This window comes from Monodon monoceros, unplaced genomic scaffold, assembly GCF_005190385.1.
Source record: "Monodon monoceros isolate NGI ecotype Baffin Bay Population unplaced genomic scaffold, NGI_Narwhal_1 Super_Scaffold_21, whole genome shotgun sequence".
Taxonomy (NCBI): domain Eukaryota; kingdom Metazoa; phylum Chordata; class Mammalia; order Artiodactyla; family Monodontidae; genus Monodon; species Monodon monoceros.
Window position 1 is genome coordinate 46,057,273 of NW_021703778.1, and position 72,089 is coordinate 46,129,361.

The window sequence follows — 72,089 nt, forward strand, 5'->3', positions numbered from 1 at the left end:
TTAGAAGGAGTAAGAATGAAGAATGAAGTAGTTAAAGAATGACTGACCCTCTACCTCTAGTTTCCACTTAGTAAATTTGCAGGTGGACCTCGCAGGCACAGGCAGACCACACAGGCAAAAGAACATACAATTGCAGATGGACCACGCAAGCAAGACAGCATCCCAAGGAAGATGGGGAGAAGTCAGCAGATCTGCACACAATGGAAAGATGACAAAGACTGCAACCTCCTGCCTTAATGATTAACTGAGATTGTTTCTCCTTTTTTCTGTTAAAAATTGTCATCGCTGAGCAGAATCTTTGGATTTGGTTTCTATACATAAATCTACCATCTCCTCAGATTGCCGGTTTTCCTAAATAAAGTACTTTCTTTTCTACTGAAGCTTACCCCTCTATTTATTGGCTGTTGAGTGGTGAGAGGCTGAACCTGTGTTCAGTTACAGCTCACTGTTCTCAGAGATTCTGCAAGCCAAGTTCTAATATCAGCCTGAGGCATTACTTCTAACTCAAGGTAGTTGTGCATCTTATATCACATGAGCTGTTTAGCTTAGCGGTCCACCCAAGAGGCATCTCCATAGAGTACTGTGATGAAAGCTGCTAATTGCCATCCAGTCACTCTTCTGCCCTTCTCTTTTCAGTAATATAATCCACGCTCTATCCTGAGTTTTAGGTAGCAAGAGGCCACACATGTAAAAGATACATCTCTCAGATTTACTTGAAACTTCTGTAGCCACGTGCACGTTCTTACCAATGGAACGTAAGCAAACTATCATGTGGACAATTCCTTCTTTCCTTCCTTGCTCTCTACTACTTGACTTTTCTCCTTCCTGTGGGTTGTAACAAGGTCATGGAACTTGTTAGCCAGGTTTGACCACATAGTTAAGGGCTTTGTAGTAAGGAACTGCTGAGCAGCAGAATTTATTGCCCTAGAGGAGGCTGGGATTCTTCAACCTCATGTAGCAGAATCACCCAGCACCCACCCAGGCTTCCTGCTTGCCTCTGCACTACACTATGAAAGATACTAATTTTTATCTTTGAGTCATTGTATTTTTGCTTCTATTTATTACCAAAGTTTAGTCTCTGCACCAACTAATGCAGATAAGTATATGTAGTTATAACAAAGAGAAACTTGACCAATCAATAGAAATTTGATGGAACTTCTGTAGAGTTTATAGAGCATCTGTGACATGTGTTATGACCCATGGCTGTAGGCACAATACTCTATGTTACCTAAAGCAACTGGATACATTGACATCATCAGCTGTCCCCTAAAACAGTAACTCTCAGGTGACATGCCAACGGCTGTCCCCTACCTTCCTTGGTAGCTAGAATGGATGAGGAAGCAGCACATTTGAGCAAAGAAAGAGAAGAGGCACTCCACCTGGTATCAGGATGCTCAAATGACAGTGAGGATGGATAGATTTGACTGTCAGTTCTTCACTGATGCTCATATTATCTTCTGCCCTGTCTTTCTAACAGATTCTGCCAAGTTCTGGGGCAAATTGGCAGCATCAACTGAAAAAAATAGTCAAATAAAACTGTCGTAAAGAAACTGAGAGATGAAGTCCCTAGTTTTTCTGCTTAATAGTAATGGCTAAATTTTGGTTAGCATTCTTCCCTGCTACAACAGTGTGGCAACATGGGTGACCAGGTACATGAAAATAACCCTGATGAAGAGAATGATACTATGAAACTATAACAAAACTTAGATTCAACCATGTCTTCAGGAGAAACCAGCAACCAATGGGACAGAAAGTGGGAGAGTAAAAATGGAGACTGTTGAGGACAAAGTAGCCACTGGAAATGACAGAAGAAAGAGCTGAACTAACTTGTAATAGAAAAATAACTTAAATCACCATGGTTAAGGATGTTGACTTTGGCTGGGGCTCTGCCAGAATCAGGGAAGCTCTTAAATTAGGGATGAGAAATCCAGCCATTTTGCTTGTGGGAGGTTTTCATGGCTGTTTTTATTGTTATCCTCACCCATTTGGTTATATCCCCTCCAGGATGGTGTGAGCTGGGAAACCTGGACTACATTTATAAAATATAAATATCTACATGTAAAGCAAATCTTCATTATTTATCATAGAGGTCTGCCTGGGAATCATAATAAACAATTAGATAGTGAGCAGGGGGGCAGGCATAAGAGTGGACCAAGCATGTCCTCCTCCAGCAAGGAAGGAAAATATTCTGGGGTCAGGCCAGACTCCTCTGGGGATCTTTTTTCACAATAACAAACTAGACAGACATACTTTCGTCTCAAAGTGCCTTTCAGAATTCTATGATGGTCCAAGTCAATTTTTAGAGATCTTAAGTTGATATAAACATACTGATATTTATGTTCTCAACCTAGCATATGCAGAACATCAAGAATTGGACGTTCACCAAATAATTCAGATTTATGGACAAAAAAATCAGGAAATCATTTCCAGAATATGCAGAGCTATTAACAAAATCTAAATGTGAGGGAAATAAAAATCAGTTAGGCTAAAGAACTTGGGGAAATAGGAACTGCCAATCAAAATGTCCATACAAGAGGCAAATTGAATAAAGAATGTACATAAATGACTAATTCTTTTAAAATACAGAAAACAATGTTGTAGCCATTTATTTTGCTTGTTTACTTATGGTTTTACGTATATGTTTTTTCCACGTAACTATCTCATAAGCTCTTTGGAGATTTAAGCTCTATTTACAATTCATGGTTGCCAGTGAGTGAAGCAACATTTCAGAAGTGAGGTGGACATGACTTAGAAGATTGTGTGTGGCAGAAAAGGTTTGTCATTTCAGAACTCTAAATATATTGTTATTTGTGCTCACTATTTCTTAAATAGCCACCAACTGAGGTCTTGTTTGATAATTAGGTGGGAAGATTTTCCATAAAAATATGAAACACATAGTCATGAAGATTAGAGTAAGTGTATGTATAGATGTTACATATTAGGGACTCAATAAATAGTAATAAAGACAACTTACAGCCTTGGAATGTACTGAGTCTGTCACCTGACACAGAACATTTTATACCTTTTTCACAAGTTATCTCATTTAGTCCTCACAATTATGTTAGGAGATAAAAGATATATTATCCCCCTACTGTAAGTAAGGGAAATTCCATACAGCACTGCCTCCATGGATGGTTTACCATTCTCTTGAAACTTTAGCAATCTTCAAACACAAGTGATAAGTAAATAATATAAATGTGTGAAAAGGCCAACATTCAAGTAACACTCAATAGCGTTATAAATAATATCTATTTATTTAGAATTTTTTTCTATTTTCACATCTGAAAATAGAGACTTGTACCATCTTTTTCAATTTATCATGAAATAACAATACATTTGGGTTTCATGTAATATAAAACATTGAATTTCTGAAAGAAATCCTGAGGCTTGGACTAACTTCCATGGTTTGTAACTGTTCCAGGAAGGTTGAACTGGGCTTTAGACTTCCAGTTGATCTTAACTACTTGAAGGTGTAAAGAAAACACATCATTCAAACCCACAGGGCATGAATTAATGGCTTTCTGTCACCAACCTCTTTTTTCCCTACTCAATGGGTCAAGGGCCCCATGGCCTCCTCTTTCCTCTCTGGGGAACTTTGGGAAATACTTTTTTGAAAACATAGCTCCTGAGCTGCTAGCACCTGTATTTTGTCTCAATCAAGACGGGTCTGCTTGTTCAGAAAATATTTCTTTAAGAAGTTGAGAATGATTTTGGGGCTCATCAGTTGAGAATATAAACTGGCCCACTTTAATCTTGGTCATGGGAAAAGTGACCATATAATTTATTGTCCAAACTTAGATACCTTTGAGATTGAAAGGAGGTGCTAATAAGAATTACTCTGGGATAACAAGCATACACTTGTCACAGGCAAAGGGAGCTATGAGTCTTGTGGGTCAAGTTAGGGATTATTTTCCTTATCCTCAGAGCAATGGGAAGACCCTGGAATTTTCAAATAAAGTAGAATAATCAAATGTATGTTTTGAAAGACAAGATCTCACAGATCAGTACACTGTGGAGGAGCCAAAAGTGACTGTAGGTAAAAAAGTAGTCCAAGACATACTATAGTAGCAAATATTAGAGTGAGGCAATAGAAATAGATGGAAGCATTCAGATTTAAGAGGTCTATTGAGGTTATCAAACAACTGAACATGCAGATGGTTTAGATGAGGTTAGCAGAGGAATTAGAGGGAAGAGACAAGGATGACTCCTTTATTGTTTATCTAACCAGATCGATGGTGAAGCCACTTGTTGGGGGAAGTGGCAGAGTTCTGAGATGGTGGATGGGGTAGTGAGGAGTGGAGATCATGAGTTTAATATTAGAGCTTTTATGTTAAAATAAGCTTTTATGTTAAATAAGCTTTTATGTTAAAAGCTTAGAGATACTCAAGATGAAATTTGTATTATACATGGTTCTCCAGAGAAACAGAATATATATATAAAATTTATTATAAGGAGCTGATCATGCAATTATGAAGGCTGATGAGCTCAAAGATCTGCAGGATGAGTTGACAAACTGGAGACCCAGGGGAACCAATGGTATAGTTTTAGTCCCAAGGCCTGTAGCCTTGAGAATCAAGAAGACCTAATGTTTCAGTTTAAGTCTAAAGGAAGGAAAAAAATAAACCAAACCCTGATATGTCAGTTCAAATGCAGAAAGTCAGGAGGAGTTCCCTCTTACTTGAAGGAGGGTCAGCCTCTTTGTTCTACTCAGTTCTTCAACTGATTAAGTGAGGTCCACCCACATTAGGGAGGGCAATCTGCTTTATTCAGTATACAAATACATTTTTAAATGTTAATCTTATCCAAAAACACCCTCACAGGAATATCTAGAATAACGTTTGACCAAATATGTGGGCACCCACAGCCCAGTCAAGTTGACACATAAACTATTCACCACAACATCTCAATAGAACATACAGATCTGAACTCAGAGAAAAGACACAGCCTGTAGATTTAATTGAAGAATTATCCATGCAAAGATGATAACTAAAGTATTGGACCTTGACAAAATTGCCCATAGAAGAGAGTTTAGTGTTCCTATTCCTGGATCTTCTTCTGATTCCCTGAACTCTATAATCATCCTCCTCCTCCCTTATGAAGATATAAAGCATATTTCTTCCCAAATTATAAATGTTTGTTTGGATTAGTGCAAGAGTCCACTCACTGGTCTGCCTGCTTTCACTCTGGCCCACCTTCAGTCTCTTCACAAGACAGCAACACAGTGCCCTTTGAAATAAAAAGTTTCATTGTGAAGGTCTTCTGTTAAGAATACTTCAGTGGTTTCTCACCTCACACCCAGTGAGACCCATAGTCCTTCCAATGACTCACAAAGCTTTAATCCCTTTGGCCTCATCTTTCTTTCCTTTCCTACTTGCTAATTCATGTTCTGGCATATTGGCCTACTTTTTTTCCTCCAAGATGTCAGTGATAACTCCTGTCTTCATTCCCTCTACTTGACAGGCACTTCTCCCAGGAATCTGCAGGCTTTGCTCCCTCATCTTCTCTAGGTCTTTATGCAAAGGTCACCTTTATAGGGCATCTTCCCCTGACACTATTTGAAAATATTTCTACCTCCCCCAGCCTCTCCCACCCTCACTCTCCCACATTATTTTTTCCTTCAATACTTTTACCATCTAGCACATTTTACACAACACATGCTTTACATACTCACACACTCTTGTATGTACATATACATACATAGATATTAACTGGTTTTATTTATTTATCTTGCTTATTCTCCATATTCCCCACTGGAATATCACTTCCACAAGAAAGGCTTTAGTCATTCCCCATGTCTGTATCCGGGCGCTTAGAAATGTGCCTCTGCATATAGTAGGAGCCAAATAAATATTTATCAAATAAAAAAAGCGGAGTGAGTCAATAATCAACTAAAACAGACCCTGTGTTACCATGTCAGATATTCCAGGTAATTGTGTAACATGGCTTTATGTTAAAAATGATCCTGTTATTATTTCCAGATTGAAGGTCAGACTGGAGAAGTTGCTATAAATCAAACTTTCAGGTCAACCATGCAGTGTGGCTAAGAACAGATGCTAGATTTTCTAAGACAGTCCTTTTGCCTTTGCTGTGGGTCCCCAAATACTTTAGGGGGGTCCTTGGCCACTTGGTTAAAGAGGGGAACCTCGATCTATCCACCTTGCCAACCCTGCCTGTGTCTGGACATTTAGTCAGTTCAAACTGCTGTAACAAAAATACTGTAGTCAGGGTGGCTTAAACAACAAGCATTAATTTCTCACAGTTTTGGAGGTTGAGAAGTTTGGGATCAAGGGGCCAGCAGATTTGGTGTCTGGTAAGGACCTGCTTCCTGGTTCAGTGATGGTTATATTGTCATTGCATCTTCACATGGCAAAAGTAGTAAGGAAGCTCAATGAGATCTCTTTTATAAAGGCACTAATCTTATTCATGAGGGCTCCACCCTCGACCTAATCACCTCCCAGAGATCCCACATCCATATGCCATTATATTGGGGATTAGGGTTCAACATATGAATTTGGGTGGCACCTTCCATCTCCATCCCTCTCCTGAGCTCAGTCCCTCTACTGACCACCATGCACAAATGTAATCTGGACACGTAGCATGTAGTAGACATCCTTTAAAAACACCTTAACCCAACAAAAACAGAATTAGAGAAAAAAGAGAGAAGACACAGGAACCATGGCTACTGAGTGTTCAAGACTGAAAGGGAGAAGAAGGAGAATGAAATCCAGAGGGCTGAAAGCAGCCTCTGTCTGTCTCCCGGTTTTTCCTCCAGAGTGTCATATATTCCTGTCATCTCCATGAGTCTCCATGAGACCTAATATGGTAGTGTTCCCCCACATATTTCTCTCCTGAGGCATTTTCAGCTACTCTACTTCTATGACAGAGATATTTAAGAAACTGGGGCACAGGGGTCCAATCCATTCATTCATTCACTTATAAAATAAATAGTATTTATATTCAAAAATATTTATGAAGCCCATACTATGTGCTGTTGTATGCCAGGTTATGGGGAGTTCAGCAGAAAAAAACAAAAAATGAAACAAAACAAACAAACAGAAAAAAACTGGACATAATGCTGCTCCCTTAAAATTCATGGAAGTTTACACATGACCACTGAGAAAGATGTCATCCTTTTTGACAAGACCAAAATGCTCCTTACCTGATAGTCCCTAAACAGCCCAGTCTCTTCAGTTGAAATCAAGGAAGAAAGTTTCCCCCGATCCTTATTGCTTTTTCCTGGGTACCGTTTCCTCTGTGTCTAGACAAAGCATCTGCCCGTTAAGAACACCAATCTTGCAAACCATCCTTTACCCTTTCCCCGCCCCACAAATTACTCAAGATAGCAGCAAAGCCAGAACACCATTTTGAACCTGCTTGAAAGGGCACAGACCCCTTTAGGCTGCTTAGGATATTATCTTTTTCCCTTAAGTGGTAACCAGGTGGCCTGAAAAGGCTCACTGAGCTTCCAAAAGGTGCTTCACCAAAAATGAAGGAGGTATTTGGGCCCTAAGAAACTCTGGATCATTAAATAATATTTGCCTTAAATGCAACCATAGAACATTGCACATTAAGGTTTGGCAATCAGAAGGCTGAGCCCAAAGATGGCTTCTTCAATTCCTTTTAGAGGAATTGGAATGGAGATTTTACTTTGCTCCTCTTCCTATCACAGAGGGTGATCTCCCTGAAGACTTTATTGGCAGCCTCATCCTGCCAAAAGCATCCACTGTCCACAGGGCTCTTGCCTCTCCTCCCAGAGAACCACAGTCCCGTGAGAAAGCACGTTCACAGTGCTGCTCTGTGGGAAACACCAGGAGGAGGACTCTTCCCAAATCTGTGCGAACTGAGTAACTGGAAGCAACACTCACCAGTTTCCTTGTTTATGTTATTCTCTGTAAAAATACTGGAAACCCAAAACAAGTCAGAAGCGTGTTGGCACTGAATTATGTCAGGACAAACATTCCATTCAAAAGAATTGCTGGATTTATTTTAATAGCTGAGAAACCTGGAGACATGTGCAGTCTATTCTTGCTGTCAATTTATGATCTTTAAAAACATTTTTTAAATTGACTGGTCTTTAAATACATCCCACCTCATCTTGTTTCAGCCAAGTTTTACAGATGCCATTTTAAAAATCAATTCAAAGAGCAGCCATAAACTCGAAAGCTTCCTCCTTGAGGTGTAGATGGCAGAATGTAATTTTGTTTAATTTTAATTGACAGAGATGTCAGCCTAAGAGACTATTTTAGAATATTAGTAGGAACAGTAAACTTGTGCCTTGACATTTTTTATAGTTATAATGGTATAATTCCCTGGAAAAAAATCTCCACTGTCAGGATTTACACTAAAGCCACACATGTGTAACTATTTTTTTTTTCCACTCGGTAAAGGAGTGACAAATGTATTACTAATTACACAATTGCTTTATTATGTGGAGCTGTAACTAAAATCTTTTCTGGATTTTCCAGCAAAATTGAGCTTCTTTCAAAACGATTAATTCTAGTAAATGGACTTGGGTAGAAAAAATTGATTCCAGCTGAAGGAAAACTAGCTCCCTGCCCTCTTCAATTGGAGATCCTGAAGTGGGTAACACAGAAACTACTTAAGAAAAACTTCCAGGACTAGGATTATATTATTGAGTTTTACCAGTGTAGGAGTTTTCCAACAAGAGATGTGAGAAGCCAAAAACTTAATTCTCCTAATTTTAGGTATAAACATAGACAAAACTTAGAAGTCCAAGGGTGGTAGAAATTGGGATTACTTTGGGTTTTTAAACCTTCATGTTTGGGCAAATACCTCTTTTTGAACTTAGGTAGCACCCGGTATGTACTTCAGCCTTAGAATTTATTACATTTTGTCAAAATAATGTCTTTATTGGTCTTCACCATTAGACTCCACTGACATGTCTCAATTAACTTTGTACCCATGATGCTTCACATAAGCCTTGTCACATTATAGGTGCTCAACAAAAGTGAGCTGAAGAGGAGTGGTAATTTTTACTCAGTTCAAAGAAACCAAGGGATGGCATCTCTACACCTTTGGGATCACACAGAGAATGCTGCTTTTCCAAAAATGGTTCCTGCAACCCTAGGAATAAACCTTTGGTCCTCAAAAGGAATGTGTCATGCTGGAGAGGAATATCCTTCATCAACTTCTCAAGGGTTCTCAGAGCTAAAAGGGTGTCCAGAGCAACAGCAGCAAAACAGGCAAACAAACAAACAAAAAAAAAATCAATGAGCATAGCAAGGGGTTTATGCAGGACATCTTCAGGACATTAACCAAGGCAAAAGAAACTTGGAAAGATAGCAGATTTTCAACTCAGATATTTCGTCCCAAAATTTGAAATCAATTTTAGTACAGCCCACTGATGTCAAAAAACTTCACTAAATCCCCTTCTTTATTAAAGAGTGATTACAGGGGGGTGAGGGTAGCATGATGCAAGGGAGACAGATAGGTATTCACCATTGCATAGATTACACATTAATGAGAACCTGTATGCAAATTTAGCATTGTGACAAGCTCAGAAAAATGCTTAAGAAATGGAAATTAAAATAATACTAAGAGCTAAGTATAAGAAGAGGAAATGTGTGTCCAATACCAGTAGCAGTACAAACTGCTAAGAACCAGGGAAAAGATTAGTTATCAGAAGATAAAAGGAACCATCCTAGCATTTGGTGTGGTTCTTGGAAGAAGAAGAGGATTTGAAAAAGTAGCCATAAGGGTGAAGAAATTTTTAGAAGAAAGCTTGTAGTGAGCCAAGGCAGGACAACAGGGAAGCACATAGTGGGTTTGGAGAATGGAGGAGAGTTTGACGTTACTAAAATTTCGATTGATCTATGTGTAATGGGTGATCTGGTTGAAATAATATATTAGGGTTTCCTCATGGCAGACTGTAATACTGTAATAACTCATAAGAAGTTATGCCAAAAAGTTAATGCATGCACCATCTTTATTTACCTCTTAAAACCGCCCATCACAAAGCCATTATCTATAGTCTTTCCTTACCAAGAGAGACAGTGGTATCAATATAAAACAGTAACTAAGAGTCTGCCTACAAAGCATTGTCCAACAAATATGAATTTCACATATTTAAAGCAAAGTCTAGGAGTCCCCTTGGATCTGTATTTCCATTTAATTCCAACAGATTGAGTTTATATTGGTGTTTAATAAATGGTGTTCTGAGGTGCATAGTAAGGTATTAACTGGTGTTTCTTCACAAAGACTTAATGGTCATATGCATTGTAAAGATGCTGTGAGGGCCATCTTTCTTGAGGAGATTCACGATGCACATCTGTAGATAAAAAGCTCTGAATGTACTGCAATCAAAAAACCAGCTTAAGTATATTTCATCTCCACTCTCACAGACTTTTTTCACCATGAAAATTTACTCTGTGTGTGTGTGTGTGTGTGTGCGTGCGCGTGCGTGAGCGCACATGTGTGTCTAGAATAACCATTAACATCTCACTGACTTAGTATTTTAGGGAACATATTTTGGGAAATTTCCAGAGCTATTACTGAGCTGTTGCAGTTGTAACTTTGGATGGAACCAGTCGCTTTGAACTCCCCACAAAGCCTTCTGGGACAACAGATACTTCTGGGTCTTTGTTAATCATTTTATCCTTGAAGTGTACAGAAACAGATTCCTCTCACCCAAATTATACTTAAAATAATTTTAGAATGTTGCTACTGAATCCATCCAACTTTATCATTTAAAACATTTTAATGTGCTATATACTTTCCCTGCCGAAGTATTTCCACATACTAAATGGAAGGAAAAAGCCTTTCCACGTCCTGTTTTCAGAAATTGACAGATAAATTGAGTAAATCTTCCAGCCTCTACCTAATGCCTTCAGCTCAGTAAAACCTGGCCTGCATGCAATGTTGATATTGTGATGCAAATAAATTATTATATGGGAGTTTAACTTTTATAACCAAACTCCTCAAAGGTAAGAGTGGTGAAGGTGAAGGCAGCCTTAATCACTCCAAAGAGAAAGTTATATAGGAAGGAAGTGAGGTACTAGCAAAGATCAGTGTCTTGCCTGAGTCCCGTAGCTAATTTGTGACAAGACACTACAGTGGAACCAGATGGTCTGTTTCCTCTCACTACTCTTTCCCCACCACAGAAGATCTCACACTCCCAGCAAGAGGAAATTTCCATTGACTTAGGGATGAAGGCTTGAGAAAAAAAAACAAAAACACATAGAGGCTTCCAATAAAAATTATTTGTAGGAGGGATGAAACAGTTATTGCCAAGTCAACAAGTGATAGAGGAAACTTTGGAGACAGAGTAAGAAATTCTATCTTCCCTCCACATGTGTGTTAGAGAACATGTTTGCAGGTATGCTCTTCAGGGAAATGAGCCAAAAGGCCAGGTAGAGATGAAATGTACACCAAGTAACCCAGTCAAGGTAAACAATTCAATGCATTTTAATATTGGTGTCTGACTGCAGAAGACACGGGTGATCTTTGTCTCTGCATTCATTCTCTGGCCTCCCTGTTCACTAGCAACCCACCTCTAATTTTTTTTTTTTTTTTTTTTTTAATCCAGCAGGAGAAATACAGTGGTGAGGGGTGGAGCTGAGGGCCAAGAAGGGGAAACCAAGGGCAGTGCAGCCGATGCTCTGTGATCTGGGAGCGTGTGAATTTTAGGTCAGCTAAATCAGGACACAAAGCTCCAGCTGCTAAACCACAAAGCCCCACATATAGTTTCCCTGGCTCAATTGCTTCCCAGCCTCAAATCTGCGGAAGAGAGAGCCTTCCATGGGGGGAACCTTCTTCTTCCCCAATTAGTGCCTTTTCACAGCGGCAGGATGGAAAAGGTTTTACTCGGCAACATTACTGAGTATCAGTAATATGCAAAAGATCTGTGAAATCAATTCCCATTATTTCAAAGGACGCTGCATAGTAAAAATAATGCATAGTAAAAACACTGTAATGAAACTACTGCTTAATCTGCCGTGATTATCTAAGACGAACCAGCAACTGTTTCATCCTTATTTTGCAGCATCTGCTCAGTGGTACATAAACTGCGTGTGCCATAGTAAGACTTCATGTTTGGGAGGTTGAAACTGAATTTGGGGGTGTCTTTGGGATAGAAGCCCTAGGGGACTGAATATTGGGCTGAAGATTATTAAAATGTTTCCATTCTCACCTCTCCTATTTCATTTGTTTAATGCATTGTTCTCTGAATTATCCTTTCTTTTTTTTTAATGGAAAAATTTTAAAAGCTCAAAGAATGAATGGTAGCACAGCATGTTCTTTTTAAAGAAAAAAAAAAGCTAGGTTGATCATTATGCAAATGGCACACTGCCCACATTCCCCCTCCCCCATTTGCCCCTCTGCCCCTTGCTAATAACAGTCAGCCTTGTTTGGCTGCAGCTTGGCAAAACTCTCAAACATTTTTGCCGCTCTATATTTCAGCCATGACTTTTGTCATATTTTGAAGAGAAACTTGCACCTGGCCAACTAACTTGCATGCCAAGATCCACCCCATTGAGATTTAAAATGGATTTGAATCGATTGGCCTATGAAATTTCAAATGGATAAAAAAAGGAAGCAGTAAAAAGTCACAGTAGAGTTTTCTTACAGAGGTGAAAATAAAATAAAGGATATCCTGAGAGGTAGCATTTACTTCTCAGTATCTTTAAAAACACAGGCAGTATTTTTTTGCCCTATGCAAAGGTGAGGAAAGAGAAAGCAGTTAATAAAAGGTGTCATGAGAATAAAATGCATTTTTCTTTGGGCATCACTGATGCAAAGAAGGAGTTTATGTTTTTTTATTGTTATTACAACTTACAATTAACCTGATGCACAGGTATTTGCTGTTTGACAATGTGTTATTTGTTACCTTTTGGGTAAACACTTTAGTGAGAAATGGAGCCCTCCTTTTCTCTAGGGATTTGTGATTCCACAAGAAGTCTCCCCAGCATCTTCTCAACGCTGATGCTTTTTGCTTGGCCAGGAGGAAGACAAGCAGAGAAAGTTAATATGTTTGTCAATTTTGGTCCCTAGTGAGAACTGTACCACAGAGGCAGCAGGCATCTGAAACTGCCAGGTCATCAAAGGCAGACTGGCTCTCGACTCAGCCAAATGAAGCCCCCAAGTGCCAAACAGCGCCTACTTCAGTCAAACTGAAATGTGCTTATGAATCACTTCAGATCTTGTTAAAAATGCCTGTCTTGAGTGAGTGGATCTGAGGTTCTGCATTTCTAACAAGCTTGGGAGCCGATCGATGGTCAACCAAAGGACGGATGCTGCTCTTCCATGGACCATACCCTGAGTACCACCGTTTGATAGATCGGGCCCCTTCCTTTCACTCAAGAGTCACCCACTCTAAAACAAACTTCTAAATGTCATAGAAAACTGGGCCCAATCCTAGAAAAATGGAAAGTCATGGCCCCCGAACCACAGACACAATCTTATCAAAAGCATTTCTTGAGGTCAGACAACATACTCCAAACACGAGGCAGTGAAAGCAAGAAAGTAAAGAGCTGAGACTCATAAAGATAATCAATGTCTGGGAAGAGGAGATCCAGAGGCACTTCTTCCATGCTCAAAGTTATCAGCTGGTAAGGGCATCACTTTCCATGTCTTCAGTTTTATTTGTCGATGCTTTGATCTAATTCCGTTTAATGTGTATATATATATTTTTTTATTGCAAGCAGGCTCAAATCCACTTGTTACAGAAGAAATCCATAGATTCAAAAACAATTAAAAACCACGCACACAAAATAAAATTTCATTCTCCCTCATTGTGTAACAAAAGGGTAGTTATTATTTGTGACATTCTGTGTAGTCAAGTGGTGGCTTGGTGGTTGATCATTGACAAAGGTATTGGAGAATTCACCCTAAGTCCTAAAGACATCTTGGCTCATTATATGGATGCATTCTGACAAATGGAGCTCATGGCAAGCTGAACTGTGACTTTTTAAAGATTTGATTGAACTGGAAACAAGTAATGTTAATATTTTCTGATTGATATTATAGAAAATTCTTTCCAGATGACACACTTACTTTAGCCTACAAAAGGACAAAAAGGATTAGTTTGTATTTAAAACTACTGCACAAGGACTATTCCCGTGGGTTCATCTCTCAACACCTGTTCCACTCTGCAGGTAAACTCATGCCTTGGTGTAACCGGATGTGGCAGCCACATTAGCAATAATGGGCTCACTCTTTCTGTTATCTTGGCTTCTGAGTCAATGTTGCCTAAATGAGAGAATCTCATCAGTTATAAAACTTTTTTTTTCTGGCCAAAAAAAAAAAAGGATGGAAAAGAGAAGAAAAATTGTTTGAGCGTAATATTGCTGCTGAATATTCCTATTTCCCTTTATGTTGCAATGTTATTTTTATAGTGGGAATCCAATTTTTAAACAAACTTTCCAGATATGGACACTTATAGGAAGGTAGTGATTTCACCTCAGCCACGTGGGAGGTACCAGTGAGGAAAAAGCACAGATGTGGTCTTCAAATGTAAGGGTATGAGTGATGGCTAGGTCAAGTTACATATACATCTTGTATTTTTATTCCTACATAGAACTGAGAAACTAAAATGTATTTTTTCCTAGTTTATCTATGGCTTATCTATTGGGATAATGTTTCTGTACATATGAGTTGGCAGAAGGGATGACAAGTAGCTTATTGAAATAACTTAAGGAACCTGACCAAAATATTTTTTAAATGTCCTAGTAAATAAAATAATGTAAATCAAAATTGAATATCATCCACTCAAGTCACAATCTACTTATTTTGTCAATGAACTATCTCAGAGTACCTTGTTGAAATTCAGGCTTTACCCCTTAGAGAGATATAAGCAAAAAATATACACGAGCAGTAGATAAAATGTTCCTTCCTTCCACATTTTAGAGAATTCTTTTCCAGGAAGGTTAAAGTCCTTAACTGACTTTCAGAGTGATTCACTTTTTATTCCACAGGTAATCTGTTTCTGTCCTTGTTTTACCAAATGTTCCCCTTTCTGTACAATTTCAAACATATCTCCATTTTAGAAGTAAATGATTTTGTAAATGCCGTGTTTTACACACAACTGCCAAAGACTCTAAATCTGAAGAATTCTCCTTTTACAGACAGGGATAAACAACTCCATTTGGAAGTGTCAATAGAAGCCTGCATTGTAGGTTGTGAATTGTTCCAGTGTTATTTTTACAAGTGATATGTTTATTTTTGTGATCAGTGAGAGGTTTGGTCTATGAGTCCCAGCTGAGAATCCCAAGCACTTCCTCAGTTCCCAAGAAATGGAGAACACCTGGGAGAGGACTCACTCAATGAAAACTACAAACTCTCACCCCAAACACATGCAGACAAGATGCATTAGAGCTGCTGCTCTGTTGTCCATTCGGAAACAAACAAAAATACAAATCAAATCGAATATTTCTGTCTTATCGTCTTTCACCTCCCGTCTTTAATTTAAAACAAGCAGATAAAGAAATAAACATTCACCCAAAGCATCCCCCCCCCCCCCCCCCCCGCCCAGGCCATTAGGATCTCCAAAGTAAATAAAAAGTGGTACTGCCAAGAGTGAATTGCTGCTTCAATTCCAGGGAGAATCCTGATTTTAGCACCACTGTACCAAATTTGTCATTTAGGGAAGCTCTTGTTCCCTTTATTGAGTTCCACTGTAGCGAACAATTTCTGCCTGCATCCCTCGTGTGTCCTTTTGGTTTATTATCTTTCACTGTGAATTGAGCCTCTACCATCAGTTTCACGGGAAGCCTAATTTCGTTCACTGCTTATACATATGAGGAGACACCCCTCCCGGCCTCCCTCTCTCCCAATGTTCTTATCAAATGAAGAATTGTGGATAAGGGTTAGGTGCAGATAAACATGAGTGTAGCACTTCCAGAAAGGTCGTGACCCCCCCATAAGGTGCTTCTTGTTATGCCTGACCTTCAGATTTTCATCATCAGCCCGCCTGACAACTTAATAATGCAGAGGAGCAGAATTCATTTCGCCCCTCTGAGAGAGCCAGCACGGGACGCCCTTTTCCCTGATTATTTCTCTGCACTCCCGGCTGCCCTTTATAAGCCAACCAGAACTCCATCAATCATGCTCCTCTCTTCCCTCGCCTCCTCGGCCCCCAGTTCTGAGGCCTCTAAAACCTGCCCCGTTCCTTTTGTCTGGGGCTGCCATGGGTATACAGCGATCCCCAAAAGGGGGGTGATGGGAAAATAAAACATCTTTAGCAAATCATTGCTCCAGTTCCCATGTCTGTGCATTTGTGTCAGAACACAGTGAATTTCTTTTTCTTTCTTTTTTTTTTTTTTGGAAGAAATCCTTGAAAAAGTTCTTATTCTCATTTGTGTGTATGACTGTCACGCACTGTCTCTCTTAATGAGCTCTGATCAGTGCTGGGGTTTAAAATACCCCTCTAATGTAAGTTAGAGTTTTCCTGGCCTGGTTTCTTCATTATTGTGGGTACTGTTGTTATGAGAGTTTTTATTGTTCTGGAAGTAGTAAAAGGAGATGAAACCTGTTTCCCACCTTCCTTCCTGACCCTCTTTTCTCCTGGCTGCAGCAGAGAGAAAGAGGGAGACAGGAGAGAGAAAAACAGAGCCGGGGATGAAAACATACAGACGGTGGGAAGAGAGAGCAGACCGGTTTGTGGGAGGAGTGGGGCATTTGGTTCACCTTGGTCAAAGTGAAAACGGCATGCAGAAGTTTGCAGGGAAGAAGAGTGTAAGTGCTTTGGGAAGGTGATGATATAGACTGGAATTGGATTCTAATAGCTGTAATAAACCTGTTCTATAAAATATGCATGGACTTCACCCTTCACCCTGCAAGCATTTTCCAGCCAGTAAAGAAGAGGTTTTAGAGGACAGTATAGTGCGGGTCTCACTAACAGGGCACAGAGTGCCCCTGGCCAGCACTGGGACCATGGCCTATGACAGCTGCCTTTTCTTTCTTGAAAATGGACAGCATCTCCCCTCAGTCAGCATCTCAGATGGATGAGGGGCTGTCAGCCTATCCAGCTAGACCACTTGCATCCCCAGCTGCTAGGGAGCAGGATGGAAATCTGTGCTCAATTGGATTGGGGTGTCAGTGTCAGCCCAGCTCACATTAGGCTGCTGCACTGAATTAGATTTTTTTTTAAGAAAGGGAAAAGAAAAGAATATACAATGGAAAATACAATACATTCACTTCATGGCCAAATATCCATTAAAGGAAAAATCAAAGAAACAAACGACAACCAAAAAAAAGAGATCTTAAATAATCTTTGACAATAACAAAGCCAAGAGGTAAGTGCAGACAATATATCACATAATGTTTAATCAAAGACATACATCCATCCTCTACTTCCCAGTAAAAATATGCAAAACCCTATGCTGAAACAGAAAGCAAGTTACCAGTTTTTCTTTTCTTTTCTTTCTTGAGTGAGTGACCAGCAGCCTCATAACAATGGGTCTCTCAGGAAACACAAGAATTAATCTACATACCTTTAATTGAGTGTCTACTGTGTACCTGGTCCTGAGCGAGATGCCATGGTGCTCAGAACCTGATATTACCTGGAAACTTGAATTATAGATGGAGTGGGGGCATCTAAAATCAAGATTTCTGATGTTAGCATCTTATTTTGAACACCTATGTCCCCAAATGAAAAGAATTAGATTGGAACAGGTGACTTTGACCTGACCTCCAAGAATTTAGTGTGCATTTGTATAGTTCATGTTGCATGTATTCATATATATTTTTAGAATAAAGAAGTCACTGTTCTTATGCTATGGACTATTCTACCCAGGGACCTTTAATTTGGTAGCCTGGGAGACTGGAGACACTAGGAATGATCATCACTGCCTCCTCCATGTTTATCCTGTAGTCCTTAGGCTAGAGCAGACTGTTTAGCAGTGGAGATACCCGTGAAGAGGCAGGTTTAAAGTGGAAGATGATGAATTTATCTTGACATTTCTTGATTTTGATGCATGCCAGACATGCAGGTGGAGCTATCTGTGGATGGACAGTTGTATACATGAACACTGGGGTGAGATCAAGACTAAACAGATAGTAGAAACCATGAGAAGAGATAGAAAAGTGTGAGGAATGAGAAGAGACGTAAAGAGAGAAAGCTGGAAAACACCAAGTGTAAACGAGAAAACTATGTATGCAGCACAAGAAAGGTTCAGAAGTATAGAATTAAATTGCTTTGTTTTTATGTTTATTTATTTCTTTAACATTCCTCTCCATTTCCCCCATCATGTAAGTTCTGTTAGGGCAAGGACTTGCTCACAGATATATCTGGAATATAATAGAATCCCAAATAAATATGTGTTTACAAATAAAAATTAATGGATGGGTAAAAGGAAGACCTGGAGAATGTGGTATCACAGGAGCACAGAAGTAGAGCTTATGTCTTATATCCTTAGAAGGATGTGAAAAATGGAACACTGAGAGAATGTGCAGTTGACGAACTAGGAAAAAAGACATTGGATTTGCCAATTGGTAATTGGTTGAGGGCTCTTTCAACAGAGCAGTGAGAGGAGAAACTGGATTGTTGAATGCTGAAAAATGAAAGAAGGCAGCAACATATAGGCTGCTGAATTTCTTTTCAAGAAATGTCTGGATAAAAAAGTCTTGGCAGGGCTTCCCTGGTGGCGCAGTGGTTAAGAGTCCACCTGCCGATGCAGGGGACACAGGTTCGTGCCCCGGTCTGGGAAGATCCCACATGCTGCGGAGCAGCTAGGCCCGTGAGCCATGGCCGCTGAGCCTGTGCGTCCGGAGCCTGTGCTCTGCAACGGGAGAGGCCACAACAGTGAGAGGCCCACGTACTGCAAAAAAAAAAAGAAGTCTTGGCAGCCAGGCATGTGGGTAGATTTGCAACAGATGCTTTTCTCCCTTTTCAAGTATTTATTGGCTATGGTCAGAGCTGAGCATCTTAGGCAGACTTGCTTTGCTTTGCCCAGGAAAATGTAATAACTTATTTATACCTATAGTTAAGCACACAAGGAACTAGGATTTTAATAGGTACTTTTTTTTATAAAGTGATGTATATTAATTACATAAAATACAAAAAAATGAAAGAAAATAAAAACTTTGCCTTTTTATCCATGTTTAATATTTTGTTATGTTTTATAATATTTTTACCTATGTACATTTAAAAAAGGAACCATTCTGTATTTGTAGTTTTATATCTATATGTTGTCATATTTTTTTCATGCATCATGCTATTAAATGTTTTTAAAATAGGATTTTTTAGTTGACCCCATAAAATGGAAATACATCTATATCAATCCATCTCTCTCTCATATATATATAATTCATTATATATATATATAATTCATGTAATATCTGTATATATAATTTATACTTATAACCTGTACATAATTTATTTGTACATATGCCATATATGTAAATATATTATATATAATATACATATATATAACTTATCTAACTATTTTTCTATTTGGGGATATTTAGGTTCATGGAGGATATTTGTTATTCTTTGACTGCCCAGTAGCTTTTGAACCTCCTTCCTATGTATGAGGAATTTTTCTGGCATATGTCCTGTCTCTGCACCATAAGAAACCTAAATTCATCCTCCTAGCCTCCCTTGCAAAGTAAATGGAGGCATGAGACCCATGCTCTACCAATCAGATACACACATATGACCCTTCACTTAGGAAGAAAACAATAAGAAAATGGGCAGATCTATATATGTTGACAACAGTGATGCTGGTATCTGACTTTAGGGAGTAATAATGTCTCAGGTTCTGGCAAGTACAACTGAGCCTCTGGTGTGAGCTGTGTGTTCTATGACAAACAATGGCATTTTGGGGGTCTTCACTGGAGTGACCACCTACTGTGACCATATAGTCCTTAAGTCAGACTTCAGCACTCCCCAGAATTCTGTGTGCTTCTTGTAATGAATTCCTTTCTGTTTAAACCAGTCAAGGTGGGTTCTGTTTTTGTTTCTTTGATCTAAGAACCCTAAAGATCCAAAGTTGTCTTTCATGTTTGGCTGGGATGAATATCTTCATGTGCCAGTATTCTACCAATTCTCTGATTCTTTCATTTTTCAAATTCCTTGAAGAATTTCTGAGTCAACTGATGTGAACATTTTTAAGGTTTTTGATAGACCTTATTAAATTCTTGAAAGACTCTACCAACTTAGTCCTCAGAGTGGTGATATGTGGAGAGTCACCTTAATGAGGGCTCCCTAATATTGAATATTAGCTCTAAAAAGTTTTTAATTAAATGGGCAAAAATAGCCCTTCATTGAAGTTTAATTTGTGTTATTTTTATTACTGAATAGAATAATTTCCTGTGTTTATCTGCTTTATTTTTCTTTTATAATTTTAATCTACATCTTAATTTTAATCTTCTATCAGATGATTTACTCATTTTTCCTTTATAAGAAAAATGGGTAAGAACATATATGCAAAACTCACAGAAAAGGTCACCCATAAGGAGGAGGGTGTCACTGAATGTTGGAAGGTCATCCATTAGGGCTTGGAAATAATTTTATTGCCTTAATTTAATCATATCACTAAAGCTGTCAGTTTTCATATCCCTTCATTGAATTCCCTTCCAGGGACATTTTCCAAAAACACCATTTTATCATGCTCTGGACTTTCTTAAAAATCTTCAGTCTTTCCCAAAATACATACATATAAAGAAGCCTCCTAAAGCCTAAGCCTAGGATAAAAAATCCTGCCACAATGACTCCAATCCATCTTCTCAACCTTCCATCCCAACCCAGCCCTGCCCTCAGCAGCATTACTCAACTACATGTTGAACCATATGAAATTGCTGATAGTTGACCACTTTTTTTGTTTAAATTAATTTATTTATTTTTGGCTGTGTTGGGTCTTCATTTCTGTGCGAGGGCTTTCTCTAGTTGCGGCGAGTGGGGGCCACTCTTCATCACGGTGCACGGGCCTCTCCCGTTGCAGAGCACAGGCTCCAGACACGCAGGATCAGTAGTTGTGGCTCACGGGCCCAGTTGCTCCGCGGCATGTGGGATCTTCCCAGACCAGGGCTCGAACCCGTGTCCCCTGCATTGGCAGGCAGATTCTCAACCACTGCACCACCAGGGAAGCCCTGACCACTTTTGATCTATGAAAGTTGGTCATTTCATTTGGTTCAATTTAGATATCTAACGAAAATACATTCATCCTTTCACAATGCTAGTTTCCAACCCAGTCTCACCATCTGAAATGCTGTCTTCGATTCCTATCCATTGAGACAACTTCAGGACTCAGCTATATTCTCATTCTCATAAGGAAACTGCTCATCTGTGCTCCCCTTACTCCTTTATTCACAAATCACCACTTTAGCATTGGATATTAACTGTTTTGTGACACCACTGCCTTAATGAATATTATGGTTTGTGAACCCCTATAAACAAACACTTTACTTTGTAATTACCTACATTTATGAAAGACCACCACTGCTTACACTCCCCTCTCTCAGCCCCTCACTGGAGTTCCCATCATTGTTGCCAGATGAGCAATGCCCACCTTCCAATGATGTACTCCTGCAAGACATGGGCTTGATGAAATGTCTTCTGGTGAAGGTCCTGAAGCTGACATCTCTCTGGGTCTTTCTTGCAGACCAATTTATACGAAGGAAAGAACTCAGGGCTGCATTGGGACAGGTACTGAGTATGATGTTCCCCCAAGAACTCTCAAAGGTGAGTGGAGTCAAGAAAAGAAGGAAAAATGTTTGTGGAGCCGAGGACTGAAAACTAGTGAGGCTAACATTTCACCAAATCAACGGACTTGGGTGAGGTCACAAGTGAAGGAAAAGAGACAGAAAAAGTAGCTAGGGAGGGCTGTAAACCACAGGAATAATGCACATGAGACAGGGTGGCTCAGAACACGAGGAACTCTGAACACTAGGCATCATGTATGATGCTGCTTTTGTGCAGAGTCCGGCGTGGGCTTTCAGGTCTGTGGTGGGGAGAGCAGTCTCTAAGGGTGCCAGATGGACTAAGTATGCTGAGGGATGATGAAAGAAGTAAAAAGATAACAAAAACAACAACAGCAAAAAGGAACTTCATACCTTAATGAAAACTGTGAATTTAGAAACACAGGAGTAAAACCAACAATGTAAAGTAAAATTTCTCAAAGGAGTACAAGAGCCCATTTCTAGTAAAAGTTAATCTAGTAGTGACACTTTTATTCCCCTTTCAAAATATTATTCTACGTAACCCATTTCTTAAATGTACTTAGAAATTCCATTATCTACAGAATCATTAGATTAACAAGCATCTATTTGAAACAATTAAAGAGCGTGAGTGTGGTACTACTGACTGTCATACTTGATGGTTTAAGCAAGTGCTGTTCCTCTAACGTGTACATGATTTTGCAAGTGCTGTTCCTCTAACGTGTACATGATTTTGCAAGTGCTGTTCCTCTAACGTGTACATGATTTTAAGTCCTCGAAGGCAGCGGTCCCCAACTATTTTTGGCACCAGGGACCAGTTTCATGGAAGACAGTTTTTCCACAGACCAGGGGGAGGGATGGTTTTGGGATGATTTAAGTACATTACATTTATTGTAAACTTTATTTCTATTATTATTAGATTGTAATATATAATGAAATAATTATACAACTCACCATAACACAACATCAATGGGAACCCTGAGCTTGTTTTCCTGCAACTAGATGGTCCCATCTGAGGATGATGGGAGACAGTGACCCTTGAAGTGTGTTGCTTATGTCCAGTCTACTCCATAAGATGCAGCTTAATTGTCATTTGCCACTCACTGATAGGGTTTTGATATGAGTTTGCAAGCAATTGATTTATTATGGTCTCTGTGCAGTCAAACTTCTCTGCTAATGATAATCTGTATTTGCAGCCGCTCCCCAGTGCTAACATCACTGCCTCAGCTCCACCTCAGATCATCAGGCATTAGATTCTCATAAGGAGTGCGCAACCTAGATCCCTCACGTGTGCAGTTCATGGGAGGGTTCATGCTCCTATGAGAATCTAATTCCACCACTGATCTGACAGGAGATGGAGCTCAGGTAGTAATGCGAGTGATGGGGAGTGGCTGTAAATACAGATGAAGCTTCGCTTGCTTGCTCACCCACCACTCACCTCCTGCTGTGCAGCCCGTGTCTTAACAGGTCACAGATTGGTACCAGTCCGTGGCCTGGGAGTTGGGGACACCTTCTCTAAGGTAATCTGTGTTTTGTTGGGGAAATAGATAGAAGGAAATACCTGCACTAGTTTGAGAAAGAGGGGAAATCACAATCATGTTTTGAACTTCATGAGAACATGAAGTTTCATATTCTTTCACCAAAAAGAACTGAATTGCATCTGGAGCAGGGGGAGGAATTAAAAAATATTTTGAGAGCTTCCCTGGTGGCACAGTGGTTGAGAGTCCGCCTGCTGATGCAGGGGACACGGGTTCGTGCCCCTGTCCAGGAAGATCCCACATTCCGCGGAGCGGCTGGGCCCGTGAGCCATGGCCGCTGAGCCTGCACGTCCGGAGCCTGTGCTCTGCAATGGGAAAGGCCACAACAGTGAGAGGCCCGTGCACCACAAAAAAAAATATATATATATATATATTTTTTTTTGAGAGTGAAATAGTATTCTTTGGCTTATCCAGGCAACCTAACCAACTCATTAGCAGAGAATCTCAGTCAAGAAACTGAGACCTCCATGAATCCTTGGAAGGTGATCTCCAATCTGGCCATTACTATTGTTCCTTCTCACATTTTGACTTACTTACAAGCCTCCTGCTCCCACCCCATCTTTCTCTCATCCTACAGCCCTCATTCTATCTGACCAGTATTTGTCAGAACTCCCGGTACAAACATCCACAAAAACATGTCTGCCTGACATTATAGAACTTTAATTGCATCACCTTCCTTACCTGATGGCTGTATTTCAAGGGCAAAGTCATAGCTCCAACAAAGCTTATGAACTCTTGATACCTACTGTTGTCTCCTTGAGAAAACACATTCTCAAGGCGAAATTAAGTCTGAACTGCTGGGTACAAATGCCTTCTTAATTTGGATACCACCTTCCTGTCTTGTATCTATGAAAGAATGTCTCTCATCTCAGATAATCTAACTAGATTATAAACCATTCCCTTATTCCTTTGTGTATGGGCTGTGCCTTGCACATCTTTCAGAGACACAAATGCCAGTTTGTGTAGATTAAATGACTAGGTTAGACCTCAAATCATGTGCAAACTGTACCTTAGCCTTTTGAACAATATTGTGAACATTGCTTCTTTGGAGGAGTTTGCCTTGGTTAGTTGGGGTAGGAATTTTTTTTAAAAGCCCTGTGTGAGGTTAAAAATCATAATCACGATTATAAAAATGTATTAGAATAACTTAAAACTACTTCTTCCTGTCATCCTCCATGCTTTGAATTTCAAATTGAAAATAACAAGTTTCAGAGAATCCACTCTGCTTTGTGAAAACTGAAATTGGAAACTAGAGAATTTCTCCTCTGTGAACAAAAGGAAAACAAAGTCTCTAGTCCCTCATTTTGAAATAGAGGACTCTTTTAGTGTGAATGTACTCTGCCAAAAGTGAAATGGTGTTGGGGGTATGTTCCCTTCCAGTCTTACCAGCTCCTGGCTGGAGGGAGGTTTACAGAAAAGGAGGAGGTTGATCTCTTCCTGCATCCCTGCAGAGTGGGTTCCAAGTGCTCTCTTGGGTGTGCAGTGGAGCCCTGACCTCGATATCTCCCTTCTCTGGCTTGGCAGGAGCTCTTCTTGGCAGAGACTCAATCAGTAAGCCTGACTAGATTAGGATGTAAAATATTTAACTTGAATCTATTACTGAGAAGAGTTCTCTCCTATTGTGAAATATAGAGATGAGTCATTGATATTCATTTCTAAATAAATCCCATTCTCATTATTGGGGAGAGCAGGTTATTTTGGTAACTCAAGTGAGATGACCTAATTAAAACTTGATATAAAAATTCAGCATGCCATACAGTACTTTACCTGTGCAAAGTAAACACAGACAAGCACAATTTATTTTACTGGAGTATCTCTCATGCAAAATTACTAGTGAGTATATCACAACCAATTACAGGCCACTGTATATGCAAATTATTACTCTTTCAATTATTTATAGGGAGCTATGAGTGTACACAGTTCTTTATAGAGCATTAAACACAGAAGACAAGGTCTCTGGATGAGGAAATCTGAACAGCTGGGGGACTTCTCATGGAATGACATGGCTGGGTGGCAGAAAAACCAAATGAAACTTGTTTGCAGAAAATTAAAGAAGACAAAGGGGGAAAGTATGGCTTATGCTCTTCAAAAAAGCAAGAGAAAACTCGTCACCAGAACAAGGATGGGCTCCATGTCAAACTAGGACCATAGCATCTGTTTTTATTTTCCTGGCTTCCATCCCCCACTCCCAACTACTACGCCATTTTACTATGTTAGGTTCTAGACTTCCTTTTCATCTTTATTTTTTTCACTCAAACTTATGTACAATAAAAGACATCGTAAGTGAAGTTAAGAAGCAAGCAGCAAACTGAAATGCAGTATTTCAACCTACCTAGCAGTCAAGGATAAATATCCAGAGTATATAAAAACCCAAAAGATTAATAAGAAAATGAAAAAATAACCACCCCCAATTCATGGACAAATTACATGAAAATAAACATAAGTAGTCAATTACACATATGAAAAGATGCTCAGTATTACCAGTAACTGGGGGAAATGCCGATTGGAAAAAGATAGTCCTCTGGCAAAAATTTTAAAATTTGGTAATATGTTGGAAACAGCAAAATGAAATAGAAACTCTCAAACAGCTGGTTGGAGTGTTCAGGTGTCTATTTTTCAGAAAACTTTCAGTCTTTATTAACATTGTTTCTTAAAGTGCATATCCAGTGCCCTAGCCATTCCACATCTTGTTGACCACCTATCATAAGAAATACACATATATACTGCACACAAGAGCTATGTGTAACAATGCTTTTAAAGAGCTATTTAAGGCTTTAAGGCTGTGAAACTGCCCTGCATAAAATTGTAATCGTAGGTACATGATATGACTCATTTGTTAAAGCCCACAGAACTTGCAAAACAAAGACTGAGCCTTAATGTAAACTGTGGATTTTACTTGGTAACAATATATCAATATTGGTTCATCAACTGTAATAAATGTACCACACTAATTCAAGATGGTAGTAATAAGGGACTCCTGGGGGTTGGGAGATAATATATGGGAACTCTCTGTCCTTCTTGCCCCATTTTTCTGTAAACCTAAAATATTGTTCTTAAAAATTGTTTATTAATTGAAACAAAAAGAAGAAAGTGGGAGCTTTTAATGGTTTTGGAGATAGGGTGGTGTTAACGATGACAATGCTGACAATAAAGATGAAAGGAGGGTGTGTGGGGGGGTGCACATGAGTGTGTTGAACCTATAAACAGTGGTGGTAGTGAGTATGTCTCGTTTGTATCTTTCTCGTCTTTTATTTTAAAATGTAGAAGTGCCTTTTCTCCCATTAGAGAGTAAGTTGTTTGAGAGGTGAAAGGTTTTTCTTACATCTTACTCCTTTTCAGTCACCCTAAGCAGAGAAATATTGATGTTAAGTTATTATCTAAATGAATATTACAACTCTGATCAATCAATTTAATTTTTACATAGATAGAATAAACGAAAAGTGGGCCAGATAATAGCAGTAGATAATATTAACACTAAGACATGTTTACCCTAAAGAGAATTTAAATGTTAAAAAATACAAACATGTGTCTTTTATAATTCATGAATTTGTATAATGAATTTCTATTTTCTTTGTTTCTAGAAACACTTGGTTATCATGGTCTCCCTATTTTGCTTCCCACCACCCACATTTGTAGCACACTCTTCCACATTCACTTCACATTTGAGATTCTCTACCTACAAGTAAAGTGCCATATTATTGTTTTGTCCAGTTTGTTTGTTGGTTTTCATTCTTGGCTTTGCACCTCTCTTGTGTTCACCTTTTTCCTGCCTCCTCACTTATAAATCTTAATTGGATGCAGTAGCACTGCCAGCTTTCATCTGCCTCTCATCTTCCAAGTCTTTGTGTTTATCCTTCTGCGGGGCTATAAGCCAAAGCTTCCAGACAAATTGGATCGCATATTAGCAAGTTACCAAGTAATCCCTCTGTGGATTCAAAGGACAGTATGTAGAGTCCAAAGATTAAAGTTCAAAAACTGAAAAACCTTCTTGGATTTTAGGTTAGGTTTCTCAGATACTGAAGTTTACATGAAGAGGTCACTATCATCTGATATTTGAGAAGGACTCTGGAGTCAGACCAGAGGACTGTTGAAAGATCCAAGCCATTGCAAATTGACTTGGCATGGGAAGATCCTCCTGAGGAGTAAAGAAAACCAGTGCAGTGTCACTTACAACAGCAAACCATATGCTTGACTCAGCATCTATTACTGGGGAGGTGAAAGAGCCAGAGAAACGTACAGATCTGACAAGGAGGGCAATGCTTTGCCAATTGGAGCACAATACTTTCTCTTGCTCAAACACGTTTATGAAGATACATTCCTTGCCATGAAGTTCCACTGAAACCTGGAAACCTATGCCTTTAATATGATGGGTTTTTATTTCAATTTTGAAATTCGGGGACAACTGCTTTAAAAAGAAAAGGAAAGATGTGATGGAAGTAATTGCACATTCGGCCGAAACAGGTTTCTTGTCAAGAGCTTAAGCATGTCAAGATAAACTTCTGTCTCTTTTAAAGATGAAAAGTAATTGGGACAGAAGAGGATGTACAGAGTTCTTGAATGAAGTTTACTGTTTCAGGCTGCCCAGAATTTAGAGAAATGGAAAAGAAACTTATTAACTATTGACTAAAATGTTTGTGGAAAAGCACATTGTATTTCAAAGAATTTCAAAGACATAACAAATAAATAAGGTTAATTTTATCACCAAAGCAATAATTTTGGAGGATATTTTAAATATTAAAGCCATGAGTAAAAAGAAAATAGATGTATGACAATTTTATGTAAACAATACAATTTTTTAAGTGAGAGCAGTAATATGGTAATGCTTAAAATGCCTGGGAAAACTTTTTTTCCCATTTTAACACACCCTGAATCAAAGAGTGAAAGGGTAAATTGAAGTACATAGAAATAAAATTTATAGTAACTGAGGGTGATTGTGTAGATAAAGGGATCTAGAGAAATGGGAAGACTCAAACTTATTCAGAAACATAACATTGTATTTGAGACTTTTTATTGATAAGATTTGTGAAATTATAAAATGATATCTTCTCATTGAGATAAAAGTTGTATATAGGAGAAAAATAATGTTATACCTTTCCCCACCTCTAAGCCTATCCCTTTGGAATCAGTGCTGCCCTGTGGATTGTGTCCTTCCACATCTTATCATGATAAAGACTAAAAGTATTTTAAATATTCTTAGACCAAACTTGGAATTTCTTGCTAATATAGATCATGTATTATTCAAACATATATCCTCAGTAAATAAATAATGATTGAATAAATAGAGGAACGAATGAATGTTTACCAATGTTTGATGGTAAAATTCCTGAGGCAAGATATTATGTCTTATTAATCTTTGCATTCTTATCAACTAGAACCTTGGCATATTATAGTGTACAGGTAATTCATTTTACTTGATTTGTTGAATAAATGAAGGAAAGAAGGATGAATTTCAATCTTAAATTGGTTCATTATAGAGGAAAGTGAGGGAGAAAATATACAATAAAATAAATAAATATAAGGAAAAGAGATGAAGAAAATGTGAGAGAATTAATAAAAAATAAGAAGATGAAGAAGGAGGGAGAGAGGAGCAGATGAGGACAGGGGTAAAAGAGACCTGAAGAGAAAGCCCCATAGTTAGAGAATACACGTGGTAGCAGAAAATTTAAAAGAGAACCCCCAAGCAGAGTGCATTCCCTAAATCTCAGTGATCTACTTGCCAAGATCCACATTTAACTCCTTTTCTTTCCTTTGCCTCTACATCTAACCAATCACTAAGAACCTCTCTGACATTTGGCCAATTCTTTACTTTCTTACAAGACTTTTATCCCATCTTCCTGCCTAACCATAATCCACCATGTACATGGCTATGGAATTAATTCTCACTAAAATATGATTTAAGACATAACATTGCCTATAAAAACAAATTTGACTACTCTATCATGCTTAATAAGCCAAATTTTGTAGCCTCAAATTCAAGATGCTCTATAAGCTTTTATAAGATATCTTCTGAGTCTTTTTACTTGTTCAGCCAAGATAACTAATTTATCATTCATCTAACATAGTGTACCTTTTCCCACTTCCACTAAACCCAGAATGTTTTTGCTCCAAACTACTCTATGCAATATTATCCATTATTCAACTATAAGTGTATCACTAATATATGCAGCTATATGTGAGTGCTTCCTTTGAACGCCAAGAATATTAATAGTATAATTTCTAGAATTTAATGTAAATATGGATTAATTCTCTTAAAACTTCATGATAAAATAATTCATTCATGATAAAATCATGAATGTATGGTTGATCTATTTATTCCTTCAAAAATTAAATCAAGCATCTACACTGTGCCAAGAAATTATGATAAGCAAGAAAATAAACATAGCTTCTACCTTGATGGACCTTAAAGTTTAGTGGAAAAGACAAATAATTACAATAATATATTATGATTATTACAATAGGTGAAAAATAGATGCTTTAAAATATACACCAACACATGTCAAAATGTGAATAACATAAAACTAAAACAAACCCACAAAAACCTATTACAATATCTTTGGAAGAATTTCTATTGGCTATAAAATCAATTGAATTGCAATGGGAAAAATAGCAAGTGACTGTTTCATGATTTGTCTCATGATCATGATCCTAAAATCAGTCAAAGCCTTTTTTTCTGATGCCATACCATCTACTTCCCATCTCAGAAACCCAGTTTTTGTTCCATGAAGAACGCTGAGTAACTATCCCTTTTCTGTACAAATGATACTTTTTGAGGCTACTAGAGTATGTTTCCTCATCTGTCTTTCTGCATTTCTTTCAGAGAATTCCAAATAAACAGCAGAAAAGGAAACAGGATTGCTGATGAAATATTAGATCATTGGAATTAAAGCCCTCATGGCTCATGTCACTCCTTGCAAAACACCGTAAGTTTGACTCAGTATCCTGTACCAAGGAGGTAAAAGAGCCAGAAAATATCCTGTCCCCTGCTATCTTCCATTCAGTACTTATACCATCCATAATTCCTTTTACAAACACCGTGTTTATTGTAAAATTGTCAATCTTGTTAGCCTTTCTGGTGAATGTGTACTATTCATTTCATTATAATTTTAATTGACATTTTTTCAGATTACTAACGATAAGCAGAAATTTTTATATGATTATAAGATATTTCAGTAGCTTCTTCTTTAATGTGCCTGTTTGAGTTCTCTGTATTTCCTATTGTTTGGCTTTTTAAGATTAATTTGTAGTAGTTCTCAATATATGTCAAATAAGATTCTTTTGTTAGTTATGTGTACTTTAAACAGCTTTGTCCTTTCTGCACCTTTGTTTTTCACTCTCAATGTTTTAGTTTTTTAAAGAACATAAACACAATTAAGCTAATGTATTAAGTTTTCTTTATCAATTTTTAATTTGGGGTTAAGGTTTTTTGTCTTCTGTTTAAGAATCCTTTTCTATTACTCCTATATTCCTATATTATCTTTTTAAAGTTTTATTGTTTAATCTTTCACATTAAGGTCTACAGTTCACAAGGAGGGTGAAAATCAATGTGCCAAGTACATAAGAAAAATAAGAAAAACACAAAAAATGAACCCAAAGAAAGTAGGCAATAATAAATTAATAATATAGAAAGTTGCCGTACAATAGAGAAGACCAACAAAGCCAAAAAATAATTCTTGGAAAAGACAATAAAAATAGAGAAGACAAAAATTACAAATATTAAGAATAAAAAAATAAGAACATCATTATATATCCTGAGACTTTAAAATGATTATAGAATGATATTATAAATATGTTTCTGTTAATAAATTTTAACTGACACAAGATGAAATAGACAGTGAGCATAGTCCTTTAACTACTGGGGAATTTGAACATGCAATTGAAAATATTGCCCAGACTTATGCCTTATTGAAATACCCCCAGAACCTAAAGTAGACCTTCAATTATTCTAAATGCCCAATAAATATTTTATAAATGACTAACTGACTTTTTAGGACAATCTCAGAGATGGTTACTGGGAATGGAAATAATGTTTCTAAAGGGAAATATGACAATAAATTTTTAAAAAACTGAAAAACATTTACTTTAAAAGATAATTCCTTTTAAAGGCATTTACCCAAAAGAGGTAGCCAGAGATGTGCAAAATAATTGTCCTTTTTCAAAAATAATATTTTAAATGTAAGCAAATTCAAGGTCTAACAACAAGGCATGGATTAAATCATTAACATGTATATAGATATGGGATAAATGCACTAATTATTCTGTAGGTAAAAATATTCATCATATAGAATGTATTGACATTAGAAAACACAAAATATTGTTGAATGAACAAAATATTTACAAAAGAGCAAGTACAATATGCTCTCAACCTTGCACTTTTACCTAGAAATAGAATGCCTATATTTATAGGTAAAATATATGGCAGCACACACTGTATGTTATCCTTACAAAATGTCTACCCTTTTAGCCTGCCCAAAGTGATAGTATTCAATCAATACATGTTTTTCAGAGCACAATAGCACTGAATAGTTTTCTTCTCCCATTTTCTACAGAAGTTAGAGATTTTAAAATGAGTTTGGTGCACTTTTCAAGATTAGGAGGTGAGGAGTACAAATATTCACCTAATTTCCATCCCTTTGAACCTTATCTGCCCCACATTCTGGATTGTTACAAGGCCAAAGCAGGTACTGAGTAATGAAAAGCTATAAAGCAAAAGCAAGGAAAAGGAGGCTATTTCCTAATCTGAGCCAGAGCATATCCAGGGTGAGACACTGAGGATGAGACTGAATCAGTACAATATTGCTTAGAATAGTCTTAAATCGGAGCCAGTTACTGTACTCCAACTATGCACCTCTCCTCCACAGGTAATTTGTGCTTTAAATATATCAATTAATCCAGACCCTGGAAAGGGACATATATCATTTGTTTAGATTTGCTCTCACACCTCATTACAGCTATTATCACTACATCAAAGAAGTAGGTACTGTATATGAGGGATAATTAAAGGTTTTAAATTCAGTGATGCTCAGCAAGAATGAGAGATTGCTATGAAATAGATGGTAGTGAAAAAAATTGAGTTAGAAAAACTAAAAAAAAAAAAAAGTCTAATGATGTATACAGATTGTATTGATATTGGGGGCCCTAAATCTTGAGAGACACAAAGGATAAAAGATTAAAGGGTTGGAAAACACTTCTATAATGACGCTTAAATTTTAGTCTAAATGCCTGTTTATTTATCTGTCTTTTCAATAGTCTATGATCTCTTGAATGCATTATCTATGTCATCTTCATCTTTATAGCTCCCCACTGAGCAAAATGTCTGGCACAAAGGAAAAAATGTAGTAAACATAAGTTGAGAACACACAGTTATGAATAAGAACTAAAGAAAGATAAAGAAGTAAAAACACGTCATTCGGAAGAAGTGAAACAATTGAGTTATATTTTATGCATATACTAGAGACTTGAAACTTTCCAGGCTTAAAAGTCTAAGCCCATGAGTAGGCATGGCATTCTCACTTCTGGGAGAAAATGAATTTAACAGCATTGCTCATTCATGTTTTAATCAGTTGTCATTGAGATGTATAAGAAGAAGCAATTTTTCATCATTGAAAATGAGTAAGAATTCTTATTTCTGCTGCAAGAGCAATAGATTAATTTTATTGAAAAAAAATCAACAATTAGGTTACTAGTCAATACTCTCCAGTTTTTAAGATCACCAAAGTAGATTCAAATTTTTTTGTGCATGCTGTGAAGTCCTGTGTGAATACAAAAATAAATACATGAGATAGGCTATTAAATTCATTCCCATTTTAAACCCTAATATTCTACAATTAGAGCATAAATTCCTCATTTTGAAAACAGTTGTATAATATATGATACATAATAGAAAACTAACAATTACAGAAGGATATAGACCAGAGATTCCAGATTAAAGTTTAATATTTATTTGGGGCCATATCTGCTTACCTAAAGTACATATTTAAGGACACCATTCTTCTAATTTTGGGTATTACAAGCAAAGAGTATTTTGGTGGAGAATATATTCTCCAAAAATTAATCATATGTACCCATAAGCTCATTAATATTTCTTATATATCTATTATTTAGGAATAACATTAACTTTTGTTGAACTTTTAAAAAATAGCTTTCAATCTCAACATATATTTTTATATAAGTAATTCAGTAGCTGTTATATTCTTTTTAATTTCTTCATTTAACATATTGGCCTTTCTCTGTGCTGAACTTTGCCCTAAAAATTTTGGAGATACAAAAATTAATGACCATACCATATCTGGCATTAAGTAATGACATTTTATCCTTCTAAGTACAATTGGGAGAATATTATATAACTTCAGCATTATTCTGACCCTAGGACTTCAGAGAGCCATTGCCATTTGGTGAGAAACAGCAGGCAGGTTGCATCCAATTTGCCATTCCTGATATATGATATCAAATAACTCAGTCTAGATGAAGATAGTTCATAATCTATGGATGTTTATGTATATTAAGGCAGAATTTTGATAAGTGAAGTGTGTGCTATATTAGTTCAAAGGAGGGAGAGATCACAGTAGGTGGGAACAGGAACAGAGGTGAATTCTGGGAACTTCCATTGGGTCTTGAAATATGACTTAAAATTTAAAGGGAGAGAATGGGGACTTCGCTGGTGGTGCAGTTGTTAAGAATCCGCCTGCCAATGCAGGGGACATGGGTTTGAGCTCTGGTCCAGTAAGATCCCACATGCCGCGGAGCAACTAAGCCTGTGCACCACAGCTGCTGAGCCTGCACTCTAGTGTCTGCATGCCACAACTACTGAAGCCTGCACACCTAGAGCCCATGCTCCACAAGAGAAGTTACTGCAATGAGAAGCCTGTGCACCACAATGAAGGGTAGCCCCTGCTCACTGCAACTAGAGAAAGCCGGCATGCATCAACGAAGACCCAACACAGCCAAAAATAAATAAATTAAAAAATAAATAAATAAAGGGAGAGAATGTTCTAAAAGCGCAAAAATGTAAGTAGAGGATGAATGTGCTCTGCCTTTATCACAATGCAAAGCAGTATTTTTTTTTAAATGTGTGCTAATGTAATTTTTTAAATCCCAGTGGACACCCAATTCTAGCTTATTTTACTGTGACTATTAAATCCACCTTCCCCACCCATGCCTTCAATGAATTTTAAACTTAAGACATGTTCCTCTTCAGCTTGTGCCTTTCCAGCTAGAATTTAAATTTTCCAGTCTATCACCTCTTATCCCCTTGAGCATTTTATTTGTCATTCTCTGTACAAGTCACAAACACATGGATACTTTCTGGAAGAGTAAAGACTGTTGTGGTGACAATAACTTCTCATGTGCAGACTTGCATGAGTATATGAAGAAATGTAAAAATCATTGTCCCAGGAAATCATTTGGACAGGTTATTCTTTGACTTTGCCTTTCACTCATCATCCGTCATGAATTTCTTCTTCTATTCAACAAAAATTTATTGGGTGCAACCACCCACAAGATTTTGTCCCAAGCATTGTGGTTAAAAGGGTAATAAGATTAATAATAAATGACCCTTGCCCTCAAAGACCAAATGTCTAATGAAGACAACAGATACATTAAAAGATAAGTTTTTAAAATAGTAAAGTTCAATGATAGATATGTTCACAGAATGTCTTGAGAGAAGTATAGGAAATTATCTATAACCCAGCTTGGAGAATGGATAGATCAAGGAAGACTTCAGTGAAGTGATGTTAGCCAGGCAAACAGACGGCCTTCTGATTTACCCTCCTAACAAAGATGGGAATACAACACTTATCTCACTGGACATTGGCTTATACCATATGCCCTCACTGTGATTCTTACTACAGCACACAGCTGACTAAGCTTTGACTTCTAATAAACAACCTACTCGTATTTTAACACCACCATACACCAAGTTTATAGTTTAGTGTTTCTGACACAGCATGGAGAGTATTACAATGACCTAGGCTCTGATCGTTCAGCTGATACTGGAGGAACCACTGCCCAGGGCTGAGAAAAGAGAGTGATTTATCCTAGATTAGTGCTTCTCCAAGTGTTGTCTCTGGGTTTGCAACATTGTCAGTACCTAAGAAATTGTTAGAAATGCAAATTATCAAGCCCACCTCAGACCTACAGACTCAGAAATTCTGGGAGTGGGCCCAAGAATCTGTGCTTTACCAAGTACCCCAGGTATATTGGGTACACTTAAAGTTTGAGAACAATTTCCCTAGATAGGACCCAGATCACACCATATCAGTGAGCTTGGTTTCCCAAAAGTGATCTGGAGTATTCTTACCAGAAAGAGAGGAATAGAAAATGGCCAGTCAAGAAGATATGTCAAAAATACCTAGGATTAAAAAAAAAACAGAAACCTAAGATTACCAAAAGTAAGGTGTAATACCTAGACTGGTACTCTTTTGTAACCAAGCTCAGAAGTCAGCAGTTCAGTTTTATTCATGAATACAATATTTGGGAAAAAATAAGATGGTAATAGTATATATAAACTTTATTCTATACTTTAATCACTTTAATTAGTGAAATTGTTAAGGAAAATTTAAAGTAAATCTTTTAAAAATCATATAGCCCTCCTTTTAAATCAAAGACTCCAATTCAGATCTTTCTACAATATGCCACTTGTACTGTACATTAGAATTTCTCTATGCCAGATAAATATGAAAATCTATATTTTTCCATTATATCATTTTAATATTCATTTTTAATGACATAATATAAAAATTCCACTTTACTAAGAACATCCATAGCATAAATACCCTATAATAAGACATTTTAATTTCAGTAACAAAAAAATTGTGCTCTTGTATCACTATAGCATGATGGATAAGAGCATCCAAATTAGGTTTTTAGCACAACCTTTGGACTACATTAGCAGAAATAAATATTAACATAAGAAATATATGATGGAGAATCTTTAGTACTATATGAAACATTAAGTCAAAATGGTATATTGGTCTTTAAGCCACCTAAAATAAATGTATTAAGAAATTCTATATATTTCTCTAGATAAAATTCTCACTATTTCATACATATTTTAGACAGTCTAAGTAGGAAGAACTTACTAAACATTAAGGCAAATCCTGATAGGTTGTGTAAGAAATTCATGGGTATGCCTAGACAAAATTCCATGATTAGAGAATATATTCCTATAAGTGGCTTTGTAGTAAACTATTTTTTAAGATAGGTAAATAAGATTCCTCTTGTATTTTGATTTCCTAATGAAAAGAGAGTAAATATTCATATAAATTACTCTAATCACTTCATGCTCACTTCGATGAAATAGCTGATTCATAGGAAACCTAAAACCCTGAGGAAAAAACTTATCAATATGTATAGAGGAACCATGAAAAGGGACTCATGTTATCTGAAGAACATGGGGGAGATACTCCGTCCTTTTTTTTTTTTTAATTGATTTTTTTTTCCCCCATGAACAGCAGTGCAGAGGCTAAAATTCTGAGAGAAACACTGGTTTCCTAGCCAGAAAACTGAGAAAAGGGGACTCTTGAAGCTAGAGAGTGTTGGGAAAATACTAAGAATGAGAGAAGAAATACTCTAATTATGTGTATGAACTGGCAGGAGTCCCCCTTCTCCCTCCAAGTTGTATATGCACAGAACACATCCAAGAAGCATAGCAAACATTGTAAGAGCTGAACTATGATGCAAAGTACTGATCAAGTCCTACTTGAATCTTTGGTGGTACATCCAAAGGGACAGACACAAACAGCATAGCAAAGCCCTCCAAAACTATATGAATATTGGAACAACTGCCCACAGAAGGTGAAACAGAATTTGTGATCTGAAGCTGACTGGGTTGACTGACTGCTATAAAAATATTCAAAATTCTCCAGAGGATTTTAATGAGTCCAAAAGCCTCACAACATAATATTCAGAATTCCCAGGAGGCAATCAAAGTTCTTCAGCATACAAAGGACCAGGAAAATTTGAACAATCCTTCAAAGAAAAGATAATCAACTGATGCCAGTCTCTGAATGACACAGATGTTGAAATTATAGAACAAGAAGCAATATGACTATTCTCCATAAGAAAAAGGTAAGCAGTTTAAGTAACTGAAAAGGTATAAATTCTCAGCAGAGAAGGAAGAACTATTAAAAATAAACAAAAGGAAATAGCATTATAAAATACAATACCTAAAAATTTTTAAATGCTGTATAGACTTATAGCAGAATGGAAATGACAGGTGAAAGATTCAGTGAACCTGAAGGTGGATCAATAGATGATCCAACCCAAAGAACTGAGAACAACAACAACAAAAATGTATTTTAAACCAAACTTCACGGTTCTATTGGATAGTATCCAAAGGCCTAACATTTGCAAATTGGAACCCCAGAAGGAAAGAAGGGAGGGATTGGTGAAGATAAAATATATGACAAAATAATAGCAGAAAATCTTACCAAATTTGATGAGTGACATAAATTAAAAATTCAAGAAAATTAGAGAAATCCAAACAGAAAAATGTCAAAGACCATGCCCACAAATATCATAATAAAACTTCTGAAAACCAAAGATGAGGGAGAAAATCATGAAAACAGGCCAAGAAAAGGATACATTATATATTGGGGAGCAATGGCCCTGGACTTCTCATTAGAAATTATGAAAGCCAGAAGACAGTAGAATACCTTTAATTTGCTTCCTATCCCCACCAAAAAGAAAAAAAAAAAAAATGCAACTTCTAAAGCAGAATCTTGTATCCAGTGAAAATATCCTTCAGGAACAATAGCAAAGAAAAGAAGTCTCATATGAAGAAAACTAAGGGAATTAGTTAATAGCAGATCTGCCTTAAAATAAGTAATAAAAGAAGTTCTTCACACTGAAGAGAAATAATACCAGAAGGAAACTTGTAACTTCAAGAATGAAAGAAGAGCAACACAAATGGTAAATATAATAAATTATTTTTCTCCTCTTAAGATCGAAAATATATATGACTTCTAGTTGTCTAAAATTTTCACTTTATTTTTGGTTTCAGCAATTTGATTAGAAATTATCTACTTTTTTCTTTTTTCTACATTCTGTATTTATACTGTTTGGGTTCTCTGGAATTCTTTAATCTATGATTAGTATACCTTCTTTAATTTTGGAATATTATCAGCTATTATCTTTTCTAATATTTTCTCTGCTCAAAATCTCTCATTGATGGACCCTTAAGATGGCAGAGGAATAAGATGTGGAGATCACCTTCCTCCCAACAAATACATCAGAAATACATCTACATGTGTAACAACTCCTACAGAACATCTACTGAATGCTGGCAGAAGTCCTCAGACTCCCCAAAAGGCAAGAAACCCCACATACCTGGGTAGGGAAAAACAACAAAGAAAAAAACAGAGACAAAATAATAAGAATGGGACCTGCACCTCTGGGAGGGAGCTGTGAAGGAGAAAAAGTTTCCACACCCTAGGAAGCCCCGTCACTGGCGGAGACGGGGGTTGGGTGGTGGGGGTAAGCTTTGGAGCCACAGAGGAGAGTGAAGCAACAGGGGTGCAGAGGGCAAAGCGGAGAGATTCCTGCACAGGGGATCGGTGCTGACCAGCACTCACCAGCCTAAGAGGCTTGTCTGCTCACCTGTTGGGGTGGGTGGGGGCTGGGAGCTGAGGCTCAGGTGTTGGAGGTCAGATCCCAGGGAGAGGACTGGGGTTGGCTGTGTGAACACAGCCTGAAGGAGGCTAGTGTGCCACAGCTAACTGAGAGGGAATTCAGGAAAATTCTAGACCTGCCTAAGAGTCAAGAGACCATTGCTTTGGGTTGCGTGAGGAGAAGGGATTCAGAGCACCACCTAAACAAGCTTCAGAGATGGGTGTGAGCTGCAGCTATCAGCGCAGACACCAGAAACGGGCATGAAACACTAACAGTGCTGATACAGCCACCAAGAATCCTCTGTGCAAACACAGGTCACTATCCACACCTCCCCTCCTTGGAGCCTGTGCAGCTGGCCACTACCAGGGTCCCATGGTCCAGGGACAATTTCCCCGGGAGAACACAAGGTATGTCTCAGGCTGTTGCAAAGACTTGCCAGCCTCTGCTGCTGCAGGCTCATGCCACATTCCATACCCATCTCTCCCACAGGCCTGAGTGAGTCAGAGCCTCCTAATCAGCCGCTCCTTTAACCCCCTCCTGTCTTGGCAAAGAACAAACGCCAAAGGGTGACCTACATGCAAAGTCGGGGCCAAATCAAAAGGTGAACCCCAGGAGCCATGTGAACAAAGAAGAGAAAGGGAAATTTCTCCATGCAGCCTCAGAAGCAGCAGATTAAATATGCACAATCAACTTGATGTACCCTGGATCTGCAGAATAGCTGAATAGACAATGAATCATCCCAAAAGTGTGGTGGTGGACTATGGGAGCAACTGTAGACTTCAGGTTTGCTGTATTTGACTGACTAGTTTCTGATTTATATGGTTATCTTAGTTTATTTTTTATCACTTGTTATCACTGGTGGACTTGTTTACTGGTTCGGTTGCTCTCTTCTTTTCTTTCTTTTTAACTATTTTTTAATTTTTATTTATTTTTATTTTAATAATATTTAATTTTAATAACTTTATTTTATTTTATTGTTTTCTTTCTTTTTTCTCTGACTTTTCTTCTGAGCCATGTGGCTGACAGGGCCTTGGTGCTCCAGCCTGGTGTCAGGTCTGAGACTCTGAAGTGAGAGAGCCAAGTTCAGGACATTAGACCACCAGAGAACTCCGGGCCCCATGTAATATCAATTAGTGAGAGCTCTCCCAGAGATCTCTGACTCAACACTAAGACCCAGCTCTACCTAATGGCCAGCAGACTTCAGTGCTGGACACCCCATGCAAGACAATGAACAAGACAGGAAAACATCTCCACCCATTAGCAGAAAGGCTTCCTAAAATCATACTAAGTTCAAAGACACCCCAAAACACTCCACCAGACTTGGTGCTACACAACAGAAAGACAACATGCATTCCCACCCATCAGAACACAGGAACCAGTTCCTTCCACCAGGAAGCCTACACAATGCACTGAACCAAACTTACCCACTGGGGGCACACCAAAACAATGGGAACTACGAACCTGCAGCTTGCAAAAAAGAGATCCCAAACACAGTAAATTAAGCAAAATGAGAAAACAGAGAAATACGCAGCAGATGAAGGAGCAAGGTAAAAACCCATGAGAACAAACAAATGAAGAGGAAATAGACAGTCTACCTGAAAAAGAATTCAGAGTAATTATAGTAAAGATGATCCAAAATCTTGGAAATAGAATGGAGAAAATACAAGACACATTTAACAAGGACCTAGTAGAACTAAAGAGCAAACAAACAATGATGAACAACACAAAAAATGAAATTTAAAATTCTCTAGAAGGAATCAATAGCAGAATAACTGAGGCAGAACAACAGATAAGTGACCTGGAAGATAGAATAGTGGAAATAACTACTGCAGAGGAGAATAAAGAAAAAGGGATGAAAAGAATTGAGGACAGTCTCATAGATTTCTGAAACACCACTAAATGCACCAACAATTGAATTATAGGGGTCCCAGAAGAAGAGAAAAAGAAAGGGACTGAGAAAATATTTGAAGAAATTATATTGAAAACTTCACTAATATGGGAAAGGAAATTGTCAGTCAAGTCCAGGAGCACAGAGGGTCCCATACAGGATAAATCCAAGGAGAAAAATGCCAAGGCACATCTTAAATTAAACTATCAAAAATTAAATACAAAGAAAAACATATTAAAAGCAGCAAGGGAAAAGCAACAAATAACATACAAGGTAATCCCCATAAGTTTAACATCTGATCTTTCAGCAGAAACTCTGCAAGACAGAAAGGAGTGGCAGGACATATTTAAAGTGATGAGAGGGAAAAATCTACAACCAAGACTAATCTACCCAGCAAGGATCACATTCAGATTTGAAGGAGAAATTAAAACATTTACAGACAAGCAGAAGCTAAGAGAATTCAGCACCACCAAACCAGCTTTACAACAAATGCTAAAGGAACTTCTCTAGGCAGGAGACTCAAGGGAAGAAAAAGACCTACAATAACAAACCCAAAACAATTGAGAAAATGGTGATAGGAACATACATATTGATAATTACCTTAAATGTAAATGGATTAAATGTTCCAACCAAAAGACATAGACTGGCTCAATGGATACAAAAACAAGACCCATATATATGCTGTCTACAAGAGACCCACTTCAGACCTAGGGACACATACAGACTGAAAGTGAGGGGATGGAAAAAGATATTCCATGCAAATGGAAATCAAAAGAAAGCTGGAGTAGCAACTCTCATATCAGACAAAATAGACTGTAAAATAAAGATTATTGCAAGAGACAAAGAAGGACACTACATAATGATCAAGGGGTCAATCCAAGAAGAAGATATAACAATTGTAAAAATTTATGCACCCAACATAGGATCACCTCAATTCATAAAGCAAATGCTAACAGCCATAAAAGGGGAAATCGACAGTAACACATTCATAGTAGGGGACTTTAACACCCTACTTTCACCAATGGACAGACCATCCAAAATGAAAATAAATAAGGAAACACAAGCTTTAAATGATACATTAAACAAGATGGACTTAATTGATATTTATAGGACATTCCTTCCAAAAACAACAGAATACACATTTTTCTCAAGTGCTCATGGGATATTCTCCAGGATAGATCATATCTTGGGTCACAAATCAAGCCTTGGTAAATTTAAGAAAATTGAAATCGTATCAAGCATCTTTTCCGACCACAATGCTATGAGACTAGAAATCAATTACAGGGAAAAACCTGTAAAATATACAAACACATGGAGAGTAAACAATACACTACTAAATAACCAAGAGTTCACTGAGGAAATCAAAGAGGAAATCAAAAAATACCTAGAAACATATGACAATTAAAACACGACAGCCCCAAAATTATGGGATGCAGGAAAAGCATTTCTAAGAGGGAAGTTTATAGCAATACAATCTTACCTCAAGAAACAAGAAAAATCTCAGATAAACAACATAATCTTACACTTAAAGCAATTAGAGAAAGAAGAACAAAAACCCCCAAAGATAGCAGAAGGAAAGAAATAATAAAGACCAGATAATAGATAAATAAAAAAGAAATGAAGGAAATGATAGCAAAGATCAACAAAATTAAAAGGTGGTTCTTTGAGAAGATACACAAAACTGATAGTCAGAATCATTAAGAAAAAAAGGGGGATGACTCAAATCAACAGAATTGGAAATGAAAAAGAAGTAACAACTGACACTACAGAAATACAAAGGATCATGAGAGATTACTACAAGCAACTATATGCCAATAAAATGGACAACCTGGAAGAAATGGACAAATTCTTAGAAAGGTATAACCTTCCAAGACTGAACCAGGAAGAAATAGAAAATATAAACAGACCAACCACAAGTACTGAAATTGAAACTGTGATTAAAAATCTTCCAACAAACAAACGCTCTGGACCAGATGGATTCACAGGCGAATTCTATCAAACATTTACAGAAGAGCTAACACATATCTTTCTAACCTCTTCCAAAATATAGTAGAGGGAGGACACTCCCAAACTCATTCTATGAGGCCACCATCACCCTGATACCAAAAACAGACAAAGATGTTACAAAAAAAGAAAACTACAGGCCAATATCAACTGATGAACATAGATGCAAAAACCTCAACAAAACACAACAAACAGAATCCAGAAGCACATTAAAAAGATCATACACCATGATCAAGTGGGTTTATCCCGTGTATGCAAGGATTCTTCAATATACACAAATCAACGTGGTACACTATATTAACAAATTTAAGGATAAAAACCATATGATAATCCCAATAGATGCAGAAAAAGCTTTCAACAAAATTCAACACCCATTTATGATAAAATCTCTCCAGACAATAGGCATAGAGGTAACTTACCTCAACATAATAATGGCCAGATATGACAAACCCACAGCCAATATTGTTCTCAATGGTGAAAAACTGAAACCATTTCCACTAAGATCAGGAATAAGACCAGGTTGTCCACTCTCACCACTATCATTCAACATAGATTTGGAAACTTTAGCCACAGCAATCAGACACGAAAAAGAAATAAAAGGAATCCAAATCAGAAAAGCAGTAAAACTGTCTCTGTTTGCAGATGACATGATACCATATATAGAGAGTGCTAAAGATGCCACCAGAAAACTACTAGAACTAATCAATGAATTTGGTAGAGTAGCAGGATACAAAATTAATGCATAGAAATCTATTGCATTCCTATACACTAATGATGAAAAGTCTGAAAGAGAATTTAAGGAAACACTCCCATTTACCATTGCAACAAAAATAATAAAATACCTAGGAATAAACCTACCTAAGGATACAAAAGACCTGTATGCAGAAAACTATAAGACACCGATGAAAGAAATTAAAAATGATACCAACAGATGGAGAGATATACCATGTTCTTGGATTGGAAGAATCAACATTGTGAAAATGACTCTACTACCCAAAGCAATCTACAGATTCAATGCAATCCCTCTGAAACTACCAATGTAATTTTTTTATAGAACTAGAACAAAAAAATTCATAATTTGTGTGGAAACACAAAAGACCTTGAATAGCCAAGCAGTTTTGAGAAAGAACAACAGAGCTGGAGGAATAAGGCTCCCTGACTTCAGACTAACTACAAAGCTACAGTGATCAAGACAGTATGGTACTGGCACAAAAACAGAAATACAGATCAGTGGAACAGGATAGAAAGCCCAGAGATAAACCCACGCACATATGGTCACCTTATCTTTAAGAAAGGAGGCAAGAACATACAATGGAGAAAAGATGGCCTCATCAATAAGTGCTGCTGGGAAAACTGGATAGCCAAATGTAAAATAATGAAATTAGAATACTCCTTAACACCATACACAAAAATAAACTCAAAATGGATTAAAGACCTAAATGTAAGGCCAGACACTATAAAACTCTTAGAGGAAAACATAGGCAGAACACTCTGTGATATAAATCACAGCAACATCCTTTTTGACCCACCTCCTAGAGAAATGGAACTAAAAACAAAAACAAAAAAAATGGGACATAATGAAACTTAAAAGCTTTTGCACAGCAAAGTAAAACATAAGCAAGATGAAAAGTCAACCCTCAGAATGGGAGAAAATATCTGCAAACGAAGCAACTGACAAAGGATTAATCTCCAAAATATAAAAGCAGCTCATGCAGCTCAATATATTAAAAAAAACCAAAAAACAAACAACCCAATCCAAAAATGTGCAGAAGACCTAAACAGACATTTTTCCAAAGAAGACATAGAGATTTCCAACAAACAAATGAAGGGATACTCATCATCACTAATCATTAGAGAAATGCAAATAAAAACCACAATGAGGTATCTCCTCACACCGGTCAGAATGGACATCAATCAAAAAATCTACAAACTATAAATGCTGGAGAGGGTGTGGAGAAAATGAACACTCTTGCACTGTTGGTGGGAATTTAAATTGATACAGGCACTATGGAGAACAGTATGGAGTTTCCTCAGAAAACTAAAAATAGAACTACCATACGACCCAGCAATCCCACTACTGGGCATATACCCTTAGAAAACCATAATTCAAAGAGTCATGTACCACAATGTTCTTTGCATCACTATTTAACAATAGCCCAGACATGGACGCAACTTAAGGGTGCATCAACAGATGAATGGCTAAAGAAGATGTGGCACATATATACAGTGGAATATTACTCAGCCATAAAAAGAAACAAAATTGAGTTATTTGTAGTGAGGTGAATGGACCTAGAGGTTGTCATACAGAGTGAAGTAAGTCAGAAATAGAAAAAGAAATACTATATGCTAATATATATATATATATATCTGAAGAACCTAGTGTCAGGACAGGAATAAAGACACAGCCATAGAGAATGGACTTGAGGACATGGGGAGGGGGATGGTAAGTGGAGATGAAGTAAGAGAGTGGCATTGACATATATACACTACCAAATATAAAATGGAAAGCTAGTGGGAAACAGCTGCATAGCATAGGGAGATCAGCTTGGTGCTTTGTGACCACCTAGAGTGGTGGGATATGGAGGATGGGAGGGAGACGTAAGAGGGAGGAGATATGGGGATATATGTATATGTATATGTATAGCTTATTCATTTTTTTAGAAAGCAGAAACTAACACATCATTGTATAGCAATTATACTCCAATAAAGTTGTTAAAGAAAAACAAAGAGAAAAAACAAAAATAGTATAAAGAAATAAAAATAGAATTCTAAATCTTTTTTTAAGTAACGCCAGAAAACAAAAGGAACAAACAGAATACTAAAAACAAAATGGCAGACTTAAGCCCTAACATATCTATGATTACTTTTAATGAAAAGAAGTCGTTCCAGTTTCCAAAAGGAAGAAAGTGCGTTCTGATCAGCTTTGTGATAATCCTGAGCAAAAACTTTATAATAAAATAATTACATGTCAACTCAATGGGACCAGAGAATGAGCAATTAGATGGGTTGTGGTGACATAATATATTTTATGAAATCCTTTCAACAGGTATCAAGTTAGTAATTATTAATGTGTTAATTTTGGTCATAAAAAAATACATAGTGGGGAAGAGACCTTCAAGATGCCAGAAGAGTAAGACATGGAGATCATCTTCCCCCCCACAGATACATCAGAAATACATCTATATGTGGAACAACTCCTACAGAACACCTACTGAAGTCTGGCAGAAGACCTCAGACTTCCCAAAAGGCAAGAAACTCCCCATGTACATGGGTAGGACAAAAGAAAAAAGAGAAATCAGAGGCAAAAGAGTAGGGATGGGACCTGCACCACTGGGAGGGAGCTGTGAAGGAGGAAAAGTTTCCACACACTAGGAAACCCCTTCACTGGCAGAGTGATTGGGGGGAACCTTCACAGCCAAGGAGGAGAGTGCAGCAACAGTGGTGCAGAAGGCAAAGTGGAGAGATTCCCGCACAGAGGATCGGTGTCGACCAGCACTCACCAGCCCGAGAAGCTTGTCTGCTCACCTACCAGCCAGGTTGTGTGGGCGCTGGGACCTGAGGCTCTGGCTTCTTCGGTCAGATCCCAGGGAGAGGACTGGGGTTGGCTGTGTGAACACAGCCTGAAGGAGGCTAGTGTGCCACAGCTAGCCAGGAGGGAGTCCAGGAAAAAGTCTGGACCTGCCTAAGAGGCAAGAGACCATTGTTTTGGGGTGCACGAGGAAAGGGGATTCAGGGCACTGCCGATACGAGCTCCAGAGATGGGCACGAGCTGCGGCTATCAGTGTGGACACCAGCGATGGACATGAAACGCTAAGGCTGCTGCTGCAGCCACCAAGAAGCCTGTGTGCAAGCACAGGTCACTATCCACACCTCCCCTCCAGGGAGCCTGTGCAGCCCACCACTGCCAGGGTCCCGTGATCCAGGGACAACTTCCCTGGGAGAACACATGTCACGCTTCAGGCTGTTGCAAATCACACTGGCCTCTGCTGCTGCAGGCTCTCCCCGCATTCTGTACCCCTCCCTCCCCCCAGCCTGAGTGAGCCAGAGCCCCTTAATCAGCTGCTATTTTAACCCTGTCCTGTCTGAGCAAAGAACAGATGCCCTCAGGGGACCTACACGCAGAGGTGGGGCCAAATCCAAAGCTGAACCCCAGGAGCTGTGCAAACAAAGAAGAGAAAGGGAAATGTCTCCCAGCAGCCTCAGGAGCAGCAGATTAAATCTCCACAGTCAACTTGATGTACCCTGCATCTGTGGAATACCTGAATAGACAGCGAATCATCCCAAAACTGAGATGGCAGACTTTGGGAACAACTGTAGACTTGGGGTTTGCTTTCTGCATCTAATTTGTTTCTGGTTTTATGTTTATCTTAGTTCAGTATTTAGACTTTATTATCACTGGTAGATTTGTTTATTTATTTGATTGTCTCTTCCTCCTTCTTTTATATATATTTTTTTTTTTCCTTTTTCTCTTTTTGTGAGTATGTATGTGTATGCTTCTTTGTATGATTTTGTCTGTATAGCTTTGCTTTTACCATTTGTCCTAGGGTTCTGTCTTTTTTCTTTTTTTTTTTATATAGTTTGTAGCACTTGTTCTCATTGGTGGATTTGTTTTTTGGTTTGTTTGCTCTCTTCTTTCTTACGTTTTTCTTTTTTTATTACTTTTTATTTTTTTATTTTTAATATTTTTTAAATTTATTTTGTAATAATTTTACTTCTTTTTCTTTTCTCTTTTTCTTTCTGTCTTTCTTTTTTTGTTTAACAAACATTAAACTCTTAAAAGGCTATGATAGAAACTTACATTTTGTGGAAGTAATCTGTTCTGCATAGCATTGAAAAGAAGGTGCATAAAGGACCTACGGTAAAATAATCTTGTTGCATCATTACCCTACTTAAAATCATGAGTGATTCCATATTGCCGGGATAAAATACACAACTTTGAACATCCCTCCATAACTTGGTCCATTTCTACCTTTTGCCTTCTTTTCCACTGATTGTTCCATTAGTACCAAATGACTTGCACTGCCTCAAACAAGCCAGACTTTCACAGACTTCTAGAACACTGCATGGATTTCCATTTCAATGTCATTGAAGGCCTTTTCTAGGTGGCCTAGTTCTTCTCAGCTCTCTAAGCTTTTCTGAACCTCTTTCATTAACCTTTCCATGACTCTCCCCTAATTAGATGATAGCTAGAAGATCTCTTTTCCCTCAGAGTAGTCTACATATTTAGTTATTTCAGTAACTACCTTGAAATTATTTGGCTATATTTTCCAGCCCCAAAGTCAGGGATAATGTCTTATTTGTTTTTATATCATTAGCATCTAATGTAGTGAGGTGTTAACTGCAAAATCAGCACATGCCTACTTGCTAAAGCACCTTGTGTTCTCCACATATAATGGTGGATGATGACATATGAGCTAAGGCAAAGTGAAGAAACAAAGCCCAAAGTGATTTTTGCCCATATGGAAAACGATTATCGTTCTACTGACAAACACAGAATTTAGCTTTTGGGAATTCAAATCTAATTCACTACAAAGGGATTCAATCTAAATCATTGCAAAGAAAAAAAAAAAATCCTGAGTCACCAAAGCAAAGTCATTTCTTTTTTATTATCTACAGTATCGAAAGCTACCAAAATATAAATGAGGATGTCATTGTGAATTTTATTATGTATTTAAATAGGAAAAAAATGCTATTTAATATAAAGCAACAGTTTATAACAATGTGTATGTTGCTAAGCTCCTCTTAAATGTATAGAGTAATCCTCTAAAACACTACATCTTAAAGTATGGTCCTAGGAAGTGCAATATCAGCATTACTTAGGAGCTTGTTAGAAACGCAAATTCTTGGACTCCACCCAAGACTACTGATTCAGAACATGCATTTAACAAGATCACTAGGTGATTATACACACATTAAAATTTGAAAAGAAAAACAACAAAACTCTACTGTAAAAGATATCTAGAATATCAAGAAGAATACCAGAGTCTGACTAAAAATCTCTGAAGAAGAAAAGGTTTTTGCATTTACCCTGGTTGTGTCAACTCAGCAGCAGTGGCACATGCTCCTAATGCACAAGATTGCTGATAGGATTTGTATCTATCTTGTATCCCTGATATCAGGCACCCACACTTGTCTGCATCTACTGTTCACAGATAATTAGCATTTTGAAATGAGTAGCTATATCAATCTATTTGTGCTTAAATAATCACCTAGTATTTTTTTTTTTTTTTCCTGTGGAAGAAGGTGCATGAGCCCATATGCTTCAATTTGACCTCAGAATTTATTCATTCTTTTTTAAATTTAAAGAAGAACAGAAATGTACATTTTTTGGACTATATTGAATTTAGGATATTACAAATTAATAGTAAAAAAAATGCTTCAGGTAAAATTTGTTTCCCTGTTAATTCCTTTTCCTTACTGTACATTTGGAAACCAACGTCAGTTTCTCTCTTCAGCTGTAATTTGAAATGCAAGTAATAAAGTTATTTAAAGTCCTACTGATTATGCTGAGATTTAAAAAAAAAAGAAGAAAGCAAATTTTGCTAAAAGAAATGCTTAAGATGTAATGACCTATTTAAAAGGGAAAAAGTGTATTGAATAGAGTTATAAAAACAGTACTTTTTTTGCATTTGAAACACCTATGATTTGACCATTTTTGTTTATCTTTCAAAATAAATAACACATTGGCCAAGAAAGACTTTGGTAGCTTAATTATAAATAAATTCTCCCCCAGGTTAACAGACAAAACCTATAGCAGAAGCACATCAATAGGATTCTTTATTCTCCATCTCTGCTTTCTCAAATTCTTTATGAGTTCACCTAAACATGCACCATATGTGTCTTTTGAGGGCTAAAGACCCAGAGCTCTATGGACTCTGTCTGGAAGGAAGTTTTCAAGGATTATACCACTATTAACTTACATTTTATGGCAAAATAATTATACCTGCCAATTACTTAGATGCAATAAGAGAAGTCATTGCTCATATCAATTAAAAAGATAAAATTCAGTATGGAGATGAATTGTATTTTTAGATATTTTATTTTAGTTATTACAGTAAACACATCTCAGAAAGCACGCCTTTATAAATACATTTTAAAAATCTTTAATGAGCGGAATGTAATAGATTAGGTTTTAATTTTCTACCGACCTAATTCTTAATCTTAGGAAACATTACTCATAAATGCTTACAAATGTAAAATATCTACTCACTTCAACCAGTTCAATTGAATCCATATGTTTAAATTGATTTGTGGGTAGAGTTTAGGAGATTACCATTTGTGACTTTGTTTTTTTTTTAACATCATAGTGTACTATATTTAAAATAGGAATAGAGAAAGTCCAAAAGATGAAAATGAGGATTTATTTGATTTTTTTAATCCACTCTGACAATTAACTGTGTTTGGACCATTCGCATTGAGAGTAAGTACTGATATGGTTGGAATAATATCTACCATCTATCTACTTGTTGAATTTGTTTGTTGCCCCCCCACCCGCTTTGCCTTCTCTGGTCTTAATTGAGCATTTTACATGATTTCATTTGATCTTCTCTTTTATCATGTCACTTACAATTTTCTTTTAAAATTAGTGATTAGCCTAGAGTTTACAATATAAATTTTGGAGTAATCTACATCTACCTTCAAATAACAGGTTGTATACTTCACATGTTGCATGGATACCTTATAACAGAATATTCCCAATTCCTATCCCTTGGCCTGTTGATGTCATTCATTATATATATATATATATATATATATATATATATATATATATATACACACATATACATATGTATGTATAAATGTATACATATATATGCTAGAGTAACTCAATGCAGTGTTACTCTTATTGCTTTAGCTTTTTTTTTTTTTTATTGTGGTAAAAGTCACATAATATAAAACATACTATTTTAACCATATTTAACTGTACAGTTCAGTGGCACTAAGTACATTCACATTGTTGTGCAACCCTCATCCATCTCCTGAATTTTTCACCTTCCTAAACTGAAACTCTGTCTCCTTTGAAAATTAACTCCCCATTCCCCCTCCCTACTCCACCCCAACCCCATGGCCCCTGGCATCTACCAATGTACTTTCTGACTCTATGAATTTGACTCTTCTAGGTACCTCACATATTTGGTATTTAATTGAGCATTTTGATCAATTAAAATAATAATAATTTTTTCTTCTACCCTCTTCCTCTCTTTATGTTGATCCAAATTTCTGAACTATGTAGTTTTTTTCTCTGTCTAAAATTTTCTTTTAACATTTCTTATGGAGGAGGTGTGCTCACAATGAACTGCTTGTTTTTGTTTATTGAGAAAGTCTTTATTTCTCCTTCATATTTGAAGGATAATTTGGCTTTCTCCTTCATATTTGAAGGATAATTTGGCTTGATATGTAATTCCAGGTTGATAGTGTTCTCCTTTCAACATTTTACTATATCACTTCACTCTCTCCTTGATTGCAAGCTTCCTGAAAAGAAGTCTGTTGTAATTCTTATCCTTATTCCTCTAGAGTTAAGATGTTTTACCCCACTCTGGCTTCCGTCAATTCTCTGTGTATCTAATTATCAGAAATTTAAATATAATGTGTGTGTGTGTGTTTGGTATTTATCCCTCTTGGTGTTTATTGAGCATCTGGATCTGTGGTTTGGTGTCTGTCATTTGTTTTAGAAGGTTCTCAGCTATTATTACTTAAAATACTGCTGTTTCATGCTCTCTGTTATTCCACTATGCATATTTTGATATTATCTTTCAGTTCTTAAATCTCCTGTTCTTTTTATTTATTATTTTGTTTTTTACTTTTCTGTTGGAGAAGTTTCTATTGCCATATCTTCAAGTGCATTATTTCTTTCCTTGGCTATGTCAAGTCTACTAATGAGCCTGTTGAAGGCATTCTTCACTTCTATCACAGAGTTTTTGATTTCTAGCATTTCCTTTATATATTTTTTAGAGTGTCTATCTCTCTGTTTTTGTTTTATTTGGTTTTGTTTTCAATTTTTTTTCTTTGCATGTTGTCTACATTTTCCATTAGAGCCCTTAACATATGAAACAGTTATTTTAAATCCCGTTTGAAAATTCCAACTTCCGTGTCATAACTCAGTCTGTGTTCTGATGATTCTTTTTCAGACTGTTTTTCCTTGCCTCTCTCCATGCTTTGTTATTTTTACTTTAAATCTATAGATGTAGTATCAAGGAATGTGAACTGAAGTAAATAGGCTTTTAATGTAAGGATTTACATTAATCTGCCTGAGAGGTGGGGTGTTTCATGTTTGCTGTAGCTATAGGTACCAGAGGTTTAAAAATCCTCTAGTCCTTGTTTTTGTCTTTTCTCTTGATTTGGGGACTTTCCTAAGTACTGTTCCTTAGAGAGAGCTTGTGTCTTACAGCTCTTTAAGCTGTAATCCACTGTTATTATCCTAAATCCTTATTGGTGTGGTGGTAGGGTACAGAGGGCAGAAATGCTCTATAATTTTCTGATTAAGTCACAATTGATTGTAATCCCCCCCCCCCATGTTAGGTCAAACAGGAAGGCTGTATGAGGCTGAGGTAGAGAGGAATTCCCTTTTTCCAGCTGGAGTAAGTTTTCAGAACTGTACTCTGGCAAAGTCCTTTTCCCTAAAGAGCAAAACTTTGCTATGGAAAAGGCTCTGGACATGTTTCATAAGGTTTTCTCTTCCCCTTCCCCTGCCAGAACCACTGGGGGGGGCAGGGTCTTTCTTGTATCTTCATAGAATTCCCGGAAAGAAAGCCCAATAAAAGTGTGGATGCCCTCTAAGATTTTTTCCCTCTCATACTTATCCACATTCTCACTTCAGTAATTCATTAGCATTACCATTTTAGTGTTCCTATCAGCTTATGGACCCAGAGTCTTCTGTTCCTGGTAAACAGATCTGCATTGATATAACTCTTAAGATGTCTCATTGTCTTCCAATTTCAGGATGGCACTTTGCCTTGTCACATCAGTTCTCTCGTGGGTCTAAGAAAAGTTGTTGATGTCCAGCTTCTTGCTGGAAGGATGGGCATGATTATTTCCAAGCTCTTTTCATGTCAAAGCTAAAAGCAGAATTCCTTAGAAAAGAAGTTTTGGTCTTCCCTGGTGGCACAGTGGTTAAGAATCTGCCTGCCAATGCGGGGACACAGGTTTGATTCCTGGTCTGGGAAGATCCTACATGCCACAGAGCATCTAAGCCTGTGAACCACAGCTACTGAGCCTGTACTCTGATCCAGTGCACTACAACTACTGAGCTCACATGCTGCAGCTACCAAAGCCCCATGCTATAACTACTGAAGCCCATGCACTTAGAGCCCATGCTCTGCAACAAGAGAAGCCACCACAATGAGAAGCCCGTGCACCACAACATAGAGTAGTCCCTGCTTGCTGAAACTAGAGAAAGCCTGCACACAGCAACAAAGACCCAATGCTACCACAAATAAATAAATAAACAAACAAATAAATAAATAAATTTAAAAACTAAGAAAAGAAGTTTGGAGCCAAACTTGGAAGGGTTTATTGTGGAAGTTTGGATTTGAGAACCACAGAAGGTTTGAAAAAACAGTCCTTAACATCCCAAATATATGTTAAAGAAATATTAATTTGCCATTGTGCTAAAGTATGCTAAGGTCAAAGGAGATGGTGGGAGGGAAAATCAACTGGAAAGTTATTGATGTCTGTGCAGTAAATGCTGAAAGTTTGAGCACATGTAGCAAGAGTGGAAATAGAAAGGAAAATGTGGGCATGGGAAAAACTGAAAAGACAGACAAACAAGTCTAGTTTTCAACTCATGTTATGTGTAGAGAGAAGAAAGAGAGAAAGCAACATGATGTTTAAGGATTTGAAGGCAGTGGTCGTGACTTTCACAGATATAAGGCACAGAAGAGAAGGCATAAGCTTGAAAGGGACATGATGATATTGCCAGGCTAGGGAAACACCCATTTAGAAAGCTCATCATGCAGTTAAATTCAAACAACTCATTAAAAATATGGCAGCTGGAGATTTATATTTGGGAGTTAGCTACATAAAGACTCTAGTTGAAGTCATGTGGCTTAATGTCTCAGTGCAAAATGACATTTAAAAATATTTCATTGAACAATATTTACTAATCATCTACTGAAAATTAATGTCTGGCAAGTATTGTTTGCTCTCTTTCTTGTTCAATCATAAGCAAAAGCAATTTAAACCAAGATACAATTAGCTGTCAATGAATAAACTATTATCTAATGGATGTTTTCTAATGTGGCCACATTTTTAATGGACCTCCAATGATGTCACATTTATCAGGCTCAAATCTATAGCCAGAGGTATTAAGGAAGTATAAATTTATGGACACAATTCATTGGATGTGAAGTTGACCATAACACATGGCTATTTTCATCCTGACACCACTAACGATACAACTGAAATGCACTTGGATTTTACCAGAAACATCAAAGAAATTCCCACATGATTGATATTCATAAATATCCAAGAAAGGGGATTTCTTTTGAATTAGTATACTTTGGCATATTCAAATTCTATGTATTTATAAATATAAACAAACTCCAAATGTTAGTGACTAGGAAATAAGTAAGTATATGGAGAAATAATTTATAATGTTATATGTCCAGTTCTAAATGAGAAATTAAAATACTGAATATATTGATGCTATTGTGTTCAAACTCACTAATTAATTTGAAAAATCAAAGAAAAATTTAGAGGATCAGTTATTAACCAAATCTTTTCAAATCAGTATTGTACTCTCACATATTTGAGTGGGTCAAAGTACCCAGGATTTTAGCCCGATGTCAATTTATAAATAGACAAATCAGCAAAGACATATCACCCAGCATGGCTCTGTTCTATTTCTGTAAATTCTTTCTCATCAGATTTATAATTAGACCCTGGATTCTTTCTAAAGCCATTTGGACTTTGCATGTCCAGAGTCCTTTCAGGTTTTGGAGATGTGCAGGTGTCATCATGTAGAAGATGAACTACTTCCCTTGCAATGGTATGACACATTTCTGTATGAATTGATGAAACCATAAGTCACAGGTGCAATCTGGGTACTCTTGAAGAAAAGTTAAAATCATTCAAGGTGGGATGCAAAGGCTTAGCCCCTTATACATTCTTATGGGAGGTTATGACTTCTGTGCAATGGCAGCCCATATATAAATATTACAGATTTATATTTTCCAAGCTGATGGCCTTACTATAAAATTGCATTTACAGTTATAATTTATTTTTAAATAGTTCTTGAGTTAGTAAAGTACCCTGTGGACTCAAGGATTTCGATGAAGCTCCTAACCAATCAGAACTCACTCACTGTTAGAGAGGAAAATGAAAGAAAGGAATCTTATGTCCCTCTGGAAAATGATCAAAGGTACTAGAACTGAGACAAAGGAACTTTCCATTAAAGGATGGCTAGTTCTACACAACACAAGTTGAAGAGGGACTATTTCTATCTAAATACGTGTAGCTAAATGAGATTACAAAATTTTACAGGTACCTGAAATGTTCAGTTTAGTTCCCTATATTGATCAAATAAACAAAACATTTGTTTTCCACTTCACCTGTAGACAAGTATAAACATATTTATAAAAATCAACTGAAGGCAGAAGAGGGAGTTAGGCAGAGGAGGCATGGCTCATAGACTTCCTAATACCAGCACAAACACTTTAAAGAGTGTGAACAGATTGCATGTTTTTAGGTGTATAATATTTTAAGTTATGTGTATTAGTGATCCCTAGTACTCTACTTAAAGCTACTGAATTATAAATTTCATTTGAAAAAAATTGAACCCATTTTTGAGTGTTCTGTTTACTCCATTAAGGACCTGGTAAAGTCTCAAAATAGTCTTTTCATTTACTTGGCCATGAAAAATGTTTTCCTGAATGGTGTCTGTATGAGACAAACTTTTTCAAATATAGTATTTCTTTGTTTCAAAGATGTTTAAAAGGAACATGTAAGCATGTTAAGTAAAATGTTGGATTAGAAATTCATACAACATTGTAAGTCAACTATACTTCAATAAAATAAAAAAAATTAATATATATATATATAATTGGGAACCATATGGATCAGCAAACAATGGGTTTTAATACAGAAAATATTTTTTAAGAAGCACTTACACATTATTTTCTCTTGGTTATAAAAATATGTACTAAGTTTAGAATATTTAGAAAATCTAGGAAAAAGCTAGAAAGCAAAAGATAAAAATCACTTGAAATCTTCCAACTGAATAAACCACTTTTTACCCTCTTGGTTCATATTCTTTTAATCACCTTTCAAGCCCTTTAAATAGAGTAACAGTGACCATTAAGAGTTTCACTTTTCTCTAAAATATTAATTTTTCATTTAGATAATTATATTTTATATTATTAACATAGCTACAAATTCTAGCTAAATACAAAAGGTGAGTTAGAAATTTTGACCAAAATGTCACTTTTGGGCTTCAGTTTTCTGATCTCATCATTTACTATGATCTTCCTGATCTAAAATAATTGAATCACTATCTTCATTGTCAACTTCACCTTGTATATTTGAAATTTATCTTGAACACAATCTTAAATGATCCCACTTCACTACCACCCATAGGTAATTGAGAGAGGAAATATACTATTTGAGTAAAGGATAAATACTCAATGATTGGTGCTGACAAAAAGATAGATGTTCCTTTTGTACAGTGTCTAACAAAGAATCCTGCATCTTTACCTTTCTGAGAATGCAGAGAGAATGAGAATGTTCTCTGTTTTAATACATATTTAGAGCCATTGTTTAGTTTCATTTTTCCTTCCTTCTCCTCAAAATATTTGTCAACTAATATAAATATTCATATGAGTTTACCTACTTTTTTTTTATCACAACCTCACTATTTGCTTTTTAATCACCCATCCCTCCACCACAGACTGCTGCAAAATGTCTACATCCCATTTATTTTATACCTCTTCTTGCTAAATTATCACTAGGTTTGAGCTTTAAGAATACATTCACAGATCACTCAAGTTGGGGCATAAACATGTTTAATTCATTTGTCATTAGGCCTCGTGACACCTTGTTCCTTTAACTTTGCAGCCCTGGCAGCAGGCTAGCAAAAGTCCCTCTTTTCTACGTGGGTTAGTTAAGATGTATCTGGCTGTTTTGCACTATCTTTAGTATGCAGGGAGCACAGAGATGGAGATAAAAGGCGAAACGTCTATCTCTGAGTCCTCTGCAATACCGAATAAGTTATCAACCCACTAACATGCTTGTCTGAATAGACTCCTTTGGCAACAGTGAGATGTTATCTTCCATGACATGCGAATTCCTCCCTCATGTCAATCCATGAAAATACTAAAGGATGAATGCTCTAGTAAAATGAATGTGGCAACACCATTGGGACTGTGAGAGCATCATATTTTCCCCCAGCTCCTTTTAAAAAAATTCTCCAGCTGAATCCTCGATATACATATAAATTAGTCAGTCTGAAGAACCTTGACAATCCATCTCTTTAATCTCTTGGAGTAGGCGTGGGGAATATACTCTGTTTAATGCTCAGGGGCCTTGTCTTTTTTCCCTTTCAGTTTTGCCATCCTCCTTTACACTCAGCCCACACAGATGGAACTAAGAAACATGGGGGCTGGAAGCTGGGCAGCTGTGCTGGTCTAATAAGCATGCACTTGACTGCGGCTTGACCCAACTGGACTGACCCACAGCCAAAGTGGACAGACTGTCCACCTGATTAATTCACCATTACAATCATAAAAATGCTAGCATGGATGGAGTAAAAGCCACAGACTCCCACATGCTGTATAAGCACATTACTTCCATATGCCATTGGTTTCTCTCAATAACCCGGCAAAACTACATTTTAGTTCCATTTTACACATGAGGTAATTGAGGCAAAGACAGCCTATATAACTAGGGGATGGTGAGTTGGTATTCAAACCAAATATTGGGGCTCCAGAGACAATATTTCTAATCCTCTGCTCTACTGTTTATCTCCCTCCTTCTTTTTTAAGCATATACATACTTTCTTCCTCATTATCCAGGTTTTGTTGTCTTTATACTTGAGTGCACAAAACTGTGTATCAGGACTCAAAGAACAGATGATCCTGAGTGAACTAGTCAACCCCGTATTTTATTTAGTGAGGTGAAAATCAAGTCACTCACTCATCTATACAATAACAATACAGCTTTATGAATTTTAAGAATATAACTGAAATGATGCATCTTCATTTTTTTTCTTGAACCTGGATTGAGGTCTTATTAAACAAGTACATAAAAGCACATGATACAGCTAGGACTGTAGCACTGGCATTGGAAAATAACAAAGGGTGAAACTTGAAGCTCTGCCAGTAAATTGCTCAAATTAATTTCCATTAGAAATGTGTTACTTTGGGTCTATGTGTACAAAGACCCATTCTAAGACCAAGAAATTTCACAATTAAAAATGAACCTTTATTTCAAGTGAGATTGCCATGATATAATTAAAAATACAGATAGGGCTTCCCTGGTGGCGCAATGGTTGAGGGTCCGCCTGCCAATGCAGGGGACACAGGCTCATGCCCTGGTCCGGGAGGATCCCACATGCCGCGGAGCGGCTGGGCCCATTGGCCATGGCTGCTGAGCCTGCAAGTCCGGAGCCTGTGCTCTGCAACGGGAGAGACCACAACAGTGAGAGGCCTGCATACTGCAAAAAAAGAAAAAAAAAACAAACTTAAAAAATAAAATACAGATAGATGACAATCAATACTTATATCCAAATGAATAATTCAATTTTTCTACCTACTTAGGGAAGGGATATAGAGAAAGCAGGATGCATGCAAAAATAATAGTAATAACTAATGAGAATCTGTAGTAGCATTTAACTAACTATAATATTATTCAGGAAGCAATTATTAAATTTTTTTATCCAATATAAGGAGCTCTGCTAGGGATATAATGCACATAATTTTTTTAAAAATTGAATGCTATCACTTAAAGGGTTTGCATTCTCAGTAGAAAAGAAGGAAAAGCTATAATAAATGTCTAGGGGAAGAGGGAAGACAGCAGAAGCAAGAAGAACTACAATCCTGCAGGCTGGGGAATGAAAACCACATTCACAGAAAGATAAACAAAATGAAAAGGCAGAGGACTATGTACCAGATGAAGAAACAAGATAAAACCCCAGAAAAACAACTAAATGAAGTGGAGATAGGCAACCTTCCAGAAAAAGAATTCAGAATAATGATAGTGAAGATGATCCAAGACTTTGGAAAAAGAATGGAGGAAAAGATTGAGAAGACACAAGAAATGTTTAACAAAGACCTAGAAGAACTAAAGAACAAACACCCAGAAGAATTAAAGAAAAAACAGAGATGAACAATACAATAACTGAAATGAAAATTACACTAGAAGGAATCAATAGCAGAAGACTGAATCAGAAGAACGGATAATTGACAAGGAAGACAGAATGGTGGAATTTACTGCCATGGAAAAGAATAAAGAAAAAAGAATGAAAAGAAATGAAGACAGCCTAAGAGAATTCTGGGACAACATTAAATGCACCAACATTCACATTATAGGGGTCTCAGAAGGAGAAGAGACAGAGAAAGGACCCGAGAAAATGTTTGAAGAAATTATAGTCAAAAACTTCCCTAACATGGGAAAGGAAATAGCCACCTAAGTCCAGGAAGTGTTGAGAGTCCCAGGCAGGATAAGCACGAGGAGAAACACAGAGACACACAGTAATCAAATTGACAAAAAATAAAGATAAAGAAAAATTATTTAAAGCAACAAGGGAAAAACAACAAATAATATACAAGGGAACTCCCATAAGGTTAACAGCTGAATTCTCAGCAGAAACTCTACAATCCAGAAGGAAGTGTCAAGAAATATTTAAACAGATGAAAGGGAAGAACCTACAACCAAGATTCCTCTACCCAGCAAGGATCTCATTCAGATTTGATGGAGAAATCAAAAGCTTTACAGGCAAGCAAAAACTAAGGGAATTCAGCACCACCAAACCAGCCCTACAACAAAAGCTAAAGGAACTTCTCTAAGTGGGAAAAACAAGAAAAGAAAACGACCTACAAAAACAAACCCCAAAAAATAAAGAAAATGGTAATAGGAACATACATATCGATAATTACCTTAAATATGAATGGATTAAATGCTCCAACCAAAAGACACATGCTCGCTTAATGGATACAAAAACAAGACCCATCTATATGGTGCCTACAAGAGACCTAGGGACACATACAGACTGAAAGTGAGGGGATGGAAAAAGATATTCCATGCAAATGGAAATCAAAAGAAAGCTGGAATAGCAATCCTCATATCAGATAAAAATAGACTTTAAAATAAAGAATGTTACAAGAGACAAGGAAAGACACTACATAATGATCAAGGGATCAATCCAAGAAGAAGATATAAAAATTATAAATATATATACACCCAATATAGAAGCACCACAACACATAAGGAAACTGATAACAGCTATAAAAGAGGAAATTGACAGTAACACAATAATAGTGGGGATTTAACACCTCACTTACACCAGTGAACAGATCATCCAGAAAGAAAATTAATAAGGAAACACAAGCTTTAAATGACGCATTAGACCAGATAGATTGATATTTATAAGACATCCCATCTAAAAACAGCAGATTACAATTTCTTCTCAAGTGCACATGGAATATTCTCCAGGACAGATCACATCTTGGGTCACAAATCAAGCCTCGGTAAATTTAAGAAACCTGAAATCATATCAAGGATATTTTCTGACCACAATGCTCTAAAATTAGAAATAAATTACACGGGAAAAAACATAAAAAACACAAACAGATGGAGACTAAACAATACATTGCTAAATAACAAAGAGATCACTGAAGAAATCAAAGAGGAAATCAAAAAAATACCTAGAGACAAATGACAATGAAAACATGACAATCTAAAACCTATGGGATGCAGCAAAAGCAGTTCTAAGAGGTAAGTTTAGAGCAATAAATTCCTACCTCAAGAAACAAGAAAAATCTCACATAAATGATCTAACCTTACACCTAAATGAACTAGAGAAAGAAGAAAAAACAAAACCCAAAGTTAGTAGAAGGAAAGAAATCATAAAGATCAGAGCAGGAATAAATGAAATAGAAACAAAGAAAACAATAGCAAAGATCAATAAAACTAAAAGCTGGTTCTTTGAGAAGATAAATAAAATTGATAAACCTTTAGCCAGACTCATCAAGAACAAGAGGTAGAGGACTCAAATAAATAAAATTAGAAATGAAAAAGGAGAAGTTACAATGGATACCGCAGAAATACAAAGCATCAAAAGAGACTACTACAAGCAACTCTATGCCAATAAAATGGACAACCTGGAAGAAATGGACAAATTCTTAGAAAGGTATAATCTTCCAAGAGTGAACCAGGAAGAAAGACAAATCACAAGTAATGAAATTGAAACTAAATAAAAATGTTCCAACAAACAAAAGTCTAGGACCAGATGGCTTCACAGGTGAATTTTGCCAAACATTTAGAGAAGAACTAACACCCATCCTTCTCAAACTCTTCCAAAAAATTGCAGAGGAAGGAATACTCCCAAACTCATTGTACGAGGCCACCATCACCCTGATACCAAAACCAGAAAAAGATACCATAAAAAAAGAAAATTACAGACAAATATCACTGATTAATATAGATGCAAAAATCCTCAACAAAATACTAGCAAACAGAATCCAGCAGCACATTAAAAGGATCATACACCATGATCAAGTGGGATTTATTCCAGGGATGCAAGGATTTTTCAATATACACAATTCAATGTGATAAACCATATTAACAAATTGAAGAATAAAAACCATACAATCATCTCAACAGATGCAGAAATAGCTTTTGACAAAATTCAACACCCATTTATGATAAAAACTCTCCAGAAAGTGGGCATAGACAGAACCTACCTCAACATAATAAAGGCCATGTATGACAAATCCACAGCAAACATCATTCTCAATGGTGAAAAACTGAAACCATTTCCTCTAAGATCAAGACCAAGACAAGGGATGGCAGAAGAGTAAGACGCGGAGATCACCTTCCTCCCAACAGATACACCAGAAATATATCTACACATGGAACAACTCCTACAGAACACCTGCTGAACGCTGGCAGAAGACCTCAGACTCCCCAAAAGGCAAGAAACCCCCCACATACCTGGGTAGGGCAAAAGAAAAAAGAATAAACAGAGACAAAAGGATAGGGACGGATCCTGCACCAGTGTGAGGGAGCTGTGAAGGAGGAAAGGTTTCCACACACTAGGAAGCTCCTTCGTAGGCAGAGACTGCAGGTGGCGGACAGGGAAAGCTTCGGAGCCATGGAGGAGAGCACAGCAACTGGGGTGCAGGGGTCAAAGCAGAGAGTTTCCCGCACAGAGGATCAGTGCCGACCGGCACTCAACAGCCCGAGAGGCTTGTCTGCTCACCCGCCGGGGTGGGCGGGGCTGGGAGCTGAGGCTCAGGCTTTGGTCGGAGCGCAGGGAGAGGACTGGGGTTGGCAGCGTAAACACAGCCTGCAGGGGGTTAGTGCGCCACGGCTGGCCGGGAGGGAGTCCGGAGAACTGTCTGGACCTGCCGAAGAGGCAAGAGACCTTTTCTTCCCTCTTTGTTTCCTGGTGCGCGAGGAGAGGGGATTAAGAACGCTCCAGAGACTGGCGCGAGCCGCCGCTAAAAGTGCGAACCCCAGAGACGGGCATGAGATGCTAAGGCTGCTGCTGCCACCACCAAGAAGCCTGTGTGCGAGCACAGATCACTATCCACATCCCCCTTCCAGTGAGCCTGTGCAGCCCGCCACTGCCAGGGTCCCGGGATCCAGGGACAACTCACCCAGGAGAATGCATGGAGCGCCTCAGGCTGGTGCAACGTCACGCCAGCCTCTGCCGCCGCAGGCTCGCCCCGCCTTCCTTGCTCCACCCTCCCCCCCCGGCCAGACTGAGCCACAGCCCCTGAATCAGCAGCAACTTTAACCCCCTCCTGTCTGACTGAAGAACAGATGCCCTCCGACGACCTACAAGCAGAGGTGGGGCCAAATCCAAAGCTGAGCCCCTGGGAGCTGTAAGAACAAAGAGAAAGAGAAATCTCTCCCAGCTGCCTCAGAAGCGTGAATTAAAGCTCCACAATCAACTTGATGTACCCTGCATCTGTGGAATATATGAATAGACAACGAATCATCCCAAATTGAGGAGGTGGACTTTGAGAGCAAGATTTATGATTTTTTCCCCTTTTCTGCTTTTTGTGAGTGAGTATGTGTATGCTTCTGTGTGAGATTTTGTCTGTATAGCTTTGCTTCCACCATTTGTCCGAGGGTGCTATCCGTCTGTTTTTTTGTTTGTTTTTAATTTTTTCTTAATAATTACTTTTAATTTTGTTTGTTTTTAATTTTTAATTAAAAATTTGTTCGTTTTTAATGTTTTTATTTTTTTAACAAAAAAATTAAAATTATTTAAAATTTGTTTCTTAATAATTACTTTTTATTTTAATAACTTTATTTTATTTTACTTTATCTTCATTCTTTCTTTCTTTCCTTCCCTCCTTTAGACAACAAATCATCCCAAATTGAGGAGGTAGACTTTGAGAGCAAGATTTATGATTTTTTCCCCTTTTCCTCTTTTTGTGAGTGTGTATGTGTATGCTTCTGTGTGAGATTTTGTCTGTATAGCTTTGCTTCCACCATTCGTCCTAGGGTTCTATCCGCCCTTTTATTTTTTGTTTTTCCCTTAATAATTACTTTTTATTTTAATAACTTTATTATATTTTAGCTTACTTTATTTAATTTTACTTTATCTTCTTTCTTTCTTTTTTTCTTCCTTCCCTCCTTCCTTCCTTCCTCCCTGCCTCCCTCCCTCCCTCCTTTCTTGCTTCCTTTCTTTCTTTCCTTCTTTCTTTCTACTTCTACTAATTCTTTCTTTCTACTTTTTCTCCCTTTTATTCTGAGCCGTGTGGATGAAAGGCTCTTTCTTGGTGCTGCAGCCAGGAGTCAGTGCTGTGCCTCTGATGTGGGAGAGCTAACTTCAGGACACTGGTCCACAATAGACCTCCCAGCTCCACATAATATCAAACGGCAAAAATCTCCCAGAGATCTCCATTTCAACACCAGCACCCAGCTTCACTCAACGACCAGCAAGCTACAGTGCTGGACACTCTATGCCAAACAACTAGCAAGACAGGAACACAACCCCACCCATTAGCAGAGAGGCTGCCTAAAATCATAATAAGGCCACAGACACCCCAAAACACACCACCAGACGTGGACCTGCCCACCAGAAACACAAGATCCAGCCTCATCCGCCAAAACACAGGCACTAGTCCCCTCCACCAGGAAACCTAAACAACCCCTTAAACCAACCTTAGCCACTGGGGACAGACACCAAAAACAACGGGAACTACGAACTTACAGCCTTCAAAAGGGAGACCCCAAACACAGTAAGATAAGCAACATGAGAAGACACAAAAACACAGAGCAGATGAAGGAGCAAGATAAAAACCCACCAGACCTAACAAATGAAGAGGAAATAGGCAGTCTACTGGAAAAAGAATTCAGAATAATGATACTAAACATGATCCAAAATCTTGGAAATAGAATAGACAAAATGCAAGTAACATTTAACAAGGACCTAGAAGAACTAAAGATGAAACAAACAACGATGAACAACACAATAAATGAAATGAAAAATACTCTAGATGGGATCAATAGCAGAATAACTTGGGCAGAAGAACAGATAAGTGAATTGGAAGATAAAATAGTGGAAATAACTACTGTAGAGCAGAATAAAGAAAAAAGAATGAAAAGAACTGAGGACAGTCTCAGAGAGGGGTTCCAGAAGAAGAAGAGAAAAAGAAAGGGACTGAGAAAATACTTGAAGAGATTATAGTTGAAAACTTCCCTAATATGGGAAAGGAAATAGTTAATCAATTCTAGGAAGCACAGAGAGTCCCATACAGGATAAATCCAAGGAGAAATACTCCAAGACACATATTAATCAAACTGTCAAAAATTAAATACAAAGAAGACATATCAAAAGCAGCAAGGGAAAAACAACAAATAACACACAAGGGAATCCCCACAAGGTTAACAGATGACCTTTCAGCAGAAACTCTGCAAGCCAGAAGGGACTGGCAGGACATATTTAAAGTGATGAAGGAGAGAAACCTGAACCAAGATTACTCTACCCAGCAAGGATCTCATTTAGATTTGACAGAGAAATTAAAATCTTTACAGGCAAGCAAAAGCTGAGAGAGTTCAGCACCACCAAACCAGCTCTACAACAACTGCTAAAGGAACTTCTCTAGGCAAGAAACACAACAGAAGGAAAAGATCTATAATAACGAACCCAAAACAATGAAGAAAATGGGAATAGGAACATACATATCGATAATTACCTTAAATGTAAATGGAATAAATGCTCCCACTAAAAGACACAGATTGGCTGAATGGATACAAAACAAAGACCCATATATTTGCTGTCTACAAGAGACCCACTTCAGACCTAGAGACACATACAGACTGAAAGTAAGGGGATGAAAAAAGATACTTCATGCAAATGGAAACCAAAAGAAAGCTGGAGTAGCAATTCTTATATCAGACAAAATAGATTTTAAAATAAAGACTATTAGAAGAGACAAAGAAGGACACTACATAATGATCAAGGGATTGATCCAAAAAGAAGATATAACAATTGTAAATATTTATGCACCCAACACAGGAGCACCTCAATACATAAGGCAAATACTAACTGCCATAAAAGGGGAAATCGACACTAACACATTCATAGCAAGGGGACTTTAACACCCCACTTTCACCCATGGACAGATCATCCAAAATGAAAATAAATAAGGAAACACAAGCTTTAAATGATACATTAAACAAGATAGACTTAATTGATATTTATAGGACATTCCATCCAAAAACAACAGAATACACATTTTTCTCAAGTGCTCATGGAACATTCTCCAGGATAGATCATATCTTGGGTCACAAATCAAGACCAGGTAAATTTAAGAAAATTGAAATTGTATCAAGTATCTTTTCCGACCACAATGCTATGAGACTAGATATCAATTACAGGAAAAGATCTGTAAAAAATACAAAGACATGGAGGCTAAACAATACACTACTTAATAACGAAGTGATCACTGAAGAAATCAAAGAGGAAATAAAAAAAATACCTAGAAACAAATGACAATGGAGACATGATGACCCAAAACCTATGGGATGCAGCAAAACAGTTCTATGAGGGAAGTTTATAGCAATACAAGCCCACCTTAAGAAACAGGAAACATCTCGAATAAACAACCTAACCTTGCACCTAAAGCAATTAGAGAAAGAAGACCAAAAAACCCCTAAAGTTAGCAGAAGGAAAGAAATCATAAAAATCAGATCAGAAATAAATGAAAAATAAATGAAGGAAATGATAGCAAAGATCAATAAAACTAAAAGCTGGTTCTTTGAGAAGATAAACAAAATTGATAAACCATTAGCCAGACTCATCAAGAAAAAAAGGGAGAAGACTCAAATCAATAGAATTAGAAATGAAAAAGGAGAAGTAACAACTGACACTGCAGAAATACAAAATATCATGAGAGATTACTACAAGCAACTCTATGCCAATAAAATGAACAACCTGGAAGAAATGGACAAATTCTTAGAAATGCACAATCTGCCAAGACTGAATCAGGAAGAAATAGAAAATATGAACAGACCAATCACAAGCAGTGAAATTGAGACTGGGATTAAAAATCTTCCAACAAACAAAAGCCCAGGACCAGATGGCTTCACAGGCGAATTCTATCAAACATTTAGAGAAGAGCTAACACCTATTCTTCTCAAACTCTTCCAAAATATAGCAGTGGGAGGAACACCCCCAAACTCATTCTACGAGGCCACCATCACCCTCATACCAATACGAGACAAGAATGTCACAAAGAAAGAAAACTACAGGCCAATATCACTGATGAACATAGATGCCAAAATCCTCAACAAAATACTAGCAAACAGAATCCAACAGCACATTAAACGGATCATACACCATGATCAAGTGGGGCTTATTCCAGGAATGGAATGCAAGGATTCTTCAATATACGCAAATCAATCAAAGTGATATAGCATATTAACAAATTGAAGTAGAAAAAACATATGATCATCTCAATAGATGCAGAGAAAGCTTTCAACAAAATTCAACACCCATTTATGATAAAAACCCTGCAGAAAGTAGGCATAGAGGGAACTTTCCTCAACATAATAAAGGCCATATATGAAAAACCCACAGGCAACATCGTCCTCAATGGTGAAAAACTGAAAGTATTTCCACGAAGATCAGGAACAAGACAAGGTTGCCCACTCTCACCACTCTTATTCAACATAGTTTTGGAAGTTTTAGCCACAGCAATAAGAGAAGAAAAGGAAATAAAAGGAAGCCAAATTGGAAAAGAAGTAAAGATGTCACTGTTTGCAGATGACGTGATACTATACATAGAGAATCCTAAAGATGCTACCAGAAAACTACTAGAGCTAATCAATGAATTTGGTAAAGTAGCAGGATACAAAATTAATGCACAGAAATCTCTGGCATTCCTATACACTAATGATGAAAAATCTGAAAGTGAAATCAAGAAAACACTCCCATTTACCATTGCAACAAAAAGAATAAAATATCTAGGAATAAACCTACCTAAGGAGACAAAAGACCTGTATGCAGAAAATTATAAGACACTGATGAAAGAAATTAAAGATGATACAAATAGATGGAGAGATATACCATGTTCTTGGATTGGAAGATTCAACATTGTGAAAATGACTCTACTACCCAAAGCAATCTACAGATTCAATGCAATCCCTATCAAACTACAACTGGCATTTTTCACAGAACTAGAACAAAAAATTTTACAATTTGTATGGAAACACAAAAGACCCTGAATAGCCAAAGCAATCTTAAGAATGAAAAACGGAGCTGGAGGAATCAGGCTCCCTGATTTCAGACTATACTACAAAGCTACAGTAATCAAGACAGTATGGCACTGGCACAAAAACAGAAAGATAGATCAATGGAACAGGATAGAAAGCCCAGAGATAAACCTACACACATATGGTCACCTTACTTTTGATAAAGGAGGCAGGAATGTACAGTAGAGAAAGGAGAGCCTCTTCAATAAGTGGTGCTGGGAAAACTGGACAGGTACATGTAAAAGTATGAGATTAGATCATTCCTTAACAGCATACACAAAAATAAGCTCAAAATGGATTAAAGACCTAAATGTAAGGCCAGAAACTATCAAACTCTTAGAGGAAAATATAGGCAGGGCACTCTATGACATAAATCACAGCAAGATCCTTTTTGACGCACCTCCTAGAGAAATGGAAATAAAAACAAAAATAAACAAATGGGACCTAATGAAACTTAAAAGCTTTTGCACAGTGAAGGAAACCATAAATAAGACCAAAAGACAACCCTCAGAATGGGAGAAAATATTTGCAAATGAAGCAACTGACAAAGGATTAATCTCCAAAATTTATAAACAGCTCATGCAGCTTAATAACAGAAAAACAAACAACCCAATCCAAAAATGGGCAGAAGACCTAAATAGACATTTCTCCAAAGAAGATATACAGACTACCAACAAACACATGAAAGAATGCTCAACATCACTAATCATTAGAGAAATGCAAATCAAAACTACAATGAGAAATCATCTCACACCAGTCAGAATGGCCATCATCAAAAACTCTAGAAACAATAAATGCTGGAGAGGGTGTGGAGAAAAGGGAACCCTTTTGCACTGCTGGTGGGAATGTAAATTGATACATCCACTATGCAGAACAGTATGGAGGGGCCTTAAAAAACTACAAATAGAACTACCATATGACTCAGCAATCCCACTACTGGGCATATACCCTGAGAAAACCATAATTCAAAAAGAGTCTTGTACCAAAATATTCATTGCAGCTCTATTTACAATAGCCCGGAGATGGAAACAACCTAAGTGTCCATCATCGGATGAATGGATAATGAAGATGTGGCACATATATACAATGGAATATTAGCCATAAAAAGAAACGAAATTGAGCTATTTGTAATGAGGTGGATAGACCTAGAGTCTGTCATACAGAGTGAAGTAAGTCAGAAAGAGATAGACAAATACTGTATGCTAACACATATATATGGAATTTAAGAAAAAAAAAATGTCATGAAGAACCTAGGGGTAAGACAGGAATAAAGACACAGACCTACTAGAGAATGGACTTGAGGATATGGGGAGGGGGTAGGGTAAGCTGTGACAAAGTGAGAGAGAGGCATGGACATATATACAGTACAAAGCATAAGGTACATAGCTAGTGGGAAGCAGCCGCATAGCACAGGGAGATAAGCTTGGTGCTTTGTGACTGCCTGGAGGGGTGGGATAGGGAGGGCGGGAGGGAGGGTGACACAAGAGGGAAGAGATATGGGAACATATGTATATATATAACTGATTAATTTTGTTATAAAGCAGAAACGAACACACCATTGTAAAGCAATTATACTCCAATAAATATGTTAAAAAAAAAAAAGAACAAGACAAGGATGTCTACGCTCACCACTATTATCCAGCATGGTTCCTGAAGTGCTAGCCACAGCAATCAGAAAAGAAAAAGAAATAAAAGGAATAAAAATTGGCAAAGAAGAAGTAAAACTGTCATTGTTTGCAGATGACATGATACTATACATAGAGAATCCTAAAGATACCACCAGAAAACTACTAGAGCTAATCAATGAATTTGGTAAAGTTGCAGGATACAAAATTAATGCACAGAAATCTCTTGCATTCCTATACACTAACAATGAAAGATCAGAAAGAGAAATTAAGAAAACAATCCCATTCACCATTGTAACAAAAAGAATAAAATACCTAGGAATAAACTTAACTAATGAGTTAAAAGACCTGTACTCAGAAAACTAAAAGACACTGATGAAAGAGATCAAAGATGACACAAACAGATGGAGAGATATACCATGTTCTTGGATTGGAAGAATCAATATTGTGAAAATGACTATATTACCCAAAGCAATCTACAGATTCAATGCAATCCCTATCAAATTACCAATGGCATTTTTTACAGAACTAGAACAAAAAGTCTTAAAATCTGTATGGAGACAAAAAAGAGCCCCAATAGCCAAAGCAGTCTTGAGGGAAAAACATGGATCTGGAGGAATCAGGCTCCCTGACTTCAGACTATACTACAAAGATACAGTAATCAAGACAATATGGCACTGGCACAAAAACAGAAATATAGATCAATGGAACAGGATAGAAAGCACAGAGATAAACCCACACACCTATGGTCAGCCAAACTATGACAAAGAAGGCAAGGATGTACAATGGAGAAAAGATAGTCTCTTCAATAAGTGGCGCTGGGAAAACTAGACAGCTACATGTAAAAGAATGAAATTAGAACACTCCCTAACACTATACAGAAATATAAATTCAAAATGGATTAAAGACCTAAATAGAAGAGCAGACACTATAAAACTCTCAGAGGAAAACATAGGAAGAACACTCTTTGACATAAATCACAGGAAGATCCTTTTTGACCCACCTCCTAGAGTAATGGAAATAAAAACAAAAATAAACAAACAGGACCTAATGAAACTTAAAAGCTTTTGCACAGCAAAGGAAACTATAAACAAGACAAAAAGACAACCCTCAGAATGGGAGAAAATATTTTCAAACAAATCAATGGACAAATGATTAATCTCCAAAATATATAAACAGCTCATGCAACTCAATATTAAAAAAAAAAAAACCCAATTAAAAATGGGAAGAAGACCTAAATAGACATTTCTCCAAAGAAGACATGCAGATGGCCAAGAGGCACATGAAAAACTGCTCATCATCACTAATTATTAAAGAAATGTACATCAAAACTACAATGAGTTATCACCTCACACCAGTTAGAATGGGCATCATTAGAAAATCTACAAACAAAAATGCTGGAGAGGGTGTGGAGAAAATGGAACCCTCTTGCACCGTTGGTGGGAATGTAAATTGATACATCCACTTTGGGAGAACAGCATGGAGATTCCTTAAAAAAATAAAAATAGAATTACCATATGACCCAGTAATCCCACTACTGGTTATATACCCAGAGAAAACCATAATTCAAAAAGACACATGCGCCCCAATGTTCATTGCAGCACTATTTACAATAGCCAGGTCATGGAAGCAACCTAAATGCCCATTGGCAGATGAATGGATAAAGAAGATATGGTACATATATACAATGGAATATTACTCAGCCATAAAAAAGAACGAAATTGGGTCATTTGTAGAGATGTGGATGGACCTAGAGACTGTCATACAGGGTGAAGTAAGTCAGAAAGAGATAAACAAATATCGTATATTAACACATATATGTGGAATCTAGAAAAATGGTACAGATGAACCAGTTTGCAATACAGAAATAGAGACACAGATGTAGAGAACAAACGTATGGACACCAAGGGGGGAAAGCGGTGGGGAGGGGATGAACTGGGAGATTGGCATTGACATATATACACAAATATATATGAAACAGATAACTAATAAGAACTTGCTGTATAAAAAACTGAAATGAAATTAAAAAAAGAAAAGAAATGTCTAGGGAAAGAAGTGTCAGAAACATGAATGCATCCATTCTGCTGAAAAGTTAAGGAACACACAATAAAGTAGCAACTCAAAGAAGGTGAGTTTCGTTCAGGAAGAATTCTTGGATGAAGAAAGATGAATTGAATTTTGCAAAAAAATATGGGCACAGCTGGAGGGAAAAGAATGATGCCAATGCTCTAATAAGGTCGTGTATAAAGGGGGAGAAATCCCAAGCAATGTCAAAGGGCTGGCAATAAGTTTTGGAATGGTGGATTCATAAAATGACACTATCAGTGAATACCACAAAAATAGGATAGTTGATGTTAGAGGATGGGGAGAGGGTATAAATACCAAGAGAGGAAGCTCATTGCAATCAAACAAGTGATAGGAAGAAAATATAGATTCTGGAGCAATCTATATGACACGTTACAATAGGTTGATGGAAACATGGTGGAAGCTTTGTAAAGAAACTTCATTTCTTGTCAGGAAAGGAGCTGCTATTGAAATCCATATGGCCATGACTCCAGGCCTCAGGTGGAGTTTCAAGGATTTGTCAGGCTCACCTTAACCTGTAACATGACTGAGCAAAGTCTGCAGGTCTTTCTTCATCCGCTGTGTGATGCTTAATACATGTAGAAATGGCACTAGCACTTAGAGAAGATAAAAACGTTGTGTAATTTAGCTGTCAGTTATCACAGTTTGAAAAACTACATTATGATTTTGCATATGTAGAAATAAGCCTCTGAGAAGTTAACTGAAGTGAATCAGATCCTCAAGACAGGCAAACAGTGCAAACTGGACTAGAATGTAGGCATGTCTGAATGCATACCAAACCCTCATGATGGTTATATTCCAAGTGAG